This window comes from Homarus americanus, unplaced genomic scaffold (genome assembly GCF_018991925.1).
Source record: "Homarus americanus isolate GMGI-L3 unplaced genomic scaffold, GMGI_Hamer_2.0 scaffold48416, whole genome shotgun sequence".
Classification (NCBI taxonomy): Eukaryota; Metazoa; Arthropoda; class Malacostraca; order Decapoda; family Nephropidae; genus Homarus; species Homarus americanus.
Window position 1 is genome coordinate 195,883 of NW_024736097.1, and position 72,089 is coordinate 267,971.

The window sequence follows — 72,089 nt, forward strand, 5'->3', positions numbered from 1 at the left end:
TACCCCTGGCAGGAACCTACCACCAACAACACTGTCTGTTGAATTATCTATCATAAATATAAGAAAATTTTCTTTGCTGGTCATTAAGCAGCATGTGTTAATATAATTTTCTTCTATTGCCTTATTAGTACACTGCAGTCAGTCCAATGGTTATTATTTCTGTATACTGTTCATGCTGTTTTGATACAGCAGCTTTTCTATTACTCCTTCCTAACACTATGTTTGTGTTTAATTTTATCATATTCCATTTAATATTCACTTCTTATAAGAGCAATCATAGTTGTGTTCACAATGCAACCTTGTGCTCATGCCAGCTGTTGGCACATACACTCAGTGGACTCCCAGTAGTTCCTGAAACTCATATAAATTTTTGAGTATGTAATTTATTTTATTTGTGAGTAATATTCAGGAAAATAGGTTTGCGTCCTGTGACATACAAATCTCCAACACAAAAATGAAAGAGAGAAAAGAAACTAATAAGAAAATAATCCTAAAACTAACTTGCTGGGTGCCTTCTTGTCTACTGCCAAAAGATTCTTGGTGACAGAGGCAAAGGGAAGGTAAGATGTGACTTGTGTAAGCTTCCATGTAAAACTAAGGTGGCTCATTGGGGGTCAAGGTTACACACCACCATGTTAAGAAGAATAGGATGTTCTTTATTAAGCACCTAAGAATGTTCTTGTGGTATGTTTTGGACACTACCTCCTGTGTTGGCTTGGTTATTGTTGTCTCTGTCCTTGCTGGCTTCTGGTGAAGCCTCATATTTTTTCTACAAACTAAATTATTTGCTATACTCACCACCCTCAAACTTGTAGAAGTCACCATCACAGAGTTCCATCATCACTGACTCCCTGTCCTCACTACTTGCTCTTAACACCCTCAACTCAGAGTGTTACACACTTGTCCTTTAAGCCAGACACATATAATGAGTCTTACTCTTATCCCCCCACCCCAAGGCTCTGTTGTGGGTCGATGACATATGCCCGGGTGGGCTATTCCCTGTAAAACAACAAAAATAAATAAATAGAACTATCAAACAATACAAAAAAAATTAATAACAAAAGAACTTGTTGATGAATTTGTAGCGAGTAGGCAAGTACAAACAAACACCAGCCAATCCATTGTCTACCATGATGAGATATACAGTATTAAGTATACTATGTATTATGAGCAAGTCCCTGTAATAAGTCCAATACACCTCAATGTTATGTCATGGGATAAAATCTCTGGTTAACTAATTAAATACCGGGTACGTGAAAGGCTATACCAAACTCTTAAATCACTCAAAACTAAGATTAAGCATTCCACTCATAAACAAAATTTGTTCATGAGTGGAATATACTGTATTAATATAAAGTATAGTTATAAGAAAATTACAATACTGTACTACATACTGTATTTGACTAACCCTCATAAGTGATATATTCTGAGCTTAGTAATTTTTTTACATTCATTATTTAAAATTTTTATCTGGATCACAACTTTATTTAATTTATTTAATAAAGTTGTAATAATCTTTAAAAAACTGTAATAAATCTCAATGAATTTGGTAATGGTTCACTCATGAGAGTTGGCAACCCTGCCTTGGTGAGCACCGTGAGCTTAGTCAGCTGTCTTTACACTGAGAAGAATATTTTGTACTCTTCCAGTTATGGTTGTAGACGCAGAATGCTCTTTCAGTACAGTACTCTGAGGAGAGTAAAAATGCGTAGTGATCAACTATGTGTCAGAATCAACTAAACAGTTTTGGTTGTTTTGTCAGTGGATGCTCATTTGGCAAGAAAACTTAATTTTAATGACATTGATTTTGCTCGCCATAAAGACCGAAGAATGCATTCTTAATAGTTGCTAAACTCAAGTTTTATTTGTATAAAACAGTTTAGTATTAGTCTGTTGGTGCAATATTACATGGTGATTTTTACATGTTACAAATTTCAAGTCTTCTGCTGTGCCCATTTTTTGTTCATGTCACAATTATATTCACTGTTGGCATATTATTTGCTGTATACCCTGTACAGCCACTCCTTGACTTACGACGGGGTTAGGGACCCAAATCCAGGTCGTAAGTCGAAAATGCGTAGTTAATACATAGAAAATCTAAAATGGGTGTCTCTTTTTCTTCTCAGCACCACAAAACTCTCACTTTTAAGCATGCCAGCCATTTTAAAGGGAATTACTAGTGAAAATTTTGTCAGTACACAGCACGATCACTAACGTTGGGACCCGAAAATACGTAATTTGAAAAGTATTTGATTACCATAGGGAGTTGTGGCCCTGCTTTGCTAGGAAGGAGGGTTATGGGAAGTCCTTCATATAATGCCCAGTTATCACTCCGTAAACTTGGGTTGGCAAAAGGAAAGGCTCATAGTCTAGTTACTTTGGGTGATGGAATTATATAAACAATGTATGTAGCCCACATTTATATAAGTACAGTATTACTGTCTGTTTGACAGGGGCTAATACAATGATTTCAATAACTAAGAAGGCAAATTTACTATCAATGGCTCCATATATCCATCCAGCCTTATATCTTTTTATTCATATACTGTACTGTATTCTTTTAACAACTGTGCAGGTATACTCAGTATGTAGGTCTGATGTTTAATTGTATACATGTGTATTTCTTTATGTGGTTTTCAGTGGATATGTACAATTCAGCATACTAGCTCATGTCTGTTTTTCCAGTTGTGCCTCGAGGATGTGAGGCAGATATTGATGCACCGCGTTCACGAGCACTACAGGCTCAAGCTGACCGCCCTCCACCAGCAGCAAGAGGAACTCCTCCACCTGATGCACCAACATGGTGTAAACCTCCCATCGCCCACACAATGAACCATAAGTTTTATTCTGGACTAATACTTTTAGATGTTAGCTACAACTGCACACACACACATATTTAAGGATATGGAATATATTTTGTGTATACTAACAGTGCTTAAAGTTGGGCAATAAAGTGAGATGTATAAAACTGCTCTACTGTAGTACTATACATATAAATAGGTCACACAAGAATAAACCTGAACAAAATTTACCATGAACGATTAGACCTAAGCAGTTATAATAACAAGAGGTTTTATTTTCTCTTTTTACCTTTTATTCTTATTTCTATTTTTTCACTTAATTTTACTCTTTCTTTATACTCTAATTCTCTTTCCTTTTCTTAATCTTTCTCTGTTCTTTATACTCGTGAGTTGGGGGAAAGGTAGGGGTGGAGGGGAGGTGAGAATTGAGGAAGGAGGGAGAGAGAGTGACTTGTTTTTGGCTGAGAGGAGGTGGGGGGTTTGCCTGTGGTCACTCCCACCACCAGAGGGTAATCTTATATGAGAGGAAAGGACAGACGCAGCATCGATAGTATCCACAGTGACCACCATCCCATCCGTACTAACACCTCTGTGAACTGTTAGGTTGTACCTTTGCATGCTTCCCTCACTCCACCAGGTTCGGCATGACACGTCTACATTGGTGGGTGCCTATGGGGCGGATCCTTAATAGAGCTACCAAGGGACAGAGGTTTTCCAGGACATAATGTTTCACTCCTCCTCTTTGTTTCTAGAAGCTGTCATTCACAAGTAGTTTGGATGTTACGAACGCTAACTGTAGCCGACACGTTGACTTCGGATGAACACATTTAAGTTCAACCCCTTCCTGCCCAGCCAATTAAGGCAAGGCCCCTGGGTCAAGGAGAGGCACCAAGTCTGCTCCGTCGTCCCTAGGTGTTTGCTTCTAACCCGATGACTGTGGTACCAACAAAACTCGAGGTCAAGCTCACTGGCCTGCAATTATTTGTGCAGTGGCAATCTCCCTGTTTGAATATAAGACTCACATATTCCATTTTCCAGTTGAATACTTTGGCAAAGTCTAGGTACAGTATAAAGTATATTTTAAATATGGCCTCCATGCTCCAGGCTGTGTTCACACCTCCAGCACCTTAAGTACATACAGTAATTGTGTTAAGCAGAATATTGTGTCTTGTGTCTTAATGTTCCTCACAACAACACGAGACTCGCGTACTTTAACAACATGGTTGAAGTGACTGGCTGCATTGTGGAGTAGTGGACAGCACAGTCATTAAGTGCTTGTCTCTGCTCACACCAGGTGTTGTGTACAACTTGTGTGATCACTGGAAATTATTACAGTAAATACAGTGGTCCCTCGGTTAACGAGCGCCTCGGATAACGAGATTTTGGTTAACGAGTTACCTTCCATAAGATTCTTAACTTCGGTTAACGAGCAATCCCTCGATTAACGAGTTTCTTACGAGCTGACCTGAACATGTTTTCGCTTGCATTTGGCGGTCCACCAGCTGTAGTATTAGTCCGCCAGTACAGTAATCGGTTCTAAGGTTTAAATTCCTTACCATTTTAGTAAATATCAAGAAGTTTATACTATTCAATAATTTTAAAAGTTTAATATTAAATTTTTTAGTAATTTTAACAAATATTGAACATGCCATCCAGCCTGCCAACACACCATACAGGCGTCAGTCTTTGTGTCTTTTCAGTGGAGGTAACATCTTGCTTGAGACTCTCTTCAACTAAATGCTTTTTTTCTGTGTTTGCAAGCAAATTATTGGTCATTTTGAAATTTATTTTACATATTGACAATATATAATGCAGTGCCGTGTTGATTTAAAGAACATAATCTTGAATTACACCAAGAGAACTAAAATTTTATGGGTGAAATGGTGCCATGGGGTGACTTCTCTTCCACCCCAATGCCTTTTCTTCTCCTCCACCCCCATTCTAATTCCCATCATCATCATCCAGGAGCCTTCTACATACACACCTCAAAGTAAGTGTACTTTTCTACCTTTTTTGTTGAATTTAAGCAATTTTCGGTGGGCTGGAACCAATTACCCCAAAACCCATTGAAACAATGGTTTCGGTTAACGAGCAACCTTCTAGAACGGATTGTGCTCGTTAACCGAGGGACCACTGTACTGTTAATTATTACTACTACTACTAATAATAATACGATTAATTGATATTCAATCAATTTGATTAAGGACAGCTGACAAAGCCATGAGATGCTTATTTCCAGTAGAGCCCTTATGCCAGCAGCATCTGATGTTTTAAGGGTTAGGTGGCCAACCATGCAAGTACTGTACTAATCATACCCAACGTTGCTTAACTTCGCTGACAGGATAAGAAGTGGAGTTTCCAACATGGTACTACCTGGTGCACAGGGACTTTTCGATCACCTATTAGTAAGACATTCTTTTACTTTTTTTACTTTTATCCTCTTTGCCACTTATCAGCCCGTTAGCCGCTTGGGCAGTCGGTCACGTCTGTTAAGCACTGAGCATGAGCTGGCTCCCGAATGTATCGTAACCTGCTGGTGTTGGTCAAGTCTGGTCTTGAAAGAGCTCACACTCGCTGCCATCACAACACTCTGGCAGGTTGTTCCAAGAGTCCACAATTCTCACTCGGAGAAAGTTTGCCCTCGCTGTTTTCTGGACTTGTGGCTCCTTCAACCTCGACCTGCGCCCCCTGTGGGGCAGGCATCTGCCAGCTTCAGGTATGTACAGTCCACTTCACTAGTGCATTTATAGGGCTCGTCAGGTTTTGTACAGTGAAGCAACCGTGTTTGTTTACATTCAACTGAAGGAAACTCACAATAGAAAACATACTATGGGATCAAATTGAAGTAAAATTAAAACAAATATCTCACTGTAATGATTTGTGGAATGTTTATATGACAAGCCCCTGTAAACGCACTAGAGAAGGGAACTGTACATTCAACTAAGCAGTGCCCTCCGAGATGTTTATACACTTCAATTAGATCACCTCTTGCATGCTGTAGTATAAGCTAGGCAATTGCAGATGTTCTAATCTCTCTGGGTAGCTGAGGTGCTGTAGAGCTGGTACCAGTCTGGTGGCCCTCCTTTGAACATTTTCAATCAATTGACAGTTTCTAGCATATCTTGGGGACCAGACAGGGTGACAGTACTGTACTCCAGATGGGGAATCCCCTTACTCTTGAAGATCATTATGAGGGACAGATCGTTAAGATATCTGAATAACGTTCTTATAAGACCTACTAGTTACGTTGCTCGATTCACCTTCTCACAGTGGCCCGAGAACTTAAGTTCATTGTCAACATACACACCCAGATTCTTTTCACATAATTCTATTAATGTAGTTTCTTTGTTGGGAAATGTGATACACATCCTTACTGTTGGTACGACCTAGGAGCATCCTCTTGCACTTTGTGATTATTGAATCTCAGCAGCCATTTATTTCTTTGACCATTCTTGAAGCTGATAATGTTTTTGGGAGGTGTGAGGCCGAGTGAAGATTAAAGCACCTGTGATGCTTGTTTAATTATTGTAACCTTTCTATCTCTTCTACTACTTAATATTTTACATTAACATGGCACAGCAGTGGCAGGTGAAAAGCAAGTCAGAAATACTTCAAAATGTGTTATTAGTTTTCAACCTTGGGCGGTCACAAGCAGTGCTCTGAACCCTACCAGTACCATACTTGCAGCACAGCATCACATAAAAATATTCAACTTTCTGACCACCAGTCTGGTTAATATTCTAAAATACTGATCCCGTAACGGCGACCTGCCACGACTAAACATAAAACCCCAGTTGTGGGAATTTATAATTATTTATTGGATTTTCACATACCAGGTAATGTCTTAAAATGCAGCTATCTACAGGCATTTTTTGTCTTATGACATAGTTTCAGCTTGTATCATCTGGAGTATTAGAGTTACATGTTGATGTTTACATTACAATATCAGTGTTGACAACAACATAAGGGAAGACAAACAATCTTGTTATTATATAATTTATTGTATGTAACAGATTTAAACATGGAAAACATTATGGACATCTGGATAATATTTACAGCAAGTATTAGTGTAAAAATAATGTATATTATATGTACAAAAACAAACAAGATGAATAATGGAATACAAAATATTACATTTTTAGCTAATTACAAAGAAATATTGATGTATGATTTAAAGATAATTTTGCCATTTTCAGTGGTAGCAGTTTATGACACTCCTTACAGTACCGTACATTCCCTAAAAAAAAAAATTAAAATGTATTGAATTTCTGTACTTGCTGTAAAACAAAATGAGAACAGAAATTTTCCCAAGGTAGATGACAAAGGGAGTGTTTCAAACTAAGACAACAACACCAATGACTGTGTGTCTTGCAAGGTCTCCTGACTGTAGAAAGTCCTGTGGCATAAACTCAGATCAGAGGGAAACTGTGTGTGTGGTACGGTAAACTGACAACACTGAGCAACTTCCCTACTTAGGAAGTTGATGACAAAGGAAAATTTAATCACATATTAGAAGGAGTTTTGTGGTAACTTTGTCTTGCATCACTGGATGAGCATTGTGTGTTGTACGCTTACACCACCATAGTGTATTGTAAGCTTACACCACCATAGTGTACGGTAAGCTCACACCACCATAGTTTACTGTAAGATCACACCACCATAGTGTATTGTAAGCTTACACCACCATAGTTTACTGTAAGCTCACACCACCATAGTGTATTGTAAGCTCACACCACCATAGTTTACTATAAGCTCACACCACCATAGTGTATTGTGAGCTCTCACCACCAAAGGACAGTGTATAATGTAGCTGATTGGTGAAGAAATTAAAATCTACTCAGTTCATATGAGGATAGGATGTATAAAAAAGAAAAAAAAATAGTTAGGGAAGATAATGCTGGTGACAATAACAACACTAATTATTTTATACAACAGCTGTACTTATGGCTGTAATGTATTTTGTTTGATCACATGGGGACCACAATGAAGTTTATGTGTCACAAGAACAAAATGAACAGTTAGGTGCATTATATTGACTTATATTTTAAAGACCATCCAAAATATAGGATTTAAAATGAATCCGTCGTGTGTGTGATTTAGTGAGGAAAAATAATTGGGGCTGTGAGCATTAAAAAACTTATTGGTTAGAGGAAGGGGAAATGGGAAGAGGAGGAGACGGGAAAGGAGGTGAGGAGGAGACGGGAAAGGAGGTGAGGAGAAGAAGAGGGGAGGAGGAAGACAAAGAAAATCATACTACAATACTTATACAACCCTGACCGAAGTCCCTGAAATACAACAAAAATACGCTTTGGACAGACGCACAGAGATACGGACACGAGGAGACGCACAAAACTACGGAAATACACAGACATGAAGAGAATATGGAGATACACAGACGCTTGGAGACACTGATAGATGCACGGACACAAACCTATATGCAATGACGAATGATGATTTCTTTATATAACACCAATAACAATGATATATGATGATTTTTTTGTTTTTCTTTTACGGGGATTAGCGCACCTGGGCACAGGTCACTGACCCACAACGGGGCGGGGAGGGGGGGGGGCTAAGAGTAAAAAAAAAAATTAAAAATAGAAGAGAAAAAGACTATTAATCTACACCACAAAGGTGCCGGAAAACCAACTTTTTGATGCGAGACATTGTATGACTATGGAAACACGCAGAAGAATGCAGAGCATTCCACAGTTTGGCTGTGTGAGGAAAGAAGGATCTACTATAATGGGTTATTCTAGTGTGACCGACATCCACAGAGAAACGGTGGGCACCGCGGGCAAGAAGAGTATTACGAGCCCACGGCCTTGCTGGCGGTACACAGGATGCCAAATCCACCAAGCATTGCCCGTTAAAGTACCTGGTAATTAATGATGGTGATGAAGAATGATGTAGTTTTGATAATGATGGTTTAGGCACTAAAAAACTTCAAAATAGGCAGGCAAAATAAAGTGGCAAAATAGGCATTAAAAAGGCATTTATTCCCAGAGCAATTATAGAAATAAACTAGAAATATAACTTAAGTACATAAGTTCCATAACTATTACTCATATGCCATAAGTTCCATAACTATTACTCATATGCAGGTTAATCAGTCTGGTTACATGAAATAACAAGCATTTTCTTGACTTTTTCAAATTTGAACCCATGCCTTCTGTCAGATAGAAGATGCTTGAAGAGCGAGAATGATCTCTACCTCCACCGACGTCACAGGAGCATATTTAAAACATACCATGGTCTGCGGATTCATTTCCCCAACATCTGCATCATTCTGTCTTTCGAGAACTTTTCCAATATTCTTGATTTTTTTCCAGGTCTCGGTTTGCAGCAATCACTCGTTCACATTTTTCACTTACAGATTTTCATTTCTCAACGGAAACCTGAGTTATATCCACAACGATTGTCTCAAAACACTTCAAAGCATTAATCAAAGGCATGTTGTTTTTCTCCAGTGTATTGATGGCCTTTGGCAGATTTCCATAGTTTGAAGCAATGAATGCAAGCTCATTGCATAGTAATCTATCCTAGGACTGTACTGAGGCAGTGCGTCGACTCCTATACGTCTCGTGCCGACAAAAGCAGTGTTGCCAAGTTTTACGGTGTTCTGAAACTAATTTCGTGTTTGGAGTGTTACTTTGTGGAATTATGTGCAAAAAAGCACAATAGGCTATTATTTAGTAGAACAGACATTATCACTCGCAATTCCCTAAAAAAGGCATTTTATGGCATTTTGCCTAAACATCCCGGCTGTAATGATGAATAATGACTGATAATAATGATGGTGATTAATGACACAGTAATGAGGGTGATAATTAATGGTGAAATAATGATGAGTGATGAATAATGATGGTAATTAATGACAATTATGAAAATGAAGGTGATTAGTGACAAAATGATAATGGTGTTGAATAATGGCACAGTATTGATGGTGATGAATAATGAGGCAAACCAAAGTATTGGTGAAGGTAATCTGATAATGATCCTTTGAAATATAATAATAAATCTTACAATGATAATGATGGTGACGATGACTTGATGAAAATGACATTGTGAAGTGACAATGAATTGATGAAGATGACATGAAGTGACAATGACTTGATGAAGATGACCATAACTTGAGGAAGACGACGATGAATGCAGTGATAACTAATGATGATGATGACAAGCGAAAATGATGGTAATTATGACTACAGTTATTATGGTAAAAAAAAATTAGGATAACGACAAGAACGAATGACAATGATTTTTGATAATGAATAAGACAATGAATTAATGAAGATGACAATGATAATTATGAAAATTGAATTCAGATTGAAAATAAAGATAAGGTGGGGGTGGTGGGTCAACAGCAGTCAGCAAAATGAGAGCAGCTTCCTGCAATGGTGTGGGAAGCGGCTTCAGCTGCACGTCGTTCATCGTCGGCCACGTCACTCCTGCGCTGCTACCTACCTGGGTAACGTGCTAGTGACGTGTATGTGTGTGCGCGTGTTTGTATACGTGGAGAAGTGTACGCCATAACCATTATCGTTCGGTTGTCCTGCAGTCATAAGTGTCGATGGGAACGAGGACTAGGTGTGGAAGACGATGAGTCGTAGGAGAGTGATGAGGGTGGTGTACGTCACGGGAGGTGGACAATAAACACGTGAGTGAGATTCAATGACGGGTGGGGGGAGGGGTGAGTTAAGCGGACACCAGGTTCTTCCCCCACACGTCTGAGCACCTGGCTTGTTATCAACATTGAGGACGACCAGCGGGCATAGCAACTAGCAGCGTGGAACATCAGGTTGCTGGTGGCTCTGATACACCAGGTGGGGTGCGAACGTGAGGGAGGGCCTCATTCAAAGCATACATTGCCGCGATTGATTACTAGTGAAAGCACGGGATATATATATATATATATATATATATATATATATATATATATATATATATATATATATATATATATATATATATATATATATATATATATAAAAAACACCTGTCTCCCGAGAGGGTGTTAATTTCTCGTCCTTGTGATAATTTAAACAAGGACGAAACCAAGTCCAAAAATCCACTAAAGATATTAAATCACAAATTATGTTTAAGTCACGAACCTCTCAAACGTTTTATAAAGTACAGTGTGTGGGAGGAGTGTGGTAGAGGTGCGTGCGTGAGTGAGTGCAAGGGGCCGCGGTGGCCATATGGTGCACCAACAGCTTGACTCATCCGTTACAAGCTTTCTCAAACTTGCCAGTTTCCTGTTATGGTGAATGTTATTGATAGTTCATTGATGACATCATGCTGGCGTTAGTTACTGACGATCTCTTGGTGTTGATTGATTACTCAACAAATTCTTCTAGATACAGGAGAGACTGAGGATTAATAAACGACACGAGTTTGATTTTCACTCTTTTTAAGGCTGTAACAGGTTTTCAAAATGTAATATAACAGTACGCAAAATATGACTTATTTTCCGATTTGGTGCCTATGTTCCTCTTATAAGACTCAACTATTCGCCTGTGCAGAGTTGCGCGATATGTAGTGACAGTGATGATGTAGTGTGGTGTTGTGTTGCAGGTGTAACACCACCAGGTGGAGGAGCACAGTACACGAGCCCGACACTGGGAATCCGCATCGCGTCACTTGCCACACTCCATATGGCTGCTTCCTTCCCGTTACCTTACTAATTATTTTTTTTTACTCGTTACCTTCATGACCCCTCCACTGTTTCCTTATTTTATTATTTATTTTATTTATTTATTTTATTTATTTTTTTTTTGTGGGGGGGGTGGGGGGTCTCTCGATGTTCCGGTACTTTTGCCATGCACAGTTTTTTGCACACCAATGAATGAGCTACTGAGCTGTTGTGATGACTGGTCGTGTCACTTTGCTCCGGTCGGTTAGATTTCGAATCAGCCTGAGATGCTACAGCCACTTCCGCGTGGGGTGCACAGAAATTTTCCAGCCTTAAGAGTTCTTGAACAACAATGCTACATTGTAAACACTAGAACTATCCATTCCAACACTAAACATATCCTTGTTTCTAAAACTGTTAAGGTCAACCGTAGCTTAATGTCTGCTGTGTCTCCATTAGAGCTTCATCGAGGTCAACACACGTTGCTTGTGTCACCTGATAGGCTAGTTTTTGTATCTCATCAGACAGGCATGTTGTTCTCATACCCTGCCAAGGTACAGTCATGGAAAGGCGTTTCTATACCCCTTGTGATATCCCCAGCCAAGATAAATTCATATCCATATACGACTGCAAGGGATGATTATGAGGCAGTAGTCAAATCCCCACTGATCTCCATTACTGCGACCCTGCCACATCTTGAGTGGGTATATCACAAGGGGTATAGCCGTATAGAAACACCTTTCCCTGACTGTTCCCAATGATTGCCATCACTAACTGTCGAGGTCAAGAACACACAACACTGTCAACACTCTTTAAGAACAGCGAGAACAATGGCCTTGAATTTCGTATGACAACGAACGTGGAGTTAAGTTTACTTAAATTCTAACAACATTCATTATAATTACATCACGAAAACCGACAAATATCTAATTCACATTTAATTTTTACGGAAATTGTCCCCCCAAAATATGCAACGCCAAACAAGCTGTAAATTTCCATGAACGACTTTGAGAATTGGGACGCCGTCAATCGGTGTGCGGGAGTGGAAACCTGTGTAAAATTAGCTTGCGAACGAATTTGGTTAAGAGAGAACCGAAGTCATTCATTAGTAAAGAGAACAAAAGCAGGCACGTGGGATTTACCGATTTGGGCAGAAGAATGTGAACAGAGTCTAGGAGTGAGGCAGCTGAGCACACGGCGGCAGGCAACACACCACTCACGTTAAGGTATACAGGAGGCAAGACTGGGATGTAGTTCAGACATTTACTGCCACGGAAACTTACTGTCACTGAATGTGTACGAGAAAAGATAAACATACCAGGTGTGAAGACAAACAGGGTATCGGATACTTTAAACACACGGTAAAGATCAGCAAGTCGACTGGTGATGTAGAAATAAAGGCTTTGTAGCCGGACATATAAGAGGATCAACCTAAGAGGATCAACATAAGAGGATCAACATAAGAGGATCAATACAGGTGGATCAACAAAGGAGGATTTAATCTGTTAATTAAGTAGGAAGAGAATTACGTAGATGAGTTAGTTAGGGCAAAAATAACGGGATATATTATTTTTAAAGATAATAAATTCAGTATACTGTAGGCTGAATACACCTGTCAGATGATCTAAGACTAGGAATCACCTGAAAATTAGACATCCAACAATATTTCACATTTGGATTAACCACCTTAATTCTACCAAGAAGGGGTTAGGTTAGATTAAGATAGGATACGATAGGTTTGGTTATATTTAGATAGTATACGATAGGTTAGGTTAGCATTATGGTGGTTAATCTTCAGGTGAAATGTAGATGTGCGTAATTTTCACGTAACCCAAGAATAGTGAACTCTCAGTGGAATTTCCTCCCTCTATAAAAAAAAACTATGTATAGATACTTAGTAAAATGAACAGTGCGTGTTATTGCCATGGTAAGTATTAAGTAACTGTAAAGAAAACTGCCTATAATAAGTGTTGGTATATCTCCAGCACATGGATATAGTAGTTCAGAGGTAGAATGTAAATACAAAGTGACATTTTTTATATTCCTAACTTCATAATCTAAAACCAAATAAATGTGTTACCAGATGATGGAAGGAATGTGGGGTGTGGGTGACGTATTGGCAGCAGTGGTGGACATGACCGTGTTGGGGGAGGGGGACAGTCATGCAGGGTTGAGTGATGGAAGCTCTTAATAGGTCACCAATGTGTATGAAAGAGCACGTATATGGGGGATGACTTCAGTATTGTGGTAACTCATGATGTAAATATTACAATGATTATATATTTGACAAAAGTTGAATCAAGGAATAAAATAAATGTTTTTTCTACACTGAACAGAATTAAATTTTATCGTTTATGTTTTGCGGCGAAGACTTGTTAACAGGTATGCTTATGGCGGTGTAGAGGAGGCCTGAACAAGGACCCAATAATAAAATGACTTGCGGCCTCTTTCTCTCTCACTAACACTGACTTAACAAACAACACTCGATGCACTGAGCACTTAACTGCTGCTGCTGACGGCTGAGCGGGTTAAGAGGTGTGTACCCTGTCACTGATACTCCACTGCACCATCATCATAATTACCAGACTTGCACTGTAAGTAATTATCACTTTCACGGGACGTGTTACCGTGTACCACACACCGGCGGGCGGTCACCTCAACGGCCAGGGAGTCCTAGCTGTTCCAGTGCGGCAAGCGTCACTGTCATGAGTTACGAGTGCCATCTGTCATGCGCCTCATGCGCTCCCAAGGGTGCCTCACTTATGGTAGGTACCCCAACGAGTTCTCAATGTTCTCAGAGAAGAGGAAGGAGTTGTTGGGCTGCATGGAGGAGTAAGCATCGTCCTCAGACTCCGACGCTGATTGATTGAGGTGGTTGATGAGGTCGGTAGTCTGATTAAGTTTGAGTTCAGAGAAGAGAGCAGCGATCTCTGCTGTTTTCTTCATAGAGAGGATGGAGGCGGTGTCGCTGTCCTCACGCTGCTGACGCTGCGACGCTCCTCGGTACACAACCTTGCCACTCGGGTCCACCGCAGACACTAACAGGATCTTCTGGTGGGAGGTACTCGAGCCCCTGGAGCTTTGGGAGCGATGAGTTCCCACTCCGCTGCCGCTGCCCTGGGACGACGCCTGGGAGCCCTGGGATCCACCCGAGCCCAAGGAGCCTGAAGGGTGTCGCCGCAGCCTGGGAGACAGTAGGAGAGACTCGGTGCTCGCGGCTCTCTGGTGGGGCGGCAGCCGGCGCCGTCCACTATCCTGACTATGGTAGCCAGACCCGTCTGATCGATGCACGACAGAGATTTCAGAATCCGTCGATAAATTAGAAGATAAACTTTTCTTTCTCATGACCTCTGGGTGCATGGAAAACACTGTGCCTGCGGAGCGGCTTTTGCTGTGTTCGGTCAGGTACAAGGAGGAGCTCTTATGCTGTGTGGTACTGCTGGAGGACCCGCCAGTGTTGCGCTTCCATGAGGTTGGATGTGATTCAAGTTCGCTGAGGTTGGAATGTGACCCGAAACCTTTCTTGTAAGCGGCGGCGCTCTGAACGGTGGTCTCTGTGTTGGTATCGGTCTCAGAGTCGAGGTTGATTTCATACATCTTGAGACCATTCTTCTTGACACGCTTGAGGGAACAGTAGCACTTCTCACTCTCGGCACAACTTTCGGTGTCACAATCACAGGGAGAGTCGTGGCCCTTATGGGCGTGTTTGTCGTGAAGTTTGGTTGAGGCAGCTCGGCGGGGCAGGGAACAGTAGCACTTGCTCGAACACTCACTGTCATAGCCACACTCGCTGCACGAAACGTAGCCCTCGTTGGCTCGGGATGGGTTTCGTCGAGGCATAGGCGTCTTGGGAGCCACCTTCCTCCCGGTGCCCTCCAGCATATGACTAAATTCATTTTCCTTGTTGTCTGTTCGTCTCTGTGCGCCAGCACTTCGTCCCGGCCTCTCAAAAGTGTAGCGACTCTTATTGTTGACCAATTTTCTGAGTGGTGACTTATCCTTCAGGTAACTGGACTGTAGACTGGAGGCGCGGGAGCCCAGCCTCGAGAACGAGCGCTTAGTAGCCTTTAGGACAGAGGAGATGGTGGAGCCGTCACTGTCCGAGTCCATGAGACTCATGAGGGAAGAACTGCGGCCTCTCGTCTGCTTCCTCATAATGTTCTTGGACCGTTGGTAGATCTCGTCCTTGGACAGTGTCAAAGCCAGTTTTAGTAGGATCTCCCGTTGGTCAGGATCCATCTCACTGAAGGACATTCCACGCGGGTTGATAACTTGCTTTAGTACCTCGTCCACGCTGTTTAAGCCCGTCTTCTGTTTGACATCGTCCAGCAGATCCTGGAAATTGTACTTATTGGTAACATTCATGAAAGACTTGGAGCGAGGCAGCGCCACTCTGGTGTACACGTCGCCGGGGTCTAGCAAGAAGGCGCCCGGATGACGCTCACTAATGGAACGTTTAAGACGCCGCTTGCTGACCCGGGAGTCGTCCAAGATGATGTGTGACTGCAGTATATCTTCGCTGTTGGCTCGCCGAAGTCCCTGGCCAAAACCTGGAGACTTGGAGTGGTGTGAGCGTTTCTTACGGGGTGGTCTGACAGGCACCATCTCACTATCACTCATTACGTGTCTGTCATCCTCCCGGGTGTCGCTGGAGGCCTCGCTCGGTGCCTCACTCCGCATGTTCTCTAACAATGCTTGGTACAAGTTGGCAGCCATTACAATGGCATCCTCAGATGACTGACAGACGAAGCCGTGACATTCAAGCACCTTTGGCACGCCAACCTTCCTCATGACGCAGGCGAACATGGGCGGGTGCTGGATGGCCATGACGGCAGGCTCGGGCACGTTGAGAGGGTGGTAGAGGTTGTACTTGTCCTGGGCTTCAGGGTCGCAGATGAGCGGCAGGAAGGCGTATGTATAGTTCACCTGGCCGTGCTCTGCCAGCTCCTTGCGGATGACCAGTTTCACCGCTGCCCACACCGCGATCGTCGGGAAAGGATTAGTAAACTCGAAATGGCCATCAGGAGATTCCACGTTGCCATGTGTTATCCTGAGTCCGGCCTCGGTGATCTGCAGCGTACCAGGCACATGCCGTTTGCCCCGGGACACACTCAGACGGTACTTGTAATAAAGATCCTTGAGAGGTGTCTGGAGCACGTCTAGGCTAGTGGCTTTTTCGGCCAGCTGCAGCGCCCCCAGGTAGTCCACACGGTACTTCATACTGGAGAGCGACGCTCGCGGTGTCGCCGCCTCGCGCGGCTCAGTTGGACTGACTCCACCACTTCTGGGCCGACTGCCGCGGCTGGTGGTGGTGGTCGGGGAGGGAGATTGAGACTGATGGTGCCGCGACGGTGTGGGTGGGGAGAGTAGGGCGAGGGGTGGCTGAGGTGGTGGGGAGAGGAGAGCGAGAGGTGACGGAGGTGGTGGGGGGTCTGGGGCGTGGGGGGCAGGTGGTGTATTAGGGGGGGCGGCGCGGGTTCCAACTATGGGTTCACTAGAAGCATCAGCGAAAAGCCTCTCAATCTGTGCTTGTACGGTGGCCCGCACGTCCAGGAAGGCTCTCTGACGCTGGTCCCGGCCCCCGAACATACGCTCTAGCTCCTCCTGCACAGGATTGACTGGCGGGGGCACAGGGTCAGGTCGTAGAGGCACGGGGTCAGGCCTCATCTTGTCCTGCCTCCGCTTGTCCCTGAAAAGGGAGTCAATGCGTTGTTTATGCGTGGAGGAGATGGTGCTGGTGTCTGAGTAAATGGGGTCATCCAGGTGAGATAACCGGAAGCTGTATGTCTCTTCCTCGTACTTCACCATGGTGGCGGATGGTCCTGGTCGTGTAGGGGAGGCGGTGACGGGTGTGGCCGCCAAGGAACTGTTGGAGAAACAAAAGACAAACGTTAATACGTGTGAACACAACACAAAAAACAAACTCAAAAGAACATACAAGTAAGCATCACCAATAGAGAACATCTGTAATAACATTCCGAATAAGTGAGCGAAATTCGTAACAAAATATACATATAAAAACTGTACAATACATTGAAGTGTATTGTGATTACGCAAGTTTATGGAGGAAATGTTTAGAACTGTTCCACCTCACATCACTGTGGAGAACGAATAATAAACAAGATATGTTAGCAATACAGAAGTAAACAGATAATTCTTTGTTTACTCGCATATCATTGTTTACACTTGAATTTCAAAAGAGAAATTACAGTAATTTGTAAAGGTTAACTGACCGAGCGATAGGAGCCATCTGTTGAATATATGCTGTCAGTAGTCACAAGAGAGTCTACAGAGTTTAGAAACAGGATAATTCTAAAATGCATCACTGTTAATTGCTGTCGTATTTTTTTAAATATGAATCACACTGGTATTTGTTTATTAGTGTTAAAACAATGTTATTATACCATCAGTGGCTTAATTACTGGTTTACACACATACTCACACGCACATAATCGCGAACGCTAGATCCCCACACGAAAGTTTGTGGCCTACATTCGTTTGCAAAATTCCCATCAACCCATGAAATTATGCGTGACTTTCATATACTTTCAATAACCGCATGACAGAAAGATTATAAGGTACTGTGTGGGACAAATTGTGCGTCGACTTAAAGAGTATATGATTGTGTTATTGCAGCATTGTAGCAATATAATCGAACTAGCATATCAAAGTACTCGTGTTGCATGATAGATGGAGCCATTCCTCGTATGTCCTTTTTATGGTGTGAATTGTAAAACCTTTAATATTTTCGTATATTTAATGCATTTAGGTTTCTATTTTTATCAAGTCATACACACGTAAATACCAAAGGAAGATAACTGCACAGAATAATTTAAACTTAATATAACACTTCGATGTTATTTCCCTATTTGCAACAAAGCCCATACAACCAACCACATTCTAAGCTAAACTAAGATAATGCGTTGTGTTATCTATGTAAGGGTGGACAAGGTTTAGTTAAGGTTGGATAATATGAATTAGAACGAAATCGGTTGATAAAATTTCCAGCTCCTATTCCTCATTTGTTTCAACATATTTTTCTCGCCGCCGAAACGTGAGTTGGAATTCGTTTATTATTTTGATTTAATTCTCTTCATTCCGAGCTTCGTAAATAATATTTTAATCTAGATATCATGATACTGTACAAATACTGTATTCCAATTAGTGTACTGCTGTAATACTGTAAGTACATTATTGTGATACTGTAATATTATTATTATTGTAACACTGAAATAATGAAATAAGTGTTGTACTGCTATAATGAGTAATGTAGCTCTCAATCGTGTTACTATTAAAGAAGCGACGCATTTAAGAATTCAGTACCATACAATGCGTAATGTTACCAAAACACCCACGTACTTAAACAATATTAAGATAACCTGAAGACTATCTCTCCCAGTCTAAAACTATATTAAGATAACCTGAAGACTGTCTCTCCCAGTCTAAATCAACTTAAGATTAAACATCCTAATGCTATCTGGGGGGGGGGGGGGGGATGGGGAGGTTAGTGTTAAGGTGGTTATATCATGTTATATGCTAGCGTTAGTTAAGGTGAAATAACCTGGGATGTCTAATCTTCAGTGATCTCATTATGGAGGTGTGAATTATCTAGTCCAGTCTGGTATATTGTCTCCCAATGGTGGTTATAAACTACGACGTCACTTCCTGGCTCGGGTTTACACGGGTTGGTCACAGCTGCCAACCAACAGTATCAGGTGGTGTCCCGCAAGGTGCTCCACTAGCGCACACTGATTAAAACTTGGAACTTCGTGAAATGTGTGGATTACGTGGAGATTAGACACCCCAGCTCCAGTCATCTACAATGTTTCCTTCTAGAGTTATTACAAAACAATCTTGACCTTGACCTACCCCCTCAAAAACATAGTTCATTTATATAGTTAAACCAGATTTGGTTCAGATATGGCGGAGATACGCTTCATTATATTATTGGCGAGTGTGTGGAAACGGACACACACACACAGAGAGAGCCAAGGTCATTCCAATACCTCGCAAACTTGGGTTGTAAGGGATAACACTTTTGGTAATATTCTATTTCTTGTTGGTATAATATTCAGTGCCACTACCAGATCGTCGCCAGCCAGGTGTTAGAGGGCGGCACCGCGTCACTGAGCAGCAAAATGTGGCGCCTGGGTGTGGTTGAGTGATTGAACACAGGCCGTGATCAATACAGTTATACAGCCATTCTAACAGGTCGTCTAAACGGGTTCTCTGTTGTTGTAATCTATACACCGTCAACAAGTCCAGGTTAGTGAAGTTAGATATTTGATTTATGAGCCAGATTAATGAGGACGAAATATTTTTTTTAATCACGATGAAGTAAGATTCAAATCATAGGTCATTTACAGATATTTTATAAGTTATTAATCACTGCTAATGTTAAACTCGGACGGTAACTACTTCTATAAGAATCGGTCAACGACACACCGACTAATTATGCCAGCAAGTTGCGTTCATAAGCAAAACACATCGCTCAATAAACAGTATCTCGGGGGAGATTATATTACTTAAATCATTTATACACTTAAAATTTTTGTGTTTACAGTCCCCATATCACTTTATTTATTACCACAATACCTAACTCCAGCAGCCTATGATAGCCGCCCTTCGTTAACGAGGAAGAGTGAGAACACCGGGCCAGCCAAGCACTTCATTAGTCTCTACGCGATCATCCGCACATTCCTCGACTTATTTTTTTTAACCTTACAGACGAGAGTAGGAAGCTGACCACCTATTTCATAAACCTTCGTTCCCGATGAATTCCTTCTTTGTTTGTCCAATGTGACCACAAGTGTACAGTACCCACACAAAACCTGCAATACGTATTAGGTTCGTAGTACATAGTTGATGACGTTACTTAGGTCCATCCTGCACGAGGGGTTGAAACCTATATATTCACACCATCTGTTTCTATAACTTTAATGGGATAAAAATGAAGCGGGTCTGTGTGTTTTATGTAATGTGTTGAACCCATTCTGCTTGTGTTCTAACAAGGATCGTGTCTCGATGATCAACGCTCGTTTACTGTACAAAGTAATATTATGAAGTTGTGACGTGACTTAGCTTATCATAGAGGTTTTACCAGCAAGACCGAACAACCAATTTTTAGTTTTGGTCAGCAATTAGTATCGGGCACAATTCTTCATTATATAACATAGTACCTATCATGCTTATCTCTGCCCTGACTCAAAGAAAAGTGGTCATCACAAGGCTCTATTTGTTTAGCTAGTTTTTGTATTTTGTTACATTATCTTTCACTATTGCCTACCCTGAAGGTTGAGTTTCTACGTCCGATATTTCTTCACACACACACACACACACACACACACACACACACACTTGTCTGTTTTATGCGACTTTTACCAACTTAGTTAAATGATTAGGTTAGTTTTAAAGGTGAGGTTATGTTAAATCGCATAAAGCAGACGATCGCCCAAGTGGGATGTAGTCCTTTAGAATACCCCCCCCCCAAGACTTGTGTCCAGGTGCCATCTATCAAGCCACAATTAGGTAAGGATAGGTTTAGTTAGCTTAGGTTAGGTTTAGTTGGGTTAGGTTTAGTTAGGTTAGGTTAGGTTTAGTTAGGTTAGAACGACAGCCACTAAAAAACACAGCTGCTTTTATTGCCTTTGTTGACCAGGTGAAATTGCAACCAGGTGACGTTCATCACCCATCTGGTTAGCTAGAGTACGTGAATTTGAGGCTCCCAGCTTATTTTACCGGGGTGGGGGTTAGTTTAGGTTACTTCAGATTATGTTATGTTAGTTATTTTTTAGGTAATGTTACGTTAGACTTGGTTAGGTTAAATTTAGGTTAGATTAGATTATGTGCGCCTCACGTGTGATTGTCACGACCGTAAATATATATATTTTTTAAATCACTTGCAGATTGGCCCTCCGTAGCTTAGTTCACTTTATTAAACACCCTAACGTTTCCTGAGTGGGTTAGGTTAGGTTAGATCGAGACAGTTTCAATGGGATATTTTAACATTTACTGTAAGTAATAATAAAGCAGCTGCATCACTTTTGTAGAGCTAGTGCGTAACATTATACAACTCTACGGCTCTTTCACTCCAGCCTCAACCATTACCTCAACCTGTTTCAAGTGTGGTGTCTACGAAACTATGAGAATTCCGACATTGTGGCTTAATCCTCCCAGGAATACACCCTGCACTTTAAGGTACAAAAACTGCACCACAGGAGAGAGTTATCCTTCATGCTCTCCATCGCCTGCTGCCGTGTCATATGTAGTTACCAAGGTTAATAACACGTCTGTCTCACGGAAGCCACACAAACTAGAATAATGGCACGAATTATCTCCCAACAAATTATTACAGACTTCGGGTTATTGTGTGTGTGATATATATTGCCGGTAACTTGTCAGATTAACGAAGCGACTATATAATACACTTCATAACACTTTAAAATCAACTACTCGCTATGGGAGGAACCAGAACGTTGAAATCAGAACAGCACTACATCATCCTAACTCGGGGAAAATAATTTCATGGGGAACTACGGCTTATTAGCTACCGTGAGTGTTTTTAATATTTCATTCTCCTCACTAGGATGTTAATAGATTAGAGATACAACACTGGAAAGGTTCAGCTATGTCGATATTGTTGTTGATCTCTTTCCATCTGTGTTATTCTGGATAAATTCTTTCAACTCTCTCTCATTTCCAATCGGGTCACATACTCGACTTGTAGGAGAGAGGCTGCGTGCTGTAAGACCCACCTGGTGGGGGAACACACCGCTGGCCTACCACTGACCATTGTCCAACATGCTGCAGGGGCGGATCCAAGAATATCAAAAGAGGGGTCCAAGAAGTTGTGGGAGGGAGAACATGGCGAGCTCAGCGAGCCCACTCAGCTGGGACTGTCAATTGATTGAAAATGTCCAAAGGAGGGCCACCAGACTGGTGCCTGCTCTACGGAACCTCAGTTACCCAGAGAGATTAGAACGCCTGCAACTACCTAGCTTATACTACAGACGGGCAAGGGGCGACCCAATTGAAGTGTATAAACATCTCAGAGGACACTACTCGGTCAAATGTACATATCTGGAGCTGGCGGACGCCCGCCCCACAAGGGGTCACAGCTCTAGGTTGATAAAGCCAGAAAACTGTGAGGGGTAACTTTTGCGGAGTGAGAGTTGTGAACTCTTGGAACAATCTGCCAGAGTGTTGTGACGGCACCGAGTGTGAGCTGTTTCAAGACCAGACTTGACCAACACTGGAGCAGGTTCCGATATATTCAGGAGCCAGTTCATGCCCAGTACTTGCCAACAGTGTGTAACAGAGATGTGACTGACCACCCAAGCGGCTAACGATCGGATCAGTGGTGAAGAGGATAAAAGTAAAAGGAAATATTGCGATGTGGTATATGTACACTTAACTCTATAGTTTACCATACACTTAGGTGGCGGAGACACCGTTTTCTATTATCAACACATTTTCTGTAAGGGGAAACGGACACTACACTACGGTATTATTCTGAGATCATGAGGAGAACCGCATATTGAAGCAAGAATAACAGGCACACATCTCGTCTGGCGAGAATTTAATAAAATACCGAATCAGCGATTGTTTGTAAGAGTAATAATAGTAAAGAAACGAGGTAGGAGGTGAAATGACTGCGAGTGGTGTGGCATTCGTCTTTATTTTTGTCTCTTATCTGGCGTTGCTAGTTAAAACCCTTCAGGAACTAAAGTTACATCACGCTCTCCTCTGAACTAACATAATCAGCTAAAGTTAAACCTCTACCGTTGCTTCAGACGAACTTAATGTTTTTCTAAACCTAACCGCAAACATAGGAGTACCGGACTCAATATACAGTATATGTAAGCTATTGCGAAGATATTATTTACAAATACTTTATTTAAGATGTGAATTGCAAAACATTATTGTACTCAATTTTGAGATAAATTAACTGAAATCTTGTCTCTGTTATTATGAATATAGTTGTAATTTGTGGTAAATATTTTGATATGATTCCTGTATTAAACTAGTTGTACTACATCACTAGTGTTTGTATGTTATGCATTACATTGAGCTGAATAAACCGACATATGATTCGTAGCAATGCTTCTTTGTGATTTGTGATTGTATATTACTATGTTCGTTATTTATATCACTGATTAATTTTGAGTAACGAATAAAGTTAATGAATAAAAAAAAGTAATGCGCATTTGAACATATAACAAAATACTGTACGTCGTTTATAACATTTTAGAATTGTAAGGAGGAAAGATTGTATAGGAAATCCCCAGCTTTGGTCTTGCTGCAACTTAGAATATCATGTTTATTCCCTTCAATATATAAGGTAATGCAATATATTATATAATTATTGGTGTTAAGGTTTCGTGTAGCCGTGGAGAGCCTTGGCTTCGGGTTTGGCTTCATGATTTAAATGGTTGGTTTCGGTTTCGTGACTTTCCAATGGTTTCGACCCCAAGTTATCACTATCATCTATACCTGGTAAACTACATCAATAACACTATCATCTATACCTGGTACACTACATCAATAACACTATCATCTATACCTGGTGCACTACATCAATAACACAATCATCTATACCTGGTACACTACATCAATAACACTATCATCTATACAACTTCAACTACACAATCACCTACACAGTCAACAAAACTACTTCAACTACACTTATCACCTACACCCCGGTACAAAACATACACTATCACTTTAAGGTAGGGGTCGTCCTCGCCAGGCAGGTGTGTGGTGTTGATGGTGGGGGAAATATATCATACTGTGTGGCTCCTGTGCTTCTAACACCATTTTTTTCGTTATTTTTGTAGTCATGTTTAAAAAAGGAACGATGAGGTGCACAGTACACACCTCCCAAAGTCCCTTGAGTATGGTGTTAAATCTGAGTGGGGCTGTGTAACCAGTGGGGTTCCCCAGGGGTCAGTACTAGGCCCACTCTTGTTCATAACCTACATAAACGATCTAGATACTGGGATCAGCAGTGACAAGCAAGTTTGCGGATGACACCAAAATAGGGCGGCAGATTAATTCAGGGCAGGATGCAAATGCACTACAGGAGGATCTAAATAAACTGCAGGGGTGGTCTGAAAAATGGCAAATGAAATTCAACACCAGCAAGTGCAGCGTGCTTAATATTGGAAGAACAAATACTGTCAATGTATACAGCCTTAACAACATCAACTTAGAGAAGTCGACTTGTAAAAGAGACTTAGGGGTACTTATAAGCCCGGACCTACGGCCTAGAAAACAGTGCGTTAATGTTCGAAATAAGGCAAACAGAGTATTAGGTTTTATATCTAGAAGTGTAAGTAACAAGAGTGCAGAGGTCTTATTGCAACTGTATCTTGCGCTAGTCAGGCCGCACCTCGATTATGCGGTTGAGTTCTGGTGCCCTTATTATAGAATGGATATCAATTCACTAGAGTCGGTGCAGCGAAGAATGACGAAAATGATTCCGGGACTTAAAAACCTTCCATACCAGGATAGGTTAAAGAAACTAAACTTGCATTCCTAGAAAGACGAAGAGTGCGGGGAGATATGATAGAAGTATTTAAGTGGGTGAAAGGAATCAATAAAGGGGATATAGATAAAGTTCTATAATATCCGAGCAGGATAGGACTCGGAGCAACGGATTTAAGTTGGATAAGTTTGGGTTTAGGAGGGAGATATGAAGGAACTGGTTCACAAATAGGGTGGTGGACGAGTGGAACAAGCTTAGGAATTTTGTAGTAAGTGCTGGAACGCTGGAAAGTTTCAAAAGGAGGCTAGATAGATTCATGGATGATAGAGAGTGGTAGTAACCCTCGACAGGAGCTGCCATGCACAGGCCAACCAGCCTATTGCAGACTCCTTATTTTCTTATGTTCTTATGTAATCAAAATTTTAGGTCTCTTAAGTTTCACGGCGCGCGCACACACACACACACACATGTACTGCTAAAGTAGTGCTGTATGATGAGAACCTAAGAACATAAGAATGGAGGAAACTGCAGTGGGCCTATTGACCCATACTGGACAGTCCCGTTTACACCCAGCCCCTATCGCTCATATGTCTGTCCAACCAAAAACTGTAAATTTGAAGCTGTCCAGCGTGGTCGAGTTAATGATGATGTTTGGTAACTTGTTCCACTCATCCACTACTCTATTTCCAAACCAATGTTTACCTATCTCGCGCCGAAATCTAAATTTGTTTAATTTAAAACCATTGCTATGAGTTCGCTCCTGGTTGGATAGTTTGAGTACCTTTGTTATATCACCTTTGTTTAACCCTGACTTCCATTTATACACCTCGATCATATCGCCCCTCACTCTACGTCTCTCGGGGGAGTGCAAATTATGATGCTTTAACCTGTCTCTGTACTCAAGGATCCTAATGCCCGGGATTAGTCTTGTCATTCTCCTCTGAATTCTTTCTATGGATTCTATATCCATTCTGTAATACGGTGACCAGAATTGAACTGAGTAATCCAAGTGAGGTCTCATAAGCATACAGTATAGTTTTAGGATGACCTCACTCGTCTTTTAACAAACACTCCTTTGTATAAACCCAAGTACTTTGTTAGCTTTGTTTCCAGCAAATGCACATTGTTGTCTTGGTTTAAGATTCCTACTTATCATTACTCCAAAATCTTTCTCACAGTCGGATTTTTCCAAGTCATTAAACTCAAGATAACATTTGTTGTGGTTAGAGAGCTAACAAACACCTACCTAGTATGAAATCAATTACACCGTTGATTCTCCTCTGTTAGCCAATCACCCCCCCTTCACCTCCGTTAACCTTGACCAGTTCCTCCACCTGCACTCCCCCTGCCCCCACGGTGCCTGACTGAGGTGCAGTTATCGTCCCAGGGCGGAAAGTGACCGGCCGACCTGGGATATCTCTTGACGTTGTTACTGTCTCCCCCCCCTCCAGGTGCCTCCTCCACTACCTGTTGTCGCCTCCTCCCTTCCACCCCACCCCCACCTCCATTAAGGATACGTCTTCCACTACCTATTGTGGTCTACACCCATCACCCCCACCCTCCCCTTGTGTTCTGCCTCAGTCCTGGTCCAGTTTAACAAGTTTCCATTAGCAGTGTAACGTGAACAAAAACCTGCAACAGGAGGCGGCGACGCACCACCGTCATGTTGACGTGTGTTATCACAAAGTACCAGTGTGTAACTGTACATGTGTTATCACACAGCACTAGTACAACTGTTCTTGTTTTATAACAGAATGGTCTGAAAAATAGCAGATGAAATTTAATGTGGGAAAACTGTAACGTACTTAGCCTTGGAGAAGTAAACAGAGAAACGTTGTTATAGAGAAATCCGACTGTGAGAAAGATTTAGGGGTAATGATAAGTAGGAATCTTAAACCAAGACAACAATGTGCATTTGCTGGAAACAAAGCTACCAAAGTACTTGGGTTTATACAAAGGAGTGTTTGTTAAAAGACTAGCGAGGTCATCTTAAAACTATACCATGAGCTTGAGACCTCACTTGCATTACTCAGTTCAGTGCTGGTCACCGTATTACAGAATGGAATTAGAATCCATAGAAATAATTCAGAGGAGAATGACAAGACTAATCCCGGGCATTAGGAACCTTGAGTACAGAGTCATAATTTGCACTCCCTCGAGAGACGTAGAGTGAGGGGCGATATGATAGAGGTGTATAAATGGAAGTCAGGGTTAAACAAATGTGATTTAACAAAGGTACTCAAACTATCCAACCAGGAGCAAACTCGTAGAAGTGGTTTTAAATTAGACAGATTTAGATTAGGCGCAATGTAGGTAAACATTGGTTTGGAAATATAGTGGATGTGTGGAACAAGTTACCAAACATCATTAACTCGAATACGCTGGGTAGCTTCAAATATAGGTTGGACGGATATATGAGCGATAGGGGTTGGGTGTAAACGGGACTGCCCAGTATGGGTCAATAGGCCCGCTGTAGTTTCCTCCATTCTTATGTTCTTAGGTTAGTTGCCGACGTCTTAACACACACGGTCATCGAAGTAAGGAAAGTCGTAGTTTGGATCACTTGAAGATTAGCTCCCAGCATTTTTTATTTTAAGATTAATCACTCAAATGCGAACCTAACCTAACGCTATTCTAACCTATAATACAACTTCATCTAACACTAACCTAATCAAATACTTTATAACTTAACCCAACTTAACTTAACTTACCCTAACGTAACGTAACGCTAACCTGACAAACCTAACCTAACCAAACGCTAACCTAATTTCATATAACCTAACCTAACGCTAAACTAACCTAATGTATAAACCTACAGGTAACTTAATAAACCTAACCTAACGCTAACCTAATGTATAAACCTACAGGTAACTTAATAAACCTAACCTAACGCTAACCTAATGTATAAACTTACAGGTAACTTAATAAACCTAACCTAACGCTAACCTAATGTATAAACCTACAGGTAACTTAATAAACCTAACCTAACGCTAACCTAATGTATAAACCTACAGGTAACTTAATAAACCTAACCTAACGCTAACATAGTTGAAATAAGGCGATGGGGGGGTTAATCTTCAAGTGATCTCTTTTACATACTGTGGAACCTTGGTGCCTTCTTTGTACAGTACGGTGTGTGTGTGTGTGTGTGTCCAGCTGCTGTTAGTAATGTTTGGAGGAGGTCAGGTGGCAGATGTGACCTATAACACAGTTCCCGTGATGAAGTATAAATATAACATGTTTAAATGTAGGTGGAAAATGCACTTTGGGTGTAGTGAGGTTAGGTTTAGGTTAGGTTAAGTGTGGGATACATGTGTTATATATGCAGGTACAACAGGTATGGACAGGTGCTGTATGTACTGGTATGCGACAGGCGAGTCCCGAAGGCAAGAGGGAGTGACCTGTTACCTAACGTTGACAGTGTGGGTGATGGTGATAGCAAGGATGATGGTGAAGGTGAGATGGTTTGAAGATAAGAGAAGTGGATGGCATGTGGAATGTGTGGAAGTGAGAGGTATGGAGGAGGAGGTGGAGGGTGTTTGGGGGGTGGGAGTGAGAGGTAAGGAGGAGGGGAGATGAGAGGTAGGGAGGTAGTTGGGTTGTCCTGCTCTGGGGTAATAACTGTGGTGGCCGGTTGAAAGATGGCGGTACAACAGCCTCTGGGACACACTAGCTTGGCGCCTCCCTCCGTGCCTCCCTCTCCCCCACCGTTTATACAACTTACGATGAAGCAAACATTTCCTATCATAACATATTGAACTTATTTACTGATAACAATTTAACCCCATTTTTTTCACGATTGCTTCTTATCATAAACCCTTTTGAGAGAATTGTAGCTTTACAGGACGATGAACTAACCCAATGAGTACGATACTACGAGATATTACCAACTGAGTACAATAACAATTAACACCTTTTGTACGATCTTGGTAAACACAGCGTGAAGTTAAAGCAAGTAGTGATCCTTGAGCTACGATGACTGAGGGTAGAAGACATCTTCGTTCAGGGATGAAGTCATCGAACTGAAGGGGTTAAGTCGTAACGTCGAAGGAGGGTAATTATGATGCTTATTTGAATAGGTAAAGAATGAGGGCTCAGGAGGTAGCAATCAAGGTAGGCAGAGAGAGAGAGAGAGAGAGAGAGAGAGAGAGCCTGCCTGAGTGCTTCTCTTGTGGTGTTTATGAAGTGTAACGTGATGATGACTCGGAAGGACCAGCCACGTCCGCTACACCCATCCACCTGGTGCACTACTCTCTCTCTCTCTCTCTCCCTCTCAACGGAGGGTCATTATTATATACCGTACACTGAAGCGATCACTGGTCGGCATAAAGCACAGACGAGGAAGAGGAAGAGGAGGGTGAGGAGGACATATTTACCTGTTACGGAGGAAGGTATCTGGTCCTCCCGAGGCAGACTTACAGTAGGTGTTGTCGACCCGCCAGCTCCTCCCATCACCACACTCACACACTTAATGTTGTTTCCACTCTCAGTTCTCATCTCCTATCCTCTGTGCACCACCCGGGAAGCAGTTACATGTGCCAGTTAACAGTTAATGCCTAACCTAACCTAACCACCCCTCTAGGTAGCGTCGTTAGGATGTTTAATCATGAGGTGAATTAAACTGAGATGCCTTAATCTCCCCGTAGTATAGTTAAAGTACCCGTACTCTCTGCTGTGTCAGTATTTTTGTTCAGTCTATAGTGACTGTGCGTTCATGGTTTACACACTGTACTGTAGGTGAAGCACTACAAAATTGAGCCTTCTTCTTCACTACCCATCCCTGTTCACTCCTGCTGTCTCCCTCACACCCTCCACCCCCCACACACAGAAGAGCTAAAAGTCATAACAGTACCTGTGTACCTAGAGGCCTCAATATTTTTTTATGGTTTCCTCCGGGACATTACTGAGTGAGCGGTATAGTGGTCTTGATTCATTGCTCCACTACTAGATACTGTTAAAGATGGGTGAAGAAAATGTTTCTTTGTATACTGTCTTCATGACCACTTGACCGGCTCGAATCTGTGACCTTTCCTGGGTGTGTGTGTGTGTGTGTGTGTGTGGCCTCTGATCATCTTAAGGAAACGAACAGTTATACACACATCTTAATGTATAAATCACACGTAACTTTAACATCCCTTCACAAATGATGTGTAGTGAGAATGTTTGATATATACTTGGTTTACTTACACCTAACACATTCGTTAGTATATTGTTTCACCTTTTTCACCTAATAACTTTCTATCAGGATTATCTTCACTTTACAACCGGTTCCCCACTTCACCATCATACTCTCCCTACCTCACACTTCACTCAGGTTCGTCAATAAAACTTAATCTCACTCACTCAGTCATTTCTTTAGCTTGTCTCCCTCCTCGTGAGATCTTCTACCAAGTACATCACTTTGTTCACAGTTATTTCTATCATCTGTGTGTGTGTGTGTGTGTGTGTGTGTGAGAACCACGTTTTCACTTCACTTCTGCATGAGATTATTATTACGTCACTACGCTTGGTATTATAAACAATTCAATAAAAAAAAATATAATGTGGTGCTAAAATCACTATATCTACACTATACACATCGAGGCCCTGTACAGTATTATGTTACCCCCACTACAACCTGACGGAGATGGAGGCAACAGGCATACATACAGTACGTCCCAATATATATAAATGGATCACCTGAAGATTAGTCCCTCTACCCAGCTTACTTCACCTGATGATTAAACTACCTAACGCTATTTTGGGGTTAGGTTGGTTAGGTTAAGTTAAGTTAAGTTAGGGTTTGAAAGGTTAATCGTAAGGTGAAATAAGCTGGAGGTAATCCTCAGGTGGTCCTCAGGTGACACAGGTGTGACTTATTAGTATATTTTAATATCTTTATACTTGCTACAGGTCCTGTGTAGTTATCATACCTGTAAATGTTAACTTGTTGTCTTCTGACCTCGCTAGAGGAAAGGTCACAGCGGCTTAGCTTCCAGGGATAAACTGTCAGTAATGGCCAGTGCGACTTGTGAACAGGGCTGTGCCCTTCTGAGAACCGAGTTGGAGAGGGCCAAGGAAGATATCTTGAAATTAAAAGAAGAAATAGCGAGGATGAAGGAAGAAACGAGACAAGGAAAGCAGGTGAATGACGAAAACTCAGGCGAATGGAAGGTTGTGAGGAGAGGGACGACCAAACTGGTGGTGAGAAAAGACACCAAGGATACGACAACAACAGCTAAGTGTACCAACTCTTTCAGTCCTTTGATAGACAAATTGGACGTTAGTATAGTAATGGACAAGGCTGACAAGGAAGGTAAGAAAATCTTGATTGTTGGCGACTCACAGGTACGGTACATGGACAGAGCTTTTTGCGCAGGGCTTCCATACACAAGAAAGTCTGTATAGTAGGCGACTTTAACTTTGGCCAAATAGATTGGATTGACCTTATGGGTAACTCAGAATCAGAGGATTTTCTTGAAACAATCCAGGACTGTTTCTGAAGTCAACATATAACCGAACCCACCCGGGGTAATAATATACTCGATTTAGTTCTGTCGAACAGAGAAAACCTCATTAGTCACGTCGAGGTTGGGAACGAACTTGCAAACAGTGATCACAAAGAAATTAGATTCCAGTTAGATTTTCAGGGCAGCCGTAAGGAAATTTCCACAAAAGTCCCAGATTTCAGAAGGGCAAACTTTGATAGTTTGAAGAGGCAGTTGAGAGAAGGGGCATCACGCTTGGGGGTGAACTACATGGACCTGACGGTTGAAACCGACCTGATAACGAGGTCTGAGGTTGCCGAGTTCCACGAAAATTTAAATAATGAGTTATTGCACAAAGGCAGAACATACCATACAAAAAACTCAGATCAAACAACAATGACCCTAAATGGATAAATAATTATTTAAAGAACATTATTGGTCAAGGGAAGGCAAAAGGTAGGAGGATAAATCGTGGCGAAATTTACCTCCGGGATTATTATAAGGTATTGGCCGGTAGGGTTAAGACCGAGATAAGGAAAGCAAATTGGAATAATGAGCTGAGGATAGCAAGGGAGGCAAAGACAAACCCCAAGGGATTCTATCAAATGTATCAAAGTAAAACACGAGAAAAGATTGGGCCAATACAGTCAGATACCGGCGAGCTAACTGATAACGACGGAGAAATGAGCAATAATCTGAATAAATATTTTTCAACAGTTTTCACCACAGAAAATTTAAACATGATACCCGAGGCACCGACTCTATTCAGAGATAGTGAAGAAAACAAATTAAGCGAGATAGTAGTGACTAGTAACGATGTTAGTAAGCAAATAGATAAACTAAAGCCTAATAAGTCGCCTGGTCCCGATGAGATATTTGCCAGAGTATTAAAGGAGTGTAAGGAAAAGCTCAGTATGCCCTTAGCAAAGTTGTTTAACATGTCCTTGAAAACAGGTGTAGTACCAGAATCCTGGAGGATAGCGAATGTAATACCGATTTTCAAGAAAGGGATAGATCACTATCCTGGATAGATCACTATCCTCTAACTACCGTCCAATCAGTCTTACATCAAGTGTAGGCAAATTACTGGAAGCAATCATTTCAAACTCTATTCGAAACCACTTGGAGAAGCACAAATTGATCAATGATTCCCAGCATGGCTTCACAAGCGGGCGTTCATGTCTAACTATTCTATTAACATTCTTTTCATCAGTTTTCGAATCGGTGGACGAGGGGCACAATTATGATGTGGTATATCTCGACTTTAGCAAAGCCTTCGACAGTCCCCCACGAAAGACTAATAAGAAAGGTAGAAGCACATGGCATTAAAGGTAATATTCTAAAATGGATTAGGCCGTGGTTACAGGACAGGAAACAGCGAGTGAGCATTAACGGCACTAAATCCCATTGGAGCAACGTCACTAGTGGATTTCCCCAAGGCTCAGTACTTGAACCATTATTATTTATTATATACATAAACGACATAGATATTGGCATAGACAGCAACAGAAGTAAATTTGCTGATGACACTAAAATAGGACATGTAATTAAATCTGACGAGGACTCTGCAAAACTACAGGAAGATCTAAACAAATTTTTCAAATGGTCTGAAAAATGGCAGATGAAATTCAATGTGGACAAATGTAAAGTACTCAGTATAGGAGACGTAAACGGGGAAACTAGTTACCAGATGAACAACGATGCCATTGAGAAATCCGACTGCGAGAGAGATTTAGGAGTAATGATAAGTAGGAATCTTAAGCCAAGTAAAAATGTGTTTTTGCTCGTAACAAGGCTAATAAAGTCTTGGGTTCATACAAAGGAGTGTTAGTTACAAGACTAGCGAGGTCATTTTAAGATTATATCTTGCGCTTGTGAGACCTTACCTGGATTACGCAGTGCAGTTCTGGTCACCGGATTACAGAAAGGATATAGAATCCTTGGAAAGAATACAGAGGAGAATGACAAGACTAATCCTGGGCATTAGGAACCTTGAGTACAGAGACAGGTTAAAGCATCTTAATTTGCACTCCCTCGAGAGACGTAGTGCAAGGGGCGACATGATAGAGGTGTATAAATGGAAGAAAGGGCTAAACAAAGGGGACATTACAAAGGTACTCAAACTATCCAGCCAGGAGCGAACTCGTAACAATGGTTTTAAATTAGACAAATTTAGATTTAGGTGTGAAATTGGTTAACACTGGTTTGGAAAGAGAGTTGTGGATGAATGGAACAAGTTACCAAATATCATCATAAACTCGAATACGCTGGATAGCTTCAAACATAGGTTGGATGCTTATATGAGCAATAGGGGTTGGGTGTAAATGGGACTGCCCAGTATGGGCCAATAGGCCCGCTGCAGTTTCCTTCATTCTTATGCTCTTATGTGAGAGTCGGGTGTGGTTCACAGGTGTGTAGATGCCCAGCTACTGCCCTCCTCTCCCCCCCCCCCCCCATGGTGGTGCCCGGCATCCTGGCCCCCGGGACCTTACTGTACACTGACCCACCCTCCCTCCCTCCCTCCCTCCACCACCAGTGCCTCCCTCCTTCAGTGGTTGACTTTGATGTTCTCAAACATAAGAATGGAAAAAACTGCAGTGGGCCTATTGGCCCATACTGGGCAGTCCCGTTTACACCCAACCCCTATTGCTCATATATCTATCTAACCTACGTTTGAAGCTATCCAGCGTATTCGAGTTAATGATGATGTTTGGTAACTTGTTCCACTCGTCCACTACTGTATTTCCAAACCAATGTTTACCTATCTCGCGACTAAATCTAAATTGGTCGAATTTAAAACCATTGCTATGAGTTCGCTCCTGGTTGGATAGTTTGAGTACCTTTATGTCCCCTTTGTTTAGCCCTGACTTCCATTTATACACCTCTATCATATCGCCCCACACTCTACGTCTCTCGAGGGAGTGCAAATTAAGATGCTTTAACTCAAGGTTCCTAATGCCCGGGATTAGTGCTGGAATAATTTTTTTGGTTGAAATTTCGAATTCATGTCGCAAAATCAACAACCTTTGAATACTTTAAATAACTCGTTAATGAACGTGATTCAAGCTAACTAACTATATACCCATTCTCATGGCTTCTGGGTGAATCTCTCTTCCTACACATTGACCCAACTCTTACTTCATGAGATTTGGGAATTTCATCATTGTTTACATATAGCTGATCGAAAAATCCCCGTGCACCTGCAGTACTTAAGAGTTGTTCCTAATAATAACATATACACTGTTCTATTTACATTATATACTGGAAATGATATCCAGTTCTGATATTTACTGTGACCATTTTCAATATTTAATGTGACCAGTTCCAATATTAACTGTAAATAGAACGAGGTAATTGTATATATTTCAAATTGATGTTGGTGCAGAGGGACTTTTCGAGCAACCTGTATTGTCCCTCACCATTGTTTGTTTACCACAGTCAACATGGTCAGTCTGGCGGCCATTTTGGATTCACAGCACCGAGGTTCAAGTAACTGGAGTTTAATGGACCTCTGTGTGACATCTTGACTTCCACGACGTCAGCTATTTTGTATATTCGTCTGATGACACTCCTGTTATGATAATTTAGCTAAATTTGGTTCACTATTGGTTAGGTTAGCCTTTAGTTAGGTTAGGTGAGGATACCATCAGGGTGGTTAAACTTTTGGTGATCCAAAGTTTACTCCTCAGGCCAATCAGGATGACACGTGGGGAGGCTGCAATCAGATCCGCCACAGGTATGAATAAGGTACAGTACATGCTCTTGTTCTCACTGTGCACAATATCCAAGACCTTTTATTTAATTTTTCCATCACCTGAAAATTACACACCCCAGCTTAATCCCCCAGAAGACTAACCATCCTAATGCTAACGTAACCTAACGTAACCAGACGTGCAGTACAACACCCGCATTCACGTTCCAGTAACCATAAGCCAATAGATAGTGATGGGAGAAATGATACCAAGAATAAACCTGAAATATTGCTGTAGAGATCAAGAGGGGAGCAAACACCCAAGCCGCTGACGTAATGTAGTTCTTCAGATTTAACTCTTACTTGGTTCATGACATAAGCAGGTACAAGTTCAAATATTACAAAGGAAATTACGACAGGAAGAGGGAAGAGATACGGGGGTATATGGACTGGCCTCGAGTTATGATCAATAACGATATGAATTATTCCTGGAAAATCATTGACTGAAGTGAAATATTTGATGACAAATTGTATACTTCTGACAAAAGCAGAATAGCGAAATACCTTGACTGATGTAGGTAAAGTTTTTATTGAAAGTTTGTCGGGTAAATATAGCTCTGTGAGAGGTGGTGTGCAGGGCTGCGGATCACTGCTTTAATATACTGTGACTGTGGCGCGCCCTCCCCTGCCTGCCTGCCTGCCTGCCTGCCTGCTTGTGCTAACACTACCACGCCCTCCTTCACCTCTCACCACCTCACTCATCCGAAGTAGTTATACCCCGTTATGAATCCCTCGACCAGATGGTCAGAGGACAAGGTGGAAACTAACTTACACCCCCCCCCCACACACACACACCAACTCTACCATACACCCAACCACACTACACAGATTATCTCAACGAATCAGAAGGTTGTGGACGTTTCTCATTGTTTGTAGTTCAATAATGGAGAAAGGTTTAAATGAAAATAAGATTAAGGTGTTGTTATAAAGATACAAGAATGTGATTATAGTGTTAATAGAATATATATATATTTTTTACCATTTACAAGGGAAAGTTTTAATATTGATGTTTAAAGACTGTGTAGAGGAATAATAACAGCTGCAACACTCGAACGGTTCAGCTTTATCAGTATTGTTATTGTTTCCTTTGAATCAGTATTACTCCGGTTAAATAATGTCTTTATTTCAATTTAAAATATGAAATCACAGCGGGAATGTACCCAGGCAGTGTAATAATCCGTCGCAGTCTATTATAGCTGTCGATGACGACAGTCAGTCTGGGGGGTGTAATACTCAGGAGACAAAACACTGAGCAACCGCCTCAGCTTAAACCCTCAGTACTATGTCACCATTTTTTTTTCTTCCTTGTAATTTAGATAAACTTCTGCTACGCTGCCCACACCTTGTCATTTTAAGTTGTACCATCAAGTTTGCCGCCATTTCGGAAAAATCTGCATGTCTTTGATGAGTCTGCCACACCTTTGGCCACAATTGATTAACTAAAAATAAAATTGAAATGCAGCAATACAAAATCAACATTAACATCTAAATTAGTTTCTCTTCAACCTGACATACAAATTTTTACCTCACGTCAAGTATGTCTATTTTAATACTAGTAACGGCAAAAGAGGAAATACCCGCGTCCTTCACTCGTTCCTGCCCGCCACCCGATATATTATATACGGGAAATTGGCTGTCTGGCTACTGATGACGGTTCATGGGTATAATTATAATTGCCTTAATTTCTTAGTGTATTCCGCTACGAAACTATTAACTGTAATGCTGGGTCGTCCACAAGTGGATGTTATAACGGATAAAATAAGAATAAATACTTGAAGGATTGTCATTTGTCAGTCCCGCCTCGTCTACCTCAGTGATGGATGGCTGAGTGTTCGCACAGTTGATTCCATTGCCGCCACTTTACCAGAAGTCAAGATTTAACTACACATTTCTGAATTAACAATAAGAATTTTAACAATATCGCGAGAACTTGATGATACAATACAGAAAACACAAAACATCTGTGGTGTTTCTTGAGTTACTATATACATAAAACATCCAGGAAGTATTTGAAATCACTCAACGAAGAAAATATATAGAACATGTTTAAGAGAGATTTAACAATTTTTTTCTGGAGTGGAAAATATTACAGGCATTTTGGACGACGTGTGTGAGGAATTACCTGAAGAAAAAGACAGAGATGAGGTCTTGAGGAAGAGAAGAGAAGAGGAGGGGGGAGGGGTAGACATGGAGAAACAGTGTAGAGAAATACCGTAGTTGAATAAATGTGTGAGGAGAACCAAGAGAGGAAAAAAACAAAACAAGATTTATGGAAAAAGATAAAGACAACGAAAAACAAATATAAAACGAGACAAAGAAAACAAGAAAAAAATTATAAAAAAGAGAAGGAAGAAGTGAAGTAATAAACGTGAATAACAAAGACACGCCAAAAGAGACGCCTCGCACGACAGACGAAGGGAAACTGTGGAAGAACTGAGATAGGCTAGATAAACATTAGAAGAAATAATAATAGGTGGAAAATAATCTGAGGGAGACAGACAATGCGTGAGGAGAATTCAACTGTGAGGGAAAAGACTGTGATGGACTGGAGACAGACAGACAGACAAATCAGGAAGAGGTGGAGTTGACACGTGAAGATTAGCCCCCCCAAAGTTATTCCACATTTAGATTTAATAACCATTCTAACGCAACCATAACCTAACTTAACCTAACCCCTCAGATAGCATCAAGTGTTTAATCATCAGGGGATAAATAACAGGGGTGTCTAATGTTCAGGTGATCGGAGTGAACTGACGCGTGAAATGTGAAAATGGCAGTCGAGGAAGTCAAGTCAAGGATGAGAATAGAAAAAATAGTGAGTGAAACAGAGCAGATCAAGACTATAAAACAGAAGGGACAAACTTGATTTCCTAGAACACTATCACAAACTTGAGATGCACTAGACTAGGCGGTAGTGCAGGGTGACAAAGGCACAGATAGGTTAGAAAACAGACTTAGAACACCGACTCAAAAGGTAGGGCAAATAACTCAAAGTATCCATGAAGTTCTCAGGGAATTTTTGTGTAGAAGATAGAATAAATTATAGCCAAACAATGTGATAAAGTAATGTAAAGACATATTGAAATAGCATGAGAATTTAACCAACAAATAACGAAAGACTTAACTTAATGTTGTTTGCAAGAAGAGCGGAGGTAAACATTATTAAACACTAGACTGAGTTATAAGGGAGAAGAAGCAGAACGAGAGATGTGTTTGGAGTGACGAGACTGACTTGAATTAGGAAATTAATAAAATCAGTAATTATAATTACGTTTTCTTGGTTTCTTTTAGGCCGGTTGAAAAAGAACGAATTTACACCGGCTACATTCTACACTCTCTTCTTATTGGTTAGTCAGAAGAGTGGGAGGAGCGTCGGCAACAAAGTGTAAATAAAAAGGGCACTGAATATTAACTGATTATTTGCACAAAAACACGATACTGTAGATGTAAATATGTTTTTTGTGCTTTTTTTCTGATAAAATAATTACCCAATTATCTACTTCAAAATATCCGTTTCTTCGGAGACGCCTAACACAAGTCCTTGTTAATTTTAACAGCGATAGAAATTTGTGAGTAAACTAGACTGCTTCGTGATATTTGACGCTAAAATTACACTTCACAACAACAAATGGATGAATATTTTCTATTTAACCTATCATTAACTATCCCTTTCTTTCACCACCTCGCCACGGGGCATCAAGGGCAGGGCACCTCAGCCCAAGTAGCAATAGTCTTTCAGTTGGTCCTAGTTACATCGGTCGAGACCAACGAAATTGTGTGGCGGGAGAATTCTGCGATACTGGGCTCCACCGAATGAGACGGGTAAAATTACCATAGGAAAACGCGGCTAATAATTTCACCAAATATGTCACTATCTAAAACCATATACCGTAGGAGGTGGGAGGGAGTGGGGGTCAACACGAGAGGAGGGCCGTAGGGTGTGTGTGTGTGTGTGTGGGAGGGAGGGTGGCAGGGGGGGTCTGTGGTGACGGATGACTACATCATTGCTGCTCACCGCCACACACACACACACCTCTCTGCCTATCCACTTGCTGCTTATCCATAATCATCTACTTGCTTGTTATCTACCTACCTGATGTGTACCTATGTGCTTAACCTAATACCATCACTGCATATCTTGTTGATGATATTATATATTATTTTAGGATCACCTGAAGATTAGTCCTCCTAACCTAACCTAATCTTTACGTCATCCACCTCGACTTGTGGAAGATAAGACGTTGACCAATATACCATATAATTCATAGACAGTGAACTTTAAATCTCTCAGCAATATAACAAACAAACACACACTAATGTAACAAAGGATTCAGTTGCATCACGTGAGAGGTTAAATACCCCACACACGCACCACCAGCCGGCAAATCAACTTTCATCTGGCGCGCGTACTGTCCGGCCACTCAGGGAGGCTGCCCATTGTAAACAAACATAAGGGCGAGAAACCACAACCCTGACGGAGTAATAATAAGTCTTACGGCAGATTGTATTTGTGTTACTGGGATGGTTGAGTCACAAGGTAGCTGCGGTATGAATGATATGCTGCTTCGTCGCCTCCAGCAAATCCACCACCTCCCTACACCCCCTTACACACCACAGCACTACACTCCCTTGCACTAACATAAACTGAAGAACAAACCAACAAGCTGAAGAAACCAAAGAGCTTGTTATTTTCTTTCATATTTCTAGGTTTCTAATGCCCAAATAACTGTTCTCCAGTACACCCATCACCAGTACTCAGTGCCGGATTTAGACCTGTGGAGGTCCATGGGCAGCCTCTTTGTGGAGGCCCCCTCATTATAACTACCCAAGAGGGTGAGGTGGCGAGTGAAGCGAGCCTAAACATCTGGGAGTTCCGGGGGGGCGCTGCAAGCCCCCCAGGAAAATTTTGAAATTTGAACACTTCTTTGGACAATTTTGAAGCCATATGCAGTTATATTAAAAATATTAAAAATATACGGTTCATAGGAAAACCAGGTATTCATGAATTTCAAGGAGTAGCTAGCCTAATTTCTATCACGCTTCTTGCTGAACATAGTTTTACGTGATGGAATAGATAAACATGAATTTTAAAGAATGAAAATAAAAATAATCCAAATGAATAAACAAATAAATAAAATATTGTAATATGTGGAGGCCCCCAGATTGTGGAGGCCCCTGGGCAGCTGCCCACTTTGCCCACTCCTGAATCCGGCCCTGCCTATACTACTGCTGGTGCTGCTGGAAATAACACCTATTTTTGTTTTATCCTTCAGAATCCTATCAAGTAGTGCCCAGAGCTCTTTAATAAACTCTGGACCGGTAAAGTGCATTTTCTTGTACTGATAATTATTATAACCGCCGTTTGGGTGGTTAAAGGATTTAATTAGACTTGTCACATTAAACTCGAACATTATAATTCGGTCAAACCTGTTGAATACAATTAATTTTAGTATTTCAAATAAATCATACATAGGCAATCACATAAATGTCTAATCCAATATATTTTTACATAACAATCATAGCTATGTAATTAGTCTAATCTCAACACTTACAATGAGCACTTAATTTGCCATATTTTTATGTCGTCACAATGATAAACGATGCAATGGACACAGTCTACCTGTGTACACAATAAATACAAGTTAAACTTATGTGTTGAAAGTCTTCAGGAGAAACAGGTTAGGTGTTGGTGGTGTGATGGGGATAGCTACAGTGAGGCTCCACGTGATTCAGGCCGGCTATTCAAACTCGCTGCATCAGGCGTATTATAAACAAACAAGCTCCCCTCACACCACCCAACACCTCAACCTACTCTAGGTCTCTCATCTGCCTCCATCTCAACACTATATACTGTATACGGGCAGGCACGCCCAATAAACATGACATGAGTTACAGCCTAACATAACTTTAGTTTGTTTGTTTATGTGTCATCATAATTCAGTACCGCTTGCGGTAACAATTATGTATACCGCTATGTCGACTTTTTGTTATACTCGTAAGAAGAAAAACTAAGTCAATTGCATTACCTGAAGATTTGACACTACAGCTTATTTCACCTGAAGATTAACCATCCTAACTTAACCGAACCTAACTTAACCCAGCCCAACCTAACCAAACCAAACAACCTAACCTAACCTCCCCAAATCGGTACCGTTATAGGATGGTTAATCTTCAGGTGAAATAAAATTAAGAATCTCACCTGTAAGTAATCATATACAGAACACTTAACGCCATTAGTTCAGGTTATCGTACTCAGTGCGTCAAGAGTTAATATAGTCAATTTCAGAAGTTATCGTAGCATAGTCAATGTAAGAGTTTTTGCACTAATGTCGTTTGTTAATCGTACTTGGTGATAAAGTTGTCGCACTTGGGGATTCGATTATTCACCCTCAAATGGCTGATTACATTATTTTGGGGTTAATTAAACGTATTTCTGCTGTCTTGGTCTACCAGTTATTATACTCAAACTATTACACTCAACCCTTAGAAGCCATCGTACATATTCAGGAGTTATAAGTATTTTTTAAAGGAGTCTCATTATATTAGGGTGTTATAGTCTTTGTTGACGAGTATAATTATCATGGAGGAAAAAAATGTTATTGGTACAGCAACAAGACGGCACGAAACGGTACAAGACGGCACAATACATGTTGACTATTAAAATATATGTCTAAAAAGTATCTACTTTATCTCGTGACTATTTTACCCAGACAAAATTTTAACTTTTCTGTGATATTTTGTTTGTTTGTTTTTCTTGTTACAATAACAGTTTTATGTTGCGTGGAATCGATTCCTAGCTGGCGGGGAAGACAAGTGCCCCCCACCCACACAAAGTGAATGTCCCGCAATGGGCAACACACACCCCCTGGGATATTACTGTCCCCTCCACGCCTCGCTGCCCACGACTCCCCCGGCAGAACCTTCGTCACTACCTCCCTACCACACATGGTCTCTAGCTACGACCAAACTTTGTCCTCACATATCATTCCATCCACCTCCTCTACACACCCTTCCATCTTCCTTACACTCTTTCATTCCAAACCCACCTCATTAATCTTCTCCACACCTCCACCCCCCCCCTAGTCCGCTACACCCCGGGGTTCATTTAAGGCGTTCATCGTCTCGTCTGCAATAAAAGATCGTAAGTGTGTGTGACCAGGTGCTCCAGACAGCCAAGCAGTACCCAGCAACCAAACTGTACATCGCGTGGTGGTGGTGTTACTGGTGTACCTATAACTGTACCGCTAAAGGAGGATTACCTAAACATAATTAAGGTCCTCTTCCCCTAAAGCTTATCTCACCTGATAATTAAATTGTTATTTTTTAATTACTGCTCAAGATGGAGTCGATAATATGTCTATCCCTTGTGTCACACCACCTCCTTGCGTTATACCACCCACTGTCTCTCACCACGTCTGTGTTGGTCACTTGAGCTACAATCTCGATACTGTTACTGTTTTTCTCGCTCATCTTCTCCAGCTTTTGGTCGGGTTCAGCCAAACTGAATATGTATCTCCGGGAGCCGCCAACGAAAGGTCAGTAACCTCACTAAATTCGTCCAGAAAAACATGTCCTCAGGTTTGGTTCGTACGGCTGGCAGTGAGACATTGTTTTTTATACTTATGTGGGCGATCATCTTGTTTACCTTAAGTGTTTTAGACACACACAGGCATAGAGACGGAGTAACTGATCGGCATACAAGTTCACATTGGTTTGACATGTATATAGACGGTACAAATAATGTACAGAAATAGTATTACAAGCAATGGACACAAACAGTGCAGGAATAACAAACAACAGACATAAACAGTGTAGCGGCTTAAAATGTGTTATCTATTCCGGTATAGTTATTTTAATACCCTTCTAAACTATAAAATCCAACGTCTGGTTTCTTCTGTACTTGAGTCGCTCGTCTCCTTGCTGTGCCGCGGCCCGAACACCTCATAATGGACACTCCTCTAGGGGCTGAGGTTGTCAACCACCTCAAGGGCCTGGGAGGAGTTCATTAACCTGTTGTACTTCTCTACTCTAGCTTTAGGGTGAAGAAACTGGCGGTAGATTTGATTCGCTCTTAGACCAAATCACGACGCTACATGACGCCCCTCTCTCTCTTACCTCACCCCCCCCCCCTCCACCCTAGTAGTAGATGATATAATGCTCTCCATTATTAACCTCCAAATTGGCAAAAACAAGAACAGAACAAAACAGAACATTTGCCAACACTCCCAAAATAATTTATCGAAGATGACTCAGGCTGTTGCCTCTCTGCTTCACCAGGTACAAGTTCTATACTGTATAACACTTCACTAAAGATATAATCAATAACAAACCATTCCCTTACCTTGACCTTTATCCAAGCTACTGATTACACACCCTTGTGTCCACAAAAACAGCCACAAATGTTATTCATCTGATCTACTAAACGTTTAAGTTTATATCACTTCATTAATTTACTTCACATACAAATACTCAGATAACGGACTCCCAGAATGGCGGTCGGTGTCCGTTACCATGGAAACAGGATCTGTTTCTTCATATACGGTATATTACATCTGACGTAGTAACTGATGACGCCTTATTTAAAATGACTTACTGTATTTAAATGTGACGAAACATGAAACTATAGCCTATGTAAAGTACATACACAATGCCTATAGGCTTCTTAAAAAAAAATAAAAACAATATTGTGGTACACACGCTGAGAGGCCAATTCCTCGATAAACCCCAAAACTCCATCCTCTGGTAATAAAACTATGCCCCGAGAACAAGAGGAGGTAGTTGCCAACATCTCCCTAGAGTCCCGGAGAGATGCCGCCTCCTAAGGTCGCCCAGACTATGAATCTCGACCAACAAGTTCTACGCCCTTAACTTATGAGACATAAAGGCAAGCATGAACTTAGCATGCTTCCCTGTTGGGGGCTGTAAACGCTTCTGCGCTTCACCTTACACAATGATGTCGGGGGGTGCCCAATAAATAAAAAACAAAACAAAAACAAACCAACAAGTGGCCGAGAGTAGCCGTGTGAAGCCTCAAGCCTGGCCAGGATAGTCACCCAGAACTTGTTGGGGCCAACAACGCTGCCAGACATTACATACGGTAGTTCTAATCCAAGGGTTGACTGAAGCACAGGTTGGGTCAGAGCCACCTTGTTCACCTTCTCATTGCCCGACACATTTACAGGTGCCGGTACCCAGCAGAAACTGAACTGACAATTCCTCTCTATAAAATAATTACATTTTTATGATAATTAATCCGTGACGGACATGATAACCATTATGACAGCCAGTATTAACGTGGTTATGACCTGATACATTCACACGGGAAGCTCTTGACTGTCATATAAAATCCTTCATATAAGACCTGTGCTATAGGGACCCACACTGTAATTACTTCAGCTATTACAACACAGACAAAACTAACTTTGTCCTTGGTTTGGATTCTCAAAGATTCACTAATATTTGTTAATCTCCTCATAACTGGATGGTGAGGGAGTGATTACATTACACTTGGACGATCGTCTGTTTTATGATATTTACGTTACGTAACGTAACCCGATCTTTTAACTAAGATGGAATACCAGAATCGCATAAAACAGATGATCGTCTAAGTGGGATGACACCATTGGGGTAAGAAGGGGGGGGCGGGTAAGCCTGGACGTCATGACCATTACAGGGGGTGGGAAGCCCCGTCCTGGCTGCCAGCTGCGTCTACGGTAGCGACTCCCGTCTTCCTCCCTGACAATTACCAGGTTCTGGTGGTTAGGTGGCCAGCAGCCGTGGACCATGGAGCTCAAGTGGCCCACCTGGTGAGTAAGACTAAGGGAATGGGCCACCTCTGTTACCGAGGAGGATGGAGATCAGCCAGGTGGCCATGTGTGGACACTATCATGATGTAAACATGGCCACCAGACGACTAGTCATAAGACATCTACATGGCGAACATACCAGACATCTACAGTAGATGTGGACTCTCTCTCCCTCTCCTCTCCATCCCTGTCTCTCTTATTCTCAATCTCTCGCTCTCTTATTCATTCTTCTATCTTGCACACACACACACACACACACACACACACACACACACACACACACACACACACACACACACACACACACACACACCGTGGAGGATGGTAGACCAAGTGTTAAGACAGTCACAGGTAGAGGTCCTCGTCACGGTGTCTTAAGGAGGCAATACTATGCCTCCCCCGGCCTCTGATGAGTAAATAGCGGAGAGTAATGGTGAGTGAGTGGGTGGATGGATGATGGAGTGGGTGGGGAGGGGGTGAAGTGTGTCCTATCTAACCCTCATAGTAACTCTGGTGTGTTAGGGGCCTCTTACCTCCCTCCCGGTCAGCCTGGAGGTGGGGTGCCCCGCTGATAAAGTTATCAATAACAGGACTTGAAACGCAGTGGCCAACATCGTCTACCCCGCCCCACGCCCCGTGGTCAGCATCGTCTACCCCGCCCCTCGCCCCGAGTGACCACATCGCCATTCAGAAACTCACCCTCGTGTTTATGGAACTTGTCCCAACCATTCTGTGAGCTGGTTGGATGAACGCGCACAACCATTCATCCTTCTCTGCTGGAGCCCCTGAATAGATCACCTGAAGATTAGCCTCAAGCTTAATTCACCTTATGATTAACATAACCTAACTCTAACGTAATTTAACCTAACACTAACGTAATCTAACATAACCTAACGATAGCCTAGCTCAACCGAACCTAGCTTTGGGGGTTTAATTTTCAGGTGATCTACAACACTTAGCTCAACCTACCGTTACCTGTGTCTTCATAACTAGAGAACTATTGGGGCCCCAGGAAGGCATTTTTGTGTTTCCTATTCTGGCCTTTCGACTTGATAATAAGGTGTATTGAAAGGAAGGTAGGAGTTGCTGACCCTAACAGGCGTGATGTGTTACAGTGTACAGGGATACCAGTCACTGCGGGCGGCACATTGGCCATCCACAACCACCCACAGGTCTCACTAGGGGTGGACGGAGTGCCTCCTTGTGTGTCCTGGTCCTGTTGTTGTCCCCCTGTGAGTGGCCTTTGTAGGAGTTGATTAAATACCTGTTATAATGAACCACTCCCCCGTTGCAGCAACATCCACGTAAAGATTACTTGATGTTTGTATTTACGTCCAGGGTGGAGGGGAGGGGGGGGGTGAATATCTCTCCCTGGTTCACTGTGGTCCGAATGGGCTTAAAGTCGGCTCGCTGGCAGATCTTGACTGTCTCAATACAAATCCAAAACTTAAGCGAGACAAACAAGACCCACCTGAGGATATAACGTTGTTTACTCCCAGACACTGACAGCCCACCCGCTAGGTGATGGTGGGTAATGAGGTGTGTGGAACTACAGCATCATGATCATTCACGCTCAGTTACAGGTGTACGTGAAGCGGCTATTATTATCCACGCATGACGTTGTTCACACACACACACACACACACTAACAACAGACGTCATGATAGATTAGGATTCGAACACGGAGACTCGGTACACAGTGTAGTTCCTCGCGTGTTTATACTTTACTGCATCTCGGGATAGTTACGTTAGGATTTGCATTACGAATAACTTATATAAAGCCTCACATTACTCGGGGATATGTTTAAATAACGTACACATTAGGATTTACGTTATTTAGCAGCCTACGTCATTATCACCAATTTCACCTTCAACGTAAAGAAAGATATCAGATATTTTGTAGAATCTCGTTTTCACCAGATATATTGGGACTGTGATACAAGACGCTGTAGCTCGTCTCCTACTGGTCATCATGATAACTACAGGGACTCCAGATAATGGTTAGGTTATAATGACTCACGCTACATTACCCACAAGAATCGTGAGTGTCCAGGTAAACCATCAAGTAACGAGGTAAGTTCTCTGCCTTCAGCTGCCATGAACTTTTACATAAATTGACTAAAATTCGTTGACCAGGACATTGTGGTTGATGACTGTCTCCCTCAGTACCACGCCACGCCAACGCCACCGCCACACCTTCCTGGGCTTTTGTTGGTCTGAGGACAGTGTTTGTGACATTCTTAAGTGACGCTGCATCTTCCTGTACACGCAGACGAAGACAGGAACACACACATACACACTGAAAGACTTGTGTTCCATCAGTGCTCTTGGCAATTACTAGCAACATAAACATTGACAGATACTAATGTTCCTGTGTCTCATAAAACAAACATTACATGACTGTTTACTGTCTCACGACTGTTACTCTTACTATACAGGTTTGGGCCTCAGTGGCTGGTCTCTCAAGTTATCTGTGGAGGCGTTCCTACACCACTGTGGTTAATCTTAAGGTGAAATAAGCTTGGAGAGGGGGGGGTCTAATCTTCAGGTAATCCAATATTTCATTAAAAAAAAGTCATTGAATCTCCCAGAAGAGTTCAATGCCATCCATTGATAACAGTGTGGCTACGAGTCTGGGGTGACATTTGCAACACTTCCTGGTAGCTGCTGCACTGTTTCCCTTGACCAGCCGCTCTCATTTTAAACTGTGTGATGTGTCTAGTCTCTCATTCTACATTACCACCGTTTGATTTTATTTTTTGAGGCTTATTAAACATGAGAGAATCGTCACAAGAGTGTAATTAATTTCGTCCAACGTACGTACGCCCACCAACCGTACCAATTACACTGCTCCTCTTCACCGCCTCCAGCTAGATCGTAAAAACAGTGAGGTCCTGCCCGCCTCCTCGCCCCCTGGTGGTTAAACTTTCCTACTGTTTTGTTATGGAGGGTAGCTGCCCCGCCCGCCACCATCACCACTTTTTATTCAACCCGCTCACTGCAGATACTCATATAGGTGAAATGTATTTGTATTATAATTAAGTTATATCAAAGCATCGATTACAGTGCGGACACAAAAACAATTACTTTGCTGTGTACATGTTGTAACCTACAATATATATATATATATATATATATATATATATATATATATATATATATATATATATATATATATATATATATATATATATATATATATAGTACCAGTATTGTCCCTTAATGATATATAATACAAATTCTATAACTACGCTAAGTCGTTTACTTGTACGAACGTTGGTACACAACACTGGGAGATGTTTGGATACAGTTCTGTCATCTGACGCTGTCATGTTCCGTCCTAACACATTATTTGCGATAACTCGTACTGAACAAGTTAGAGCTAGTATAGAGAGATAGAAAGATATAGATAAAAATCATTTACATATTCATAAATACGTATAAATAATAAATAAAATTATTAACATATTGGATGAAATAAATGTTTTCTTAAAACTGAGGGAGGGTACGCGTGCGTGCGTACATATATCCCTGTATTTTCTGAACCACTTCCTGTACACGGCCAGTTAATTCAACACAAAAATTAAAAACAGAACGAACGTTGTATCATACTAAAAGTTGAAAGTAGCTAAGTTGTGTATAAAACAGCAAAGCGAGTCAAGCGAGCTGCTGCAACAACTGGCGCCACCTGTCTTGTGGTTGACCTAAACATGCACATATGTTCCTAATAGTTACATTATAATTCTTAATACTACTATTTTTAGGTTATTTTTCCTCATAATAATAGGTTTGAATACTATATCTATACATATGTACATACACACACACCTGTCGTAATAGCACCGTTAATGTGTTTCTATTTTTCCACACAGAAAATGGATCACCTTGTATGTGGAAATTTACATAAAACTTTCACGGTTAGTAAATTCAAAGCTTGAACGGATCGACATGTTACAATTAATATATTCAGATAAGTGTCGCCTCAATATTCCAATTAAACTGTAAAAAAATCTCGCCAACTATTCAAATAAGCGCTAAAATGACCAAAAAGAAAAAAAAAACTTAACCAAATGAGCGTCAGTTGGCTTGTGGTTACGTAGGGTTACCAGTGAAGAGAAAATTCTCTAGAATTTCGAGACAAAAAGGTAGTTTACTAAATAATCCCCAAATTTACAGATAAGTTTCGTCAAAAATTAAAATGAACTACAGTACACTTAAGGATTTTCCTGTTCAAATAATCATTATTATAAACTGGTTAGGGTTTGTGTTAACCATGACTCTGGCAACACTGAGAGGGGTGTGCTGCTGGCTAGGAAAACCTTTGGTCATATTTTTTATTATTTCTATGAGCAGACAGTTGGCGCATCACAGCTTTTCTTCAACCCGTCGAGTTTTTCACTGCGCCTGGCACACCATAATTAAACTCTCCACAATGATTCTTTGACACACAGAAAATTCATTAGCAAATAAAAAATCTCGGCCAAGATTGAATACCTGACTGTAGACTGTTGACTCATGACGCTACGTTCTTTTTATAACACTAATCAAAAAAATAACAACACCTATTTGAACTTTATAAAAAGTATTTTTCTAATTGAACACTGAATAAAGAATGACGTTTGTGAATGTTTAGAATCTGTGAATAAGTTTGTTTGTCTGGATGTCTTGAATGTAACAATACTTTACATCAAAACTAATATCAAAGACTATTATAAGAGTCTTTGCTAATATTCTGTACCAACATTCTGCACCACTCGATAATGAGAACATCTTTTAAAATTGAGAAAAAATAAAAATATAGACCTGTAAGTTGGAGGGAGGGAGGGAGGGAGGCAGGCAGTGAGCAGGTAGGGATATTTTTCTGTGACACCCTATACTACACAGCATATCACTTGCTTAGAATTTGTATGATTTTTTTCTCAGGTATTATATAGACACGGTCATTATATAATGTATTTGTACATTGTTGTTCGTTGTTCAGGATGACTTGTTACGATAATCACTTACCGGGGGGTGGTGGTCAACAGTGAGGGGAGTGTCTGGCAGTGAGCTGGTCTCTCATCTAGAAGAACAATAAATTATTAATATTCTGCAGAGAAACAACAAAAACTAAATCTAAAACAAATGCAGAAATGGAGTTCAGATTACTGCTTACTGTATCGTTGAAATCACTAAACCTTCAAACACTTTTTTAATAAGAAATGTACTTAACTAAAACAATGAACTTGATTGAAATACAGACATCCTTATCCTTAAAACAGAAATCCTCATTAACTGCCGACGTTGACTGGTGTTTACCAGACAGAAGTGAGAAAAACAATAAACTTGGACAGCTAACTTGACGTCATCTGACGACCAGAAAGGCATCATGGCTACCAACCTTACGAAACAATGGCGCCGGGAATAAATTGAATTTCTAGTAACCATGCCTTCATTATGCACATTAAACAAAGTATTTGATAAAAAGTGGGCAATGTAGAAACGTAATAATGGATGTGGTTGAGTCCTGGGTGAAGTTATTGAGGTAGAAAGTTAGATGTTAGTGTGTAATGATGTCAGTTTGACTGTTCGTCTCTTGTATGACAACAGACTCGATGGGGAAGGGGGCACCAGGGCACGTCATCCTCCTTGGCCATGAGACCTAAATAACGTACTCTCTCTCTTTACTCACATAACCTCTGTAAACATTTGATACAAATTTCACCAAGTAAAAACAAATAAACATCTCCCAATTGAAACAAATAAGCATTTACCAGAATAAATAAGTAAACATTTACCAGTATAAACATTTACAAGTATAAACAAATAAACACTACCAATAAAAACATAAGCATCCCCCAGTATAAACATGAGCATTTTGCAGTATAAAAAAAATCCCAGTATAAACAAATAAAAGTTTCGCGGTGCTAAACATATAAACGCCCCAGTATAAACAAATGAACATCTAATATAAACAAAATCCAAGTTTAAACACAAACATCTCCCGGTATAAAGACCCAGTGGAAACATGAGACAAACATCACCTCGACCTCTCATTGGTCATTAAGGGGGAGAGTCTCATGACACCTGGTGTACGGGAGCCTCTCTGTGCTGAATAAAATCATCTCGCATTAACCAAAGAAATATTGTAAGTAGTGTGTGTGTGTGTGTGTGTGTGTGTGTGTTAATAAAGAAACTCGTGTTGTGTTCTTAGATCACAACACAATAAACCTGGTGTACCGTGTTATGTTGTAGCCTCATTATGTTATGACCTCAAACTCATGGAAGAATTTGCCTAGTGTCAGCTTCAGCTTCTTCATGATCCATGTTAAAGTTTAATAAATAAAAAAATAAATAAATCAAGATGAAGAAAGTTTGTAGTGAAATGACCAGAGTCGTTTTATGTAACAAGTTGACCTCAGGTGTAGCAAGGGTGAAATACTGTTTTTAGTCCTTCCGGTGTAGTCCCACAGCTTCCTTAGTGGGCGCCGAAGTGAGGATGGCGGCTCCACCCCCTCTCCCCCTACACACATACATTCACTAAATTCATTAATTAATAAATTTCCAGGTTTATAAATGCACTGTTGGATCAGACGTCCCCCACTGGTAAGCGATGCCGAGTGAAAAAATGTGGTCGATTAGTCCGAGTTGTCAAGTATAAAACACTGCCGAGGAAGACGAGCATCAGTACTGGTCACCCACCCAAGAGATGGTACGTCATCCCGCTGATGGCCAGGGACGGTAACACGGGATATCGTCTCAGGGAAACATTTTATCTGTGTGGTAAACAGACGTAAAGAACTTGGACTCCCCGCCCACCTGGTACGATGTCCTCCGTAAACTTCCTGACCTCTCGTATGTCTATGGGGAAGGGTCGCGGAAAGGGGACGTGATTGCTGCCCGTATCATCATTGGGTACGACTTTGCTTGGGAGATTGGTATTCTCGCATCCCCTGAGCAACGCTCTTGTGCATTATGAAGAAGACCCGACAGCCGCACCCTTATCCACTACCTCCTAAGATGTCCCCACACACAACGCTTCCGTGACACCTGCTAGACCACCACTCCACGACCCCCTGACGGAGACACGATGATCCTCCCCATACTGGCCAGATATTATGCAAATAACATTGATTATGTGTTAAAGGAATATCCTTCCTTCCTTCCTTAGGCTTTAGTAAGCCCCTTTATAATATTTAAACTGTATATACTTGTCACACTTGCCAGATGCTTCTGGTGTTATTGTACAGGGGTACCTAGTGACAGCACTAGGATCCCGCTTCCTCTATCAAGGAATAAACAATTGAAATTGAAGAACTTGGATTTCATTTTTGTTTCCGAACTATCTTCATTTTGGTTGTTAGATTAGATTAGGTTAGTTTATTCGTTAATAGACCCACACAGACCCAGCTAGGAAGGGGTACTAGCCGGGGACAGGTGTTTCAGTCGAAGCAGCGCGGCCCATACGGTGATTGGAGGGAATTACAACGTCACGCCTTTCTACCTCACGTATGTTGACGTCCCTGTGTTCGGGGTACAGGGGATAGTAAAGTATTTTTTTTCTCTATATCTGTGCTGTATATCTTTGTGGTAACTCACTAACATAATAGTATTATTTTTTTTTATTGGGCACTCCCCTACAGCCTTGTGTAAGGTGAAGAGCAGAAGCGTTTACAGCGCCCAACAGGGAAGCATGCTAAGTTCATGCTTGCCTTTATGTCTCTCAAGTTAAGGGCGTAGAAGAGTATTGACATTCTTACGTGCTCCAACAACCCCTGGAATACGATACGTAATGTTGACCAGTACAATGCATATGTTTATTTACCCCAAACTTGCCTTAAACATCGTTTTATCTAAAAAAAATGAAAATGAAGTGTTTGAGTCTTGTTTATAATTCATCTATATTATTAATATATTCCTGTTGGCGCCACACCCACATGTTGGCGCCACACCCACATGTTGGCGCCACACCCACATGCTGGCCTCACACCGACATGTTGGACTCGCACCCTCCAGTTGGTCTCACAGCCTTTGTTATCACTAGATCCTTTTATTATTATTGATACCTGGAGTAGTCATGGACGGTTCCTCAGGCAGGTACTGTTTAGACGTCAGTTTGTATGATTTAATTGTGTTTTTTTTTACTTGCAAATATTCTAGAGTGACACTTCAACCTGTTTCACCTAATCAAAATAAATTCGTATTTCAAAATGAGGTGTTTATATAAATCAATGCATTTGCATAAGAAATGCTGGGGTGGTGAGCGGGAGGGTTGGCATTCCTGATCAACACAGAGACCATCGGCCGGTTGAGCGCGACAGATGTTTGTAAATCTCTTCTTCTACAGTGACTGGTTACTCTCCTCTTAGTATGGATACTAAAGGCAGGCGATACAATTTTTTTTTATAGTGAAATTTAATACTAACCATCATATTCCTTACTTCCCAACGACAGAATTATTTGTTTATAATTTCATTTACGAATGTTGTTTGTTTACATGGGTGTTCTGGTGTACGAGCTTCCGTCCAGCTGTCGGTTCCGGCACGTGGTTATGCCGTATACCTTGCTGGTCTAATACATGACACTTGTAAAAATTATATTTTAAATTTATCCGAGACATTCCCTCGTGCATGCAAGTAATAGAGAACATATTCAGTTCCTGGGATAAAATTAATTGAAATTATATATAACTAACAACGATATGAAGAACAATCAGCTTTGTTTTTTTTAATATAATCATGTAAGAACGATGATAATTTTTCAGTTGATTTAAAAACAAATTATTTACACGAAAATCTGTTTCTGAAACTCCATACTCCCATTTAAAAAAAATAGTTGGGGTACCGTATAACAAAAATAGAAAAATGGAAGTTATGAATTAAGAAATATAAATAAAATGAGGAAATGAAATATGGGCAAACTACAGAATAACCTGACAGTTGACACCACCATGAACAGTAAGCTATGAACTGGTGTTACATCTTCACTGACGGAGCAATTCTTTTACATTTCCTCGTGTCATTCACTTAACCTTCTATTGACTCTGGGTGGCGTATTCAAGCCTTCAACCCTCTCCCGTGTTATTGTGTAGGCCAGACTGAAGCCCCTAGCAGTGGAAAGTCTGGTGGTAGTGGAGGCCAGACTGAAGCCATCGACCATAAAATCAGTGGTCACCTTATCAACACCTCGAGGCTAGCGGCTATAAACGTGTGAGCGGACAACAACAAAGACGACAAAAGTCAATTGTTTAGATGATTTGCTGACAATTACTGCTCAAATTCTATCAGGTAAGACTAGAGATAAGGGAAGCCGAGATGTTGTTAATGTTATAGTGCAACACTGCCCCGGCCAAGTGTGTTTTGTATGGAGGATGCTAAAGGATATGTGTGTGTGTACATGTTTAGTTTATCTTCTGGAATTGATAGACGTGAGGGTATACTGTGTTGCAGGTGTAGGTATATTAAGTGTCGTACGCGAGGGAGAAAATATCGCACTTGTTGGCCTTACAGAATTACATGCTGAATGGCTTTTATACGAGGATTTACAGGCACAATGTACCAAATATATACATGCAAACCAACAAAGTATACGTGTCAGGATATACATCATCAACCGGAGGACAACGCCTTGAAAAAAATTATATCAACAGTAAACACACAAAAGTTGCACCGAAAGAATAATAATAATAAACTATGCAGGAAGTCAGCTGCTAGCATATGGACACAAGGGAGCCAGGATGTAAACATTACGAAATTTACATGCGCGATCATCGTCCTGCACGTGACAAGCGCCGGTAAGCAGGCAGGCTAGAGGGGTGACTGTCCACGGTTTATTGGGGTTAGTACACATTATAAACAAAAACACGCACACACAATAAGCATGAGTTGGTGTTAGCGTCATCGTGTAGCAACAACCTTCACTACAGCATGTAAAAATTGACGTCATGCAAGAGAATTTCTCTGAAGTCACATGATGGATTACCTATACTTGTCGAGATGGTGAGATCATCGAAAGCCAATAATCAACAAGTTTATTGCTCACTGTTGTGTTTGTTATAATTTTGTTGTTGTTAAGTTCGTTGATGTTGGCGGCGTAATGATTTTTGTGGTTTACAGAAGGAATAAGTTAGTGCTAGTAGTGGAGTGCTGGTAGTGATAGTTGTGGTAATGGTGATAGTGGTAGTATATGTAACACATTTAACATTATATCTTGATGTAACACTATGATTATTTTCAACAATTAATGATGAACCAATTGATACATAAACATTTTCATCGGACAATAAAAAATAAAAAATATTGAGGAAAAATAATATATATATATATATATATATATATATATATATATATATATATATATATATATATATATATATATATATATATATATGAGCCTATTATTAAAAATTTAACGTTGTGTTTATCTAAAAAAATTAAATAAATGGATTGTTTGATTATTACCATGATTGTTATAATTAGTGAGGGAAAGTGGAGGTAGTGATTGCAGCACAACACAACACTACTGCACTCAACACACTCTACTGCCCACAACGCACTCTACTGCACACAACACACTCTACTGCACACAACACACTCTACTGCATACAACGCACTCTACTGCACACAACGCAATCCACTACATAACAGGGTCTACAGTAGTCAACACACTATACTGTACACAACACTCCACTATATAGAACAAACTCCTCAAGACACTGTAACAAACCAACAGTAGTACTATCTTCTGCCAATGTGTGTGTGTGTGTGTGTAGGGGGGGGGGGTAGATACTGTTCCGGCCTTGTCCTCCTCGAGATACCCGTCAACTCTCCACCCCAGTCAACTCCAGAGAATGCATGAAATCCCAGGAGTCCTTTGCATCTTTCGCGAGTCACAGCTGAGTGCCCGTTCACGCATACCGATCCTCTTCTTGATAGTGTCCCTTACCTGCTGCTCTGTGGACGTTTTACTGTGACGGCGGAGGCAGCGGTGTAGCTGGCCGTACCTGGGTCTTTAAAGGTGGGCTCGGATCTAGTGAACATACAGTATCAAACGAGCATTTGTAGCTATCTAACGTTTGTTTGTTCTCAGCTGCTCATGAACATTCGTTGTCTGCATTCGTTTGGTTCATGTTCCGAGCAATGCAAACACCAGTGAAGAAAAGACGTTTGACGCTGCTACCAGTCGTGTTATCGTGTAAAAGATCGTCAGATTAGGACATTTTTCGTATAGACGATTATAAATTGTTTCTTAAATTAATATATACCAACAAATAACGAGCTTTTACGGCAATTTTCGCATTATGAGTTTGCCTAATTTGCATGGAACAGTGTTTCATATCTGAAGAGCATCTCAGACTCGTGAACGCTCGCCAGCGACCAACCTACCAAACCTGGCTAACCTAACATACCTATCCTAATAGTGAAGTGGATTAATGTAGGCTAGGTTAAGTCGAGTAAGTTGATTAGGGTGTTATTTTGTTAGTAATAGTTCGTATGGAAAGTTTGCTAGGGTTATAAGATTCTCTATGCTCGTAAAGTTTAACCGTAAACTTGCAGCGAATGTCCTCAAAAATATTATATTCACTACAGAAAAACAAGAGTAAGAAAGTACCAATTCCTCCAAACTTGCACTGAATATCCGAAAGGCAAGAAACAAGTTTTATTCTCTATATTTTTCCTAAGAGGCTCATAATAACACGCACTGTTGCAAGCCTTTATCCATCCATTCATGTCTGCTTGTTCACTGGTGCTTATTCGCGTTCATTCGTTAGGTTTGGACCCGCCCTATGGTGCAGCGGAGTCAATTACTGCGTCATAAACAACAACTAAGACTGTCAGCACATGAGTTAATGGACACACTTTCACGGTATTCATTTAACTGTGGGTTAGTTTCCATATGTGACTAAAGTGTTCAGTTGTATGCTCTGTTTAAATGGCCTTTTATTTGGGAAAATATTACTTGTAAATATATGGATCCTCACCAGAGAGGCTTCATATATAGGTATATTCATGAAACTCTACCAACAAATCAGAGACTAAAAATGTTAAACATAAAACAAGATGATAGTTGTGTAAGATGTGGTGAGGTAGAATATCCATTGCATGTACCTGTATTTTACTTCTGTTTCCATAACAGAGATAATTAAATGGTTTAAAAATCTCCTGAATACAGTCTGCAATGTCAATAGCAAATTATTTCTGCATTTCTTAATGTTTAATATTAACTGTAGTGATAATAAGGATAAGAATACAATGATCATGCTAATGTCAGATTATATTTACTGTATGTGGTTAAGTAGGAAAGAAAATTATAATGTTAAGGAGACTATAGCCTTTATTAAAGGCAGGATATATTATAATAAAGGGATGATCAAGTGTATTTTAAAAGAAAAGTCATCCAAATATTTCACCTACAAATATGTTAATGTGTAATATGTAATAATATGCAATATTATGTATACAGTATATATGTAAATTGTAAAATTCATAATAAAAAAAAAAATCAGCGGTTGTGTAGTCGGGGGACAGATAATACATTTCACCTACTGATGTTATAAAGTAGACCTGCGTTTGGATCACCTGATGATTAACCCCGACAATTAATTTCACCATAAGATTAATCATCCTAAAGCTAACCTAACTTAACCACCCAGGTAGTGTTAGGATGTTTTAATCTTCAGGTATTCACTAAAATCGCTTCTCTGAAATAACTAAAGTCCTTAACCACGTAGACTTAATTTAGCACATAAATAAATAACTATTTTTAACTGTGTTCCGACATACTGTACACACACACACACACACCTGGCGGCTTAACACCTGCCATGATGAACAGTTAAGAGTTCAATAGCTGGTGAATAAATCATACAGTGTTCAAGTTCAGGAATAACCGGGAGAAAGTCAACCGCCGAGGAAAAGTAATTGACTTGTTGAATTTCCTCACTCACACAAACTTGATTTTACTCAGAATTTGTCATTTGAAAAGTAAAAGGATAACCTGATGATTAACCCCAGCTTATTTCACCTGAAGATTAACCCCAAATTATCTCAACCTAAAAAGTAACAACCTAACCTAATCTAACAACTTGATTCTCCTTGGTAGCATAGGGTGTTTAATCAAGTGAAATAAGCTTGAGGCCTAATCTTCAGGTAAAATAAGCTGTGGTTGGGGGGGGGGGGCTAATCTTCTTGTGAGATAAATGGCATCCACAGTAGCACCAACACGAAGCATAAATACTACAGTACCTTACAACTAATTTGAAGAAAACAATCCCTCCAGAAGCCTACAATTAAACAGGGAAATCCGTATTACAACATCGTAAGGCATTATTTGGTTACTATTCCACGACCACCGGCATACGATTTAAGCATGAAAAAAAAAAGAATACTTAATGCCACTTTTCATGCTAAATACAGTGGTAATATGGACCATTTGGGGAAAATGCATAATTATTGAGTTAGACTGTTTTTACCTCCTAGAAAAGTAGACAGGGTTTGGTAGCCGATGGGAAATGTGGGGTTAAAAACACACAACTATAAGAATCAAGCCTGGTCACTGTACTATAATATTACCATAATAAAATTTGTACCAGATCACCGCCCTATTATATGACACGAACCCGGCTCACCATAACCCGGCTCACCATAACCCAGCTAACCTCTCCTCTCTTATTTCTCGGGGTAAGTTAGTTTAGTTGGGTTAGGTTAAGTTACTTTAGGTCGGTTCGTAGGTTAGGTTAAGCTGGGTTTGGTAGTAGGTTAGATTAGGTAAAGCAAGGTAAGATTGGATTATATTATGTAAGGTCAGGTTAGTTCGTAGGTAAATTTTAAACCGTAGCCTACCTTACCCTCCACTCAAGCCTCGCGGGTAAACAACATTATTTGGCGAGCACCTGAATATTAGACACCCTAACGTTAGCCTAACCTAATAATGGTGAAAACGGTGATGATAATTAAGATGGTGAAATGGGTGATAATAATGACGGTAGTGGTAATAATGATGATACAAGTAATTATAATAATGGCAATGGATAACCCAACGAAAGAGAGTAATGATGACATGATAATGACGACGATGACGAGTTTGATGATGACGTGAGAAGATACTGACCACAACAGTAAAGTGGACATAACAAACAATAAACTTTCACTTCTTAATAATATATAAAACCAATTTGACCAACAGTGACATACAGTAGTGGTGGCGGTCGGCACAACTCCACCCCAACCAAGCTGTAAATGTGTGAGAGAGATACTTAAATGTACACTCACCCGAGGGAGCAGCAAGTGTGGTAATCCAACAGCGGCGAGGTACACACACATACACACACACTCACAAGCATCAACACAGTTCACAAAATCCAACTTGTTTCCAGTTTCACATAGCTGAGTTCTTCTATCAATTTAAGGTTGAAATTTGAAAAAAAAATAATCATCCTTTTAAGGTCCACAACGGAACTTCAGAGTCATGCCCACTAGCCAGGCACCATAAAATTCTATTGGAGTTAAATTGCACGAGACAGCGGTTCGTTCTGTGAGGGATGGCGGGAGAGGCAGCGATACATCGTCCCTCGTTCACTGCGCGAGGGTTACTGATTTAACTTGAACTTGAGAAGTTGGGAGCCGACCGCAGCAACAGATGGTCTCAGTTGCCAAAGTGCAATTATTGATGATGTTTTTTAAACGCCAGTCATTTCCTTTATCCAGGAAATATACATTCTCTCATCAGGTGTAAACATAGACTTCAATCATTATTTATTTATCTAAAATTAATCAATATTATTTTTTTTGCGATAACTGACATGAAACCAATTTTTTTTAAATTATCCAAACACATTATCCAAACACCATCTGACCATCTCACCAAGCATTCATCATCGTTCATACGTCCATAAAATCTCTAAATATATCTTTTCACATTACTGATCAGTTCTTATATTACCTTATTCCTATTTCCACTCTTTTTCCCCATTCAGGTCATATAACGTGTGTGTGTGTGTGGTTGTGGTTAATTACAGTGTATGTATGCTAAACCACCCACCTGCCTATAAAGGATTTTGGGGCTATACTTGGTCGATTTGACTAACTGTTTGCCATTGTTTGTAATTATGTACTGTGTGTGTGTGTGTGTGTGTGTGTGTGTGTGTGTGTGTCCTCTCCCTCATTTAAGGTACAGTACTCCATAAAGGTGAAAATTCTGGGCCACTCGAATTTCAAACACACACACACACACACACACACACACACACACACACACACACACACACACACACACACACACACACACACACACACACACACATTTTATTAAATATTGTAAAAAGGAATTTGAAATTATCTGAATCTCTCTAACTTTCTTTTTCCTTTCACTTTCACCCTCTCTTTCACTATCACTCCCACAGATCAACAGACTTCCTGTAGTAGTATTCCGCCTCTCCTGAACACATCCTCTCTCATGCAACGACACCACACAACACCTCCCACCACAAACAGAACCCCACCACAAAAAACACCTCCCACATATAAATCAACTCACGTACACCCATCATTCAGCTCATCATACCTCTCATCATCATCAAAACCCCTATACCCCCAAAAGTCCTATGGCGATGGACGAGTGGCGACGGGGACAGGCAGAGATGACTGCCGGGAGTCTCTAGTCACAACTCTGCACATGGGCGGCACAGATAAGATGGTCGTTTATGCACTGGGATCTAGGCAGCAGTGCAATCTGGTCCTGTCTGTGCGACTGAGCAGCCCTTTCGAGGAGCCACTCTGCTCACCCCACATGGGGAGAGAGGGCTAGAAATGGGGCCCTAAACATAGCCTGCCTAAAAACCCAACCTGACTGGGCAACTGCATCCTTATGCGTTCAAAAACACAACCATAATCACAGATCCAAACAAAAATAAACTATACAACCTCTTATGGTCGCTGCATGGAATGTCAGGACCCTTCTGGATACTGGCACAAATGAGCGTCCTGAAAGAAAAACTGCCCTTGTGGCAAAAGACCTGGCTAGGTATAACATCGACACAGCAGCCATTAGTGAGTCCTGGCTCCCAGACGAGGGTCGACTCACAGAACGGGGGTCTGGCCATACCTTATTCTGGAAGGGTAAGCCTGCTGCGGATAGAAACCGCATTTATGGAGTTGGCTTTGCCATTCACTAACGCATCCTACACAGGCTAACTGAAATGCCTATTGGAATCAACGAGCGCCTCATGACGCCGACCTTGACAGAGTGCTAACCTCTATCCCCAGAGAAGACAAGGTTGTGCTCCTTGGTGACTTCAATGCCAGAGTTGGCAGAGATGCTGTCATTTGGCAGGGAACCAAAGGGAAAAATGGACTAGGCAAGTGTAATCCCAACGACCTACTCCTCCTCAGTAAGTGTGCTGCTCACAACCTCACTATCACCAATACCTTGTTTAGGCAGCCCAACAGGTTCAGAGGTTCTTGGCAACACCCACGATCCAAACACTGGCATCTCATTGACTACATAATTGTCAGAGAAAGAGACCGCCGAGATGTCCTCATTATCCGAGCCATGCGTGGCTCAGACCACTGCGACACTGACCATTGGCTTGTCAGAGCCAAGCTCTCACTTTACGTCGCCCCAAAACGGCGAAGTGGTGAGGCAAGAGCGCAGGCTGGAACCACACATCTTGGCTCTCCCTTTTCCTGATCCGGTTGCAACGACTGGGGAGAGGAACACTGGATCTGAGGTGATCATGATACTACCATTAACACTGGAGAATAATGGTCATACTAAAGTAACAAAGAATAGACTGAATCCCCCCACCTCACTCACTACTCCTCTCTGATAAGTATTAAAGTAGATTACTAACCCCTTGTGTACTGGACTCCCTCTGTGCTGAATAAAATTGCCTGATGTTAGTTAAGTAAAATAACAAAATTGCCGTCCCAGTAGTGAAGGGGTTAAGTGAAACAGCGTGTAAGATTGTTGGCCACACGTTAATATTATGTTAAACCTACATATATGTAATTATGATATTTGACTTAGGTGTTGTATAGTAAACGTGACCTAACCTAATCATACCTAACTAAATCTAAACCTAACCAAACCTAAATAAACCTAAACTAACCGAACCCTAACCTAACTTAACTCTCTCCAGGTAGCGTTAGAGTGAATAAATCTCCTCCAGGTGAAATAAACGATGTTTCTAATCGCAGGTGAACCCCAAAAAATTAACCACGACTAAAAAAAAAAATACATGAAAATAATAAAAAAAATAATAGCTAATAGAGTGTCATAAAAATAATAGAGAGAAAAATATTGAAGTTGAGAGATATTATACATATTACGTTGATGAGGCCGAGCGGGTAACACTGACTCACGGTCTAGTTGTCACTTCAACTAACACCAGCTGTTTATACACACGCAAAGAGAACAGGTGGTGAAAGGGGGAGGGGGGGGACACCTGTTGTTACTACCACTATTGTCACTTACTATTATACTACCAATACTATTACTACTAACCACCACCACCATTAACACCATCACTAATACATTACCACCACGCTACCACCACTACACCACTACTACTACTTCACCACATCACTATCATCAATATTATCACCACCACTACTCTCCACTACCACTTCTACTAACGCAACCAATACCACCACCACCATACTACCACCGCCACTACCATACTACCACTACCACCACCACACACTATGATTTTACCCCCCTCCCCTCTTCATCGCCTCCTTCAGTATTTCCTTCGATTATATTATCAACATAAAATTCCTCCCCCACCTCCCACCTTCCCCCATTCCTGCACGCACGCACGCACGCACGCACACACACACACACACACACACACCACCTGGTACTGTGCCTCAATGACTCTGTACTTAATTAAGGTTCGAGGAATGGCCACGAAGCCTTGTGTAGAGAAAGAAAAGTACGTCATGTGAGAGAGAGAGAGAGAGAGAGAGAGAGAGAGAGAGAGAGAGAGAGAGAGAGTGTGTGTGTGTGTGTTTTAGTCAAGACTGTTAGGTTAAGAGTGTGTTTAGTTAAGTGTGTGTTAGGTAAGTGTATGTTGGGTTAATATGTGTTAGTTAATGTATGTGTTAGTTTAAGTGTATGTGGTTAAGTGTGTAGATTAATTGTGCGTTGGATTAAGTGTTCGTTAGGTTAGCTTAAGTTTATATTAAGTTAGGTTAGGATAAGTTAAGTTAGGTTAAAGTCAGATTAGGTTTAAAGTCAGGTTAGGTTAGGTTAGGTTAGGTTAGGTAAGAAGACGTAAATACCAATACGATAAACCCGGATGTAATAACAATAATAAACCCTGAAACAGTGACGATAACAAACCCGGAAGTAGTAAGGGACACCATCAGCATGAGTATTAAGAAACAACAATATTAATCTCCTTCAATTATAAAGAACGTCTCCAAGAACGCGAGGAAGACAACTGAAGCAACGATATAATCACTCAAGCACAGGAAAAGATGAAAGTTATAACTGTATTAAGAGAGTGAGTGTGTGTGTGTGAAACTCCTGCTTTATTCGGATATCCTGATTATACAGAAGGCCCGGTGTGTGTGTGTGTGTGTGTCGCTGCACCTAATCTAATCTAATTTATCCTTGCCTGATCTAACCAAACCTAACCTAACCTAGCACAATTTTACCTAACCTTGTCTAGCCCCCATACAATTAGCGTCTGTTGATAAAATGTCGACAATGTTGCTTTCGTTAGTTCAGAAACACACTAGATCATTTATTCGATCTCTAACGTAATATTTCTATAATAACATTGATATATTATTATTTGATATAGAGCAACATTACAATCTGAAGCAGTAACTCCTTCGTTATTGGATCTATCAAGAGGTAATACACACGACCATATCCCAAAGTTCTCTGTTGAAAGTCCAAATTAATGAAAAGATGGTAAAAAAAAAAAAAAATTGGGGGTACCGCAAGGAAGTGTGTTGAGTCCCACTTTAATAATTTTAATTTTTTCTCGCACCGGATATTAGATCTGATGGTCATGATTCTAACACTTTCGTCAGGTAATAAAACTGAAGGTGTTGATGTGAGAGTTAGTACATGTCAGGGCCACATCTGGCTGTCTGTCTGTTTTATTCACACAGAATGGAGTGTGAGGGTGACGGAGATGTGTGTGTTAGGGTGGAGAATATGGGTGTTTGGGTGGAGAATGTGAGCGTGTGGGCGGAGGATTTGAGTGTGTGGGCGGGAGGAAGGGAGAGGGTGAAGTAGAGGCATCAGGTATTTACAGTCTTACTATTGTTATTCAGTCATGGTACTGGGCGGAGGACGGGGGGGGTGGAATGAGGGAGGGAGGAGTGATGGAGAGAGGAGGAGGAAAGAGAGAGGAGGAGTGAGGAGTGATGGAGGGGAGGTGATGGAAAGAGTAAAAATAGTGAGAGTTTTCCCAGGCTATTTCCCCGGTTTTGTTTTCACTGTCGACACGGAAGACAATGTAGGTAAGAACTGAGAGAGAGAGAGAGAGAGAGAGGGGAGAGAGAGAGAGAGAGAGAGAGAGAGAGAGAGAGAGAGAGAGAGAGAGAGAGAGAGAGAGAGAGAGAGGATTTGTACTTTCCATCATGAGAATAATCAAAGAATTTATAATCGTCCTCACATACAGACAGGTAGACAGGTGCGTGAGGGAAAGTTCATTAATCACCTCCCAAACATGTGGTGTACGGGGCGTCAACACCAGCATTCATAGGCAAATTAACGTTTGTTTCTCATATATGCGTAACGAAACTGTGTGTGTGTGTGTGTAAACAAACACCAGTGTGGCCTCGTGTACACCCGGCAGGTATACCGAAAATGGAGTTTGCTTCGTAGCCAGTGTGTAAAAACGCTGTTAATTTTTATTCAGTAACGCATTGTCTCTTCCTGTACATTAGTATAGTGGGGAGCATCTTGTGATGTTATAACCTAAGGTCAAAGAGCCACATGTGACTGGTAAGAATAACATTACTCATCATCTTCAAAAACATTTACCAATTATTTAAATGTTTCGATTATATGCATTACTTTTTCCAATGACTACCGCAAATATTAAAACAAGATCTGTAATCGAAATTGTAAATGGTAGTCATAAGTAAACATGAAAAAAAAATTATAGAGAAGCAAACTATGAGTGTCATGGGGCGCTCGTTGATCCCAACAGGCAGTCAGTCAGCCTGTGTAGGATGTGTTGGTGAATGGCAAAGCCAACTCCATAAATGCGGTTTCTCTCCGCAGCAGGTTTACCCTTCCAGAACAAGGTATAGCCAGACCCCCGTTCTGTGAGTCGACCCTTGTCTGGGAGCCGGGACTCATTAATGGCTGCTATGTCGATGTTATACCTAGCCAGGTCTTTTGCCACATGACAGTTCTTCTTTCAGGACGCTCATTTGTGCCAGAATCCAGAAGGCTTCTGACATTCCGTGCAGCGACCAAACGAGGTTGTATAGTTTGTTTTTGTTTTGATCTGTAATTATAATTGTGTTTTCGACCGCATAAAGATGACCTTGCTGGGTGAAGTTGCCCAGTCAGATTGGTTCTTTAGGCAAACTATGTTTAAGGCACCTTTTCTAGCCCCCCTCCCCATGTCTTGTAACTAACACTCCTTTGTATGAACCCAAGTACTTTGTTAGCCTTGTTTCCAGCAAATACACATTGTTGACTTGGTTTAAGTTACCTACTTTTCATTACTCCTAAGTCTTTCTCACAGTCGGGTGTGTCTATAACAACGTTGGATATTATGTTATACTGGTGTCTTATTGTTTAGTCCACATAGTTCTTTAAGCTTACCATACCGCTGACTGATGTTCGTCTGCTTCAGGTGTTGCAACTTGGTTGGGTAGTAGAACTTCTTTGCAGCTCTATCTCGGATGACTTGGTTGTGAAGGGACCTGTAGCGGTTGTGGTCATTGTGATAAAAGGCGCTGTCTCTCTGCTGCATAAGTCTTTTGATCCGAGGTGTGATCCAGGACAAGTCAGCTGGGTGAGATCTGACGGACTCCTCGGGGAAGAAGTGGTGGTGAGCTTCCGTGGCGGTGTTGGTATAATTTATCCATTTGGAATCCAGGTCATCCACACTAAGTACTTCAGTCCAGGGATGGTGAACTATCCACTGCCCGAAGAGACACACTGCTGAGACAGTAATCGGCCTGTAGGTCTTGATCTAGGGTCTTTGTACTTGGCTGGTAGTGGCAGCTGGAGGCCAGAGCACTGCTAGGTGTGTGCTACACCCGATAGGATACATTAGTTGAGGTGGTTGGTACTGATCCGCCTCTCAGTTAAGATAAGGTCAATGATGTTTTGACCGTATGTGGGGAAGTTCTAGCTGGTGATAGTGACAGCTGGTCCTGGATATCAGTGGTGTCAATTTCGTTATAATTCCCGCATAATACTAACTTGGCACATGGGTACCTAACTATGAGGTGGTAATGAGGTGATTGATAAGAGTGTCTCTGGTGGGTGAGCGAGGCGGATGGTATGTCACACAGTATGTGATAGAGGCAGTGTGGCGAGGGTGGGCACGTGGCACGACACGAACCCATAATGCCTCCACATGTGTGTGTGTGTGTGTGTGTGTGTGTGTGTGTGTGTGTGTGTGTGTGTGTGTGTGTGTGTGTGTGTGTGTGTGTGTGTGTGTGTGTGTGTGTGTGTGTGTGTGTGTGTGTGTTGTGGAAGGTGAATGTACAGCACAGTAAAAGTAAAGTAATTGTAGTGATGGTTGGAGATGACGGCATTATTTGCCATGTTTACTGAAAGCTAGACGTGTCGGCTGAGTGAAGTTATCGATGGTTGGTTATAAAACAAAACTAAAGAGGAGAAAGTAAAGTAACATCGCATGAAAGTAAATAGCAAAGAGAAGTCAACTATTCGTAAAAAAGAAAAAGTTTTGAAGATTATAAAAGGCAAAGAAATTTAATAGAAATAGAGAGAGATTATTTACTGAAAATTATAGACATGTACGGTAACATGGTGTAGGCAGTGTAGACATGTACGGTAACATGGTGTAGGCAGTGTAGACATGTACGGTAACATGGTGTAGGCAGTGTAGACATGTGCGGTAACATGGTGTAGGCAGTGTAGACATGTGCGGTAACATGGTGTAGGTAGTGTAGACATGTGCGGTAACATGGTGTAGGTGTAGACATGTGCGTAACATGGTGTAGGCAGTGTAGACATGTGCGGTAACATGGTGTAGGCAGTGTAGACATGTGCGGTAACATGGTGTAGGTGGTGTAGACATGTACGGTAACATGGTGTAGGCAGTAGACATGTACTGGTAACATGTAGGCGACGGTGTGTACATGTAACATGGTTATGAGTGGTGTGACAGCTATAACATGGTGGCAGTAGACATGTGCGGTAACATGGTGTGGTAGTAGACATGTGCGACATGGTGTGAGTGAGCATGTACGGTAACATGGTGTAGGCAGTGTGACATGTACTGTAACATGGTGTGGAGTGGTGTAGACATGTGCTTAACATGGTGTAGGCAGTGGGACATTACTGTAACATGGTGTGGGTAGTGTAGACATGTACGGTAACATGGTGTAGGTAGTGTAGACATGTGCAGGAACATGGGTAGAGCAGTGTAGACATGTGCGGTAACATGGTGTAGTCAGTGGACATGTGGGCATGATGTGAACATGTACGAAACATGGTGTAGGCAGTGTAGACATGTGCGGTAACATGGTGTAGGTAGTGTAGATGTGCGGTAACATGGTGAGCAGTGTAACATGTGTGAGTAATGACAGGCATGGTGTGTGGCAGTGTAGACATGTGCGGTAACATGGGTGAGGCAGTGTAGACATGTGCGGTAACATGGTGTGGTGAGTGTAGACATGTGCATGGTGTAGGCAGTGTAGACATGTGCGGTAACATGGTGTGGGTGTATGAACATGTGCGGTAACATGGTGTAGGCAGTGTAGACATGTGCGGTAACATGGTGTAGGTAATGTGACATGTCCGGTGACATGGTGTGGGTAGTGTGAACATGTACTGTAACATGGTGTGGGTAGTGTAGACATGTGCGGTAACATGGTGTGAGAGTAGTGTGTAGACATGTGCAGTAACATGGTGTGGGTAGTGTAGACATGTGCCGGTAACATGGTGTAGGCAGTGTGTAGACATGTACGTAACATGGTGTAGGCAGTGTAGACATGTACTGTAAGCATAGGTGTAGGTAGTGTTGGTGTGTGGGTATGGTGTAGGTGGGATGTAGACATGTGCTGTAACATGGTGTGGATAGGGCAGATATGTACTGTAACATGGTTGGAGTTAGTGTAGACATGTGCGGTAACATGGTGGCAGGTGGTGTAGACATGTACGCAGCTATGGTGTGGGCGTGTAGACATGTGCGGTAACATGGTGTAGGTGGTGGCAGCCATGTGCAACATGGTGTGGGTGGTGTAGACATGTACGGTAACATGGTGTGGGTAGTGTAGACATGTGCGGTAACATGGTTATGTGAAGTGTAGACATGTGCGGTAACATGGTGTAGGTAGTGTAGACATGTACGGTAACATGGTGTAGGCAGTGTAGACATGTGCGGTAACATGGTGTAGGTAGTGTAGACATGTACGGTAACATGGTGTAGGTAGTGTAGACATGTACGGTAACATGGTGTAGGTAGTGTAGACATGTACAGTAACATGGTGTAGGCAGTGTAGACATTGTAACGACCGTGTCGTATTTTTCTATTTTTTTTTTGTTATATAACATGCTTCCATGCTCCATATTATTCCTGTAATGATGTGTTATATTTACTATTATATTATCTAGTCGCTTTACCCTGTGCTATTAAGGTTTTAACTGTTATTATTTGTTCAAACCCACCTTATTTCTTCATTTAGTATTGTAACAAGCATTCTTTGTTCTCTAACGACCATCTGCATCGTTAAACGACCCATGTTCACCGGCTGGTCGCTTGGCGCGAACCGACCATATATATAGAACTCCACCTGTAGACAGAGGCAGTTCAGTCCTCTTGTCATACAGTTCACATCCTTTGAGTGACACTCGTCACCTGTTACTTATACCTAATTTATTTGTGTTGTTCCTGTCACCACCAATGTGGTATATCTATGCGAGTACCTATTTATGTCTCTATTTATGTCCATCAGTATTTGCTTAGTTACATTTAAGTAATTCAGTGTTTCACGTTAGTTAATTTCAGTGTTTGGTTTTATATGTTTATGCAGTGTTAACGTAATCCAATGCTTTATTTCTATTCTTTTGATGTTTCGATGTTTAGTATCATTTGTGTCTTAACAGTTTCGATGGCGAATCAATTTGTTGTGACAGCCTACGAGGCTCTTTATTGTGTTAATATTTAATTAATTAAATTCTGAAAGGTTTACTTTATTTTTATTCCCTTTTTAATTTACTTCACTTTTTTTGTTTGGTTACGCCTAGAACCTGGATATTTAAGTAAATTAAGAGACGGCGTAACATGTACGGTAACATGGTGAAGGTAATGCAGACTTGTACGGTAACATGGTGTAGGTAGTGTAAGAGAAGATGGTTGAGAGAATTAGTAGGGCAGGAGACGTTAAGTAACTTATGGCCTGCTTGTGAGTACTGTACTGTAGTGAACTGTTGGACCACCTTTCCCTAAGAGATGTGTGTGTGTGCGTGAGAGTATAAACAACAGCTGGTAAAAAATTTAAAACAGTTACATAATTACCGCCGCCAGAGGTACAGGTGTCATAGTTTTAATTAGTGCGTAATGGTGATATACGAACACATGTGTAAAGCCTTGGTGGGAACGCCGTCACACGTGTTGCATCAAGAAATTAATTACATTATCAAAATACTTAAATGTAACAGAGACATAAAGCTCCACCACCTGTACACCACCACAGGGGGACATATGCACGAAGAAACAAACTAATTTAGAGATAATTAAGGACTACTTTGCATACCGCTAGCTGGGATCGTCACTCCCCAACGCTCCGCCTCCATCATAAACCCCCTTTATCCCTCCTCCCACCAGCTCATAAGCACCATACCACCATCATTTATCATACCGATATTAACTTACCCTGCAGTACCTCTTCATACTATGAGCTCCACCCAGTTATTAAAATTAATGGTGGTCTAAAATGAAGCCCTGAGGTTCGTCACAGGTGAAAGATACCCCTTCACCAGAACCACAGCCGAGATACATAGAGACCTACAGTAAGAATAAAACCCATCAACCAGCAGCTGCACACCCTGGCCAGCAGAGTCTGGCAAAAGATAGAACTATCAGAGCAAGAACTACTTCAAAGACTCCCACCAGACAACGACAACAACCATACATGGTTCCCAAAAAATTACCAAATCTCAAAAGGTCTGTTACCACCCCTGATCTACACGGCCAGGCAATAGTCAACCTCCCTAGGGTCGGCAGAATACGAAATAAGGCCCTCAAAATACCCATGTATGGGATAGGATGTCTAGTGCCTGTACCGACGGACAATAACTAACCCATGACACAACCCTAACACACTATTAGCTTAGCTAACCTGCAGCAGAGCGGTCAGCCCGCCCTCTCTTACCTCCTCCTAAATTTCTTCAATTTCCGAACTATAACTTCCTTCCTCCACCCCGACTCTTCTTTCTCTAAAAAAATAAATAAAAAATGAATAAAATAAAATAAAATAGTAATAAATAATTAAATCCACCCCCACCCGTCCCCCACCCCCCCTTGAAGCACTCTACCACTATTGCCTCACCACAAAAACCACACCAAATTACCCTCATTTGTTTATGTCATAACAACCATTAGCGACAGTATCAGGTGGTTGGCTTGTTACTGCGGGACAGGGTAGGCTTATCGGGTTGTGTGTATTACTACTACTACTAGTAATAGTAATAGTAATAGTAATAGTAATAATAATAATAATAATAATAATAAGTAACGGTTTATTGAAAGAACATGGCAGCCAAAACGCTTACAAAATACAATGAATAGAGATGATGAAAGTTACTTAATGATTATAATTATCACCATTCTCTCTCCACAATAAATCAGTGACTACAGGTGCATATGTGTCGAGGTTTTCAATTGATCAATATGGCCACTAGATATATGACTAGACTGCACAACAGTTTCAAGCAACAAATAGGTACTTGCCTCTCCACATCCGGTTTCCTGGACAAAGGTTAGACTTAAGGGAACTTAAATTTAAACCTGCCAATGGCTTAAGTATTGCCTTTCTTCCTGTTGCACCCTATATATTTGCTGCATGCACAATAAAATCCTCTCTTTTCTCTGCTTTTCATCCTTTGGAAATCGATGAAATCTCAAACTCTTATCATGTAGTCTGTAATTTGATATGTATCCAAATACTGAGCATTTATCAGGCATTGTCCTAGACCTTCACACCATGACAGCCAGCTGGTAACTGAGGTCCCATCCCGGTGGGAAGACAGGTGGGGTGGAAGAAAAGGTGTGGAGGCAGGTGGGAAGACAGGTGGGGTGGAGGCCAGGTGTGGAGGCCAGGTTTGGAGGCCAATTGTGGAGGCCAGGTGGGTAAATACAGTAGTTATAGGTAGGAGTTTATAGATGAAATTCCTGGTATATAATTTCGGCTTGGTCCACTGTCGACCTACGCTGTACGGCAAATAGTTATCTGCTTAGAGTATAGCGTGGGCGGTGGTGTGTGTCAGGCTGTGGTGTGTGTCAGGCTGTGGTGTGTGTCAGGCTGTGGTGTGGGGTCAGGCTGTGGTGTGTCCAGGCTGTCAGTGTGTGTGTGAGAGAACAGTGTGGGGTCACGCACTTTGAGGTCACGCTGTGGTGTGGGGTCAGGCACAATGATGTGGGATCTAGGCTGTGGTGCAGGGGTAGAAGCTGTGTGGTGTGGGGTCAGGCTGTGGTGTGGGGTCAGGCTGTGGTGTGGGGTCAGGCTGTGGTGTGGGGTCAGAGCTGTGGTGTGGGGTCAGGAAGGCTGTGGTGTGGGGTCAGGCTGTGGTGTGGGGTCAGGCTGTGGGTGTGGGGTCAGGCTGTGGTGTGGGGTCAGGCTGTGTGTGGTGTGGGGGTCAGGCTGTGAGGTGTGGGGTCAGGCTGGTGTGCTGGGGATGGGCTGTGTGGTGTGTGCACATAGTCTGGGGTCAGACTTTGTAGTGTGGGGTTCAGACTTTGTGGTGTGGGGTCAGACTGTGCTGCAAGATGG

The 72,089-nt window shown here is 41.5% G+C and overlaps 2 protein-coding genes across 4 annotated transcripts in view; one reads left to right on the top strand and one right to left on the bottom strand.

Annotated features, from left to right (window-relative positions):
- LOC121871938 overlaps positions 1-3,965 on the top strand; it is a 10,809-nt gene extending 6,844 nt beyond the window's left edge. For all 3 annotated transcript variants that reach the window (XM_042374541.1, XM_042374542.1, XM_042374540.1), the window contains one exon: positions 2,686-3,965. In XM_042374541.1, the coding sequence (XP_042230475.1) occupies positions 2,686-2,704 (19 nt within the window). In that variant the 3' untranslated portion in view covers positions 2,705-3,965. The remainder of the gene's footprint in view (positions 1-2,685) is intronic.
- A 7,623-nt stretch (positions 3,966-11,588) lies between these two features.
- On the bottom strand, positions 11,589-59,494 carry LOC121871958. Its single transcript, XM_042374580.1, has 3 exons — positions 59,196-59,494; positions 49,954-50,008; positions 11,589-17,302 (listed from the first exon to the last, which is right to left on the bottom strand). Exon 3 carries the CDS (start codon positions 17,242-17,244, stop codon positions 14,197-14,199), a length of 3,048 nt encoding a protein of 1,015 aa, XP_042230514.1. The 5' UTR covers positions 17,245-17,302; positions 49,954-50,008; positions 59,196-59,494; the 3' UTR covers positions 11,589-14,196.
- Positions 59,495-72,089: the final 12,595 nt, after the last annotated feature.

What these genes read in the sequence shown, in the direction of transcription:
- LOC121871958 (XM_042374580.1), bottom strand. Translation starts at nt 17,244, where the DNA reads ATGGTGAAGTACGAGGAAGAGACATACAGCTTCCGGTTATCTCACCTG.